The sequence below is a fragment of the Diplotaxodon limnothrissa genome, linkage group LG15 (genome assembly GCF_057381915.1).
Source record: "Diplotaxodon limnothrissa isolate DT_005_m linkage group LG15, D_limnothrissa_male_GT1.1, whole genome shotgun sequence".
In the NCBI taxonomy this organism is placed as follows: domain Eukaryota; kingdom Metazoa; phylum Chordata; class Actinopteri; order Cichliformes; family Cichlidae; genus Diplotaxodon; species Diplotaxodon limnothrissa.
The window spans coordinates 34632176-34691124 of record NC_140610.1 but is presented as its reverse complement, the minus strand read 5'-3'; the positions used below and the strand labels follow the sequence as shown (position 1 = coordinate 34691124).

The 58949-nt window shown below is 40.3% G+C and overlaps 1 protein-coding gene across 1 annotated transcript; it reads left to right on the top strand.

The window, feature by feature from the left end:
* Positions 1 to 19836: 19836 nt before the first annotated feature.
* Positions 19837 to 34795, top strand: stxbp6l (syntaxin binding protein 6 (amisyn), like). The gene is made up of 6 exons (XM_085373142.1): positions 19837 to 19990; positions 25260 to 25390; positions 25485 to 25803; positions 25905 to 26003; positions 34466 to 34623; positions 34772 to 34795. The coding sequence occupies exons 1-6, from the start codon at positions 19837 to 19839 to the stop codon at positions 34793 to 34795; spliced, it is 885 nt and encodes a 294-aa protein (XP_085229268.1).
* Positions 34796 to 58949: the final 24154 nt, after the last annotated feature.

The following is a 58949-nucleotide window of genomic DNA, read 5'->3' as shown; positions in this document are numbered from 1 at the left end:
AAACACTGCTCCGAAGCATGGTTCAAAACACCTGGGTCGCATGACCACAACTAAACAAGGTTTTGGTGCACTTCACCCCAATTTCAACCGGTGCCAAACCTGCTCCTTCTAGGCATTACAAAGCACCAGGATTCCAATGTTTCAAGAATCTGAGTCATTTGTAATTACTTCAATTAAACACTGGAATCTATAGTGTAATCAATCCAATATTATATAGATATATACATAATATGTAAAGACCTCTTTTGAATGATTACTAGCATCAAGACAGAGACTGGGGGCTTCTAGCACAAAGCTGACACTAACACCTGGAAAGCTTCAAAATCAACCAAAGACGTCCAAAGTTTGAAGGCTTTGAGGAAAAAACGAGACAGACTGAGCTCCAGACAGCTGGAAACCTCTGTGGTTATTCCAGTAAACACAGTGGTCTTTTCTAAGAATGATTTACTTTGTAAATTAAGTTGCTGAAAGCAATATGACTATTAACAGAGGAAAAATTTTGCTGAAGTACACCGATCACTATAGTCACAGGCTGCCACCCATCTTTAACGGTCCCAATATTTTTCTGGCCTCCAAAATATGTGTTGATCATAATTATTAACAGTCTGGTATGATGAGTAGCTTTGTTTGGAATTGTGCAGAGCTCGTCTGTGCCAGTGTAGTGTACTGGTGTAGTGAAGGTTGGCCAGCAGATGTCATCATGGAGACGGGTTTCAGATTGTTTCAAAGCCTCAATACAACTCTGGCACAAATGCTTTGAGTGTTTCAGTGTTTCACAAAGTCTCACTTTGCCCATCTATAGGTTTGATTTACCCCATTATAACTGCCCTAACACACAACAAACACAGGGGATATAACTACTGGCTGATCAGTCCAGGACGTAAGCACATAAGGTAATAACAAATACTAACAAATTATGTAACACCAAACAAAACAAAATAACTGTTAATTTAATAACCTCTTCAAATCAATAATACTGAACAACAATGCCTAGTGTGAGTCTATATATTAGTAAAAACTAAAACCTGTTTGTAGATTCTGTGTTACCCAGAGAATAGCTTTGTGCGCCAATTCAATTTTAAACAATTTTCTTAAAGGCCACTTTACCTAACTCAAAGCATTCAATGGAGATGTGCCATGTACATTAGCTGAACTGTAAAGACACAAGCATGCAGAGAATCTGACACTAACACCTCACACTAAATTTGCTAATGTACTATGCATACATTAGAATTCAGAGAAAAGTTTAACCTGCCAGTTAAATGTTTTAACTTGTTTTCACTGATCCCTTGTAATATGTGTTTGCACTTTTGTTTTTTAGTTGAAACCCATTATATGTGATGTCCTATATATGCATCGGTGTAGAGAATTTGGGGGCCAACAAAAATTAGGAGACAGCTAACAACAACAACAAGAAAACAGTTTCAACCAAGAGAGGTCTAGGTTCTGCACAGTAAGGATAAATTATATATCCTTTCTGTGTGTAGAACAGTTCTGAATTTGAGAATAGGTTGTTGTTTGTTTGTTTTTGCATTTTTAGCTTGTACCTTAAAAAGTCCAGTCAGCTTGTCAATTGTTTTGAATACCAAAACCTACAAAAAGTACCCTTGGATTCAAATGTACTATTATTTTAAATGTTTATAAAAATATAGTGATGTTTTCATCCTCAGTTTAATATTGAATAAAATCAGATCTAATATCAAATATGTTGGACATGAAATATTATGTTTTCTAAAAATTGTTAGGAAAAGGCCCTAAATGTCTGATGATGTGGGGTGGCCAAATACTCTGCATTGCTGTAAAAGGTAGCATAGCAAGGATACATGGTAAATGAAGACGGTTTTCATGAATGATGCATGATGATACATACTGTATGACTTAAAATCATCAGAGTGTGACCCCATAAACGACTTCCCTAAACCTGCTGGTTTGGAAGTCCAGCAGTTCATCTAAACAAAAGGAACTTAGAGTAAAACAGATATACGTGTGTTTGCTATACCATATATCAGTAAGAGCAGATATAACCTCTCTCCTGACCTTAAGTTGTGTGTGCATGCCAGAGTGCTCTGGGAGGCACACAGAGTCTCCACAGACTACTAAGGATCAACCCTCTACCAACATGACATTGATTATGCAACTCTAAGCATGTATGAGTAAATATTTCTAAGCATAAAAAACAATCCACTATATAAACCTGACACCCTGGAAGCAAAATGAAAACACTAACAATATTGAGAATTAAAAGGTTTCCATATCACATTGAGAAACAGAATATGTCTTTTGGACCCATCAACGATGCTGTTTACATTTTGTACAGTGACAATTTTTTCAGTCTTTTTTTTTCTTTTTTTTAATAAATGTAGTTATGTCAAATGTTACTTTGCAACTGATGAAATGAGAAGTCTAGCTAACACCATGTTTCTGTCTAGCTACCCCCTTCTGCCTACATTGTACAGTTCCTTCATGACTGATGTGGCTCTTATTAGATTCTTGTTGTTTTTTTTTCCATTTTATGATTAAAAAACCAGGAACATACACTTCTTTCTCTGGTCTTCATTTTACATTGTGAAAGATTTAATTTGTATATGCAGAACACACTTCTGATTTAGCACATACTATTATGGGTGTAATAAAAGATAAGGGAGAATTTTTAAATAAAAATTATATTACTCTGCTTGAAATGTTTAACCCCGTTCAAACCATTTTTGGACAGAAACAACAACAACAAAAACAACTTTAGTTATTACTAATCTATGTTATATGTCCAACACAATATGTCTCGCTCACCATGTCGAAAACGTTTTACACATATAGCAGCAAAGATGAACAGGCACATGGCTAAAAAAATGAGCAGGACACAGAAAGGAATTGGTAGGAATACTAGAGCGAAACACTAGCTAGTGCTGTCAACCCAGGTACAGCAAGGCCTATGACTCAATGCCCCGCATGTAGATCCTGGAATGCCTCAAACTATACAAGGTCAACAGGACCTTTAGATCCTTCATCGGGAACTCAATGGGGATGTGGTGAACAACACTAGAGTCCAACTTCAAGAAAATAGCGCAAGTCACCATTAGGGATGAGTATCGAACACCGGTTCTTGTTGAGAACCGGTTCCCACTGTTTCAATTCCTTGGAATTGTTTGCCATTTTTGCAAACGATTCCCTTATCGATTCCAGTCGCTCCGAATGACGTCACCACGTTGCGGAGCATCAATTACCTGGCAAGAAACATGGCGGCTCAAACGCTCAAAAGTTTGGTTATACTTTACGAGAACAGATGACAACAGGGCAACTTGCAATACTTGAAAAGTAGACATTTCACTTAAGGGAGGAAACACTACGAATATGCAAAAGCATTTGCTCACAAAACATGCGATAACCTTAAATGAATGTCGTGTTTTTAATTCCGCTCCGGACTCGTGAATCTCAACCCAGCAGCAGTGGTAACGTTTGCACGTCCTCTCCCGTTAATGCGGCAGGTAAATAATCAACTAACAGTGCATATTATGTTCGCGCGATCTGCCTTATTACAAAACCTGCCATTACTGTGCATTTAGGTGACCATGATGAGAGACACAGACAGAGTCTGGCTCAGATGCTGGCATTTCTCACTGCAGTCAGAATCATATGTTGCATGAATGTTTTGGAGATGTTCACACAGGTGGTTGCTGTTGCCATTCCTGGTTAAAAATCTTGAAGTTGAGGATCACTGTGAAGAAATTCCAGGGATGGCTCTGGACAAACTGCACTGCAGAGAACTCCCTGAACCCTGTTGTAAATATTATTATCTTCTCAATTGTGGATGCTCCCTCTAGAATAAGACCAGAGAAATCATAACAGGCAAACATTAATTTTGAACATGCACTCTACAACGTTTCCTACTGAATCAATCAGATAAAAATTGAAGGTGAATACTGGAGGTGATCTCTTAAAAATGCCACCACCTGGTTTTCTGCTGTTCACCTGTTGTTCTCTGTACTGGAAAATTTTAAAAGGAGCTGTTTGTAGAAGATGTCTGGTTTCACCTTTGTAGTGTAGGCCTGTGACAAAGTAGGGGGTGGAACACAACTGGATAATATTGGATTTTTGTGGGAAAAATATCCATCCATCCATTCTTAAAGCAGAGAAGCATATGAATAAATAGATATTGGAACAGGTCATGCCATTCAAGTGATTGCTGTGACCTGGGACCTGGAAGATGTTCCTAACCATTATGTGCTTGTCGCCAACCTTTCTAACAGGACTAAGGCAACCTGCAATCACCAGGTAGTCTTGTAGTTCAGAAATTTGATTTTGGATGTCCTCAGTGGTCTGAGGATGAACAATCGGAAGAAAAAATAATGTTTCAGATTCCAAATGCACTGCAACAGATTCTCTTTTTAAAAACACATTACATGTTTTGGGTCCAGTTTTCTGGGCATGCAACTTGGGGACAGCACACACAAAAAAACAACAAACACAGAAACCTAGGTGTGTGCAATAACATTAGGAGAATCATTTAAAGTAATATAATGTACTGAAAAAAACAACAACTATGTTTGATGCTTTATCATCTATTAAATATTAGATACTCTAAGGCTACTGTTGTATTGTGATTGTTATTTTCCATTTTTTAATTTAGACTTAAAAAATGCCCATGGATTTCATCATTTCGATCTTTGGCTGCACGTCTCCATATTAATTACATCTTCAGTTTTTGGTAAAGCATTACTTGGACCCTTTGTTAAACATTCAAACAGACTGGTGGATAAGGTCCTCCACTGCGAGGAAGGTCCTCTTAAACAGCTATCAAAACTGACAACACAATGATATTGACAACAACAGAATATGTACAGAATTTGCCTATACTGTAGATTTCATTTCTGGATTGAACTTACCTGTGAAATCAATGGCCAAATTCTTCTTTTCTTCTGTCCCCTCAAAGCTCAATGATTACTCCAGAGATTGTATAAGCAGCACCTAAGTCCACTACCGGCATCATTATCGAATTTAACTTGGATGCGGTTTTTGGGATTGTAGGATGTGAGAAGCCTGTAAAAGCATCATCCAATATAGTCGAGTAACTGATGTTCAAAAGGTATGTGCTATTCATACCAGTTCTTGAAGCTATTCCAGAAATTAAGTCCTTTGCTAATACTGTATGTCTACACCTTTGTGTAATGGGGAAGGCTTTAGGACCCAGGGGACCCAATGGAGGGTATAAAAGAGGAAGTAGCAGCTGGTGCTCTTCATTTCCACTGATGAGCGGCTGTGAACAATGGTTGTGTGAGTAGGTGAAGAGCCTGAGAAGTTTTAATTGTCTGCTACACAAACAGTTGTTTTAAACCTCTACAGCAGAGGTTCAAGTAGTGATTTTAGAAGATAAGCCAAGATAAGCCAGGTGTGCAGCAAACACAGTTGTCTGCGGGAGGGCAGGCTGCACATGTGAATTTGTCACTGTTTTTTCCTCCTTCTCTTTTTCGTTGTGTTTCTCTCCCAAGTTGGTTTTAGAGTAGGGTCACCTTTTAAAACTGTTTGTTTTGATGCCGGGTTTGTTTTTATTTCTACTGGGCTGGTGCAATATTAGTCTGGCAATGTGCAATCCCTGAGCTGGGCTCTTACCTTAGGGGAAGTAGATCTTTTAGAGGTGCTCCATGTGGATTTGCAGTGAATAAGTTTTATTAAGAGTGATTTTAGTGCCACCGATTATTGCCTGAACTAAAACACTTAGTGCATGCGATAAGTGTTCTGTTGGGCTCGTATTTATTTGGGGTGGATTTGTTTCTTTTAAAGCAACGAGCATCTGGGACCACCGGGGTAGAGCAAGCCCTCAGGTGATAGTTGCATTGCTGGCAGGTTGCACCAATAAGACTATCTTGTGGTTGTTAGTGACCTTTTCCATTTTGATGTTTTAGGCCTTTTGCATGCCCTTTGTGTTATTTTAAAATAAATTTTAACATATCTGACTGATATTGACCCTCTTGTCCCGTTTATTCTGGGCTCGTTCCTGTAAGAGCTTTGGGCCTGAAAGTTTGCACAAGTAGTATAGAGGCCCTTAGTGGTTACTCGGTGGCGTTTACTCGCTACATTTGTCTGTTGTTTGTCTTTAAAAACGTGTACATACAGTGGGGCAAAAAAGTATTTAGTCAGCCACCGATTGTGCAAGTTCCCCCACTTAAAATGATGACAGAGGTCAGTAATTTGCACCAGAGGTACACTTCAACTGTGAGAGACAGAATGTGAAAAAAAAATCCATGAATCCACATGGTAGGATTTGTAAAGAATTTATTCGTAAATCAGGGTGGAAAATAAGTATTTGGTCAATAACAAAAATACAACTCAATACTTTGTAACATAACCTTTGTTGGCAATAACAGAGGTCAAACGTTTACTATAGGTCTTTACCAGGTTTGCACACACAGTAGCTGGTATTTTGGCCCATTCCTCCATGCAGATCTTCTCGAGAGCAGTGATGTTTTGGGGCTGTCGCCGAGCAACACGGACTTTCAACTCCCGCCACAGATTTTCTATGGGGTTGAGGTCTGGAGACTGGCTAGGCCACTCCAGGACTTTCAAATGCTTCTTACGGAGCCACTCCTTTGTTGCCCGGGCGGTGTGTTTTGGATCCTTGTCATGTTGGAAGACCCAGCCTCGTTTCATCTTCAAAGTTCTCACTGATGGAAGGAGGTTTTGGCTCAAAATCTCACGATACATGGCCCCATTCATTCTGTCCTTAACACGGATCAGTCGTCCTGTCCCCTTGGCAGAAAAACAGCCTCATAGCATGATGTTTCCACCCCCATGCTTCACAGTAGGTATGGTGTTCTTGGGATGCAACTCAGTATTCTTCTTCCTCCAAACACGACGAGTTGAGTTTATACCAAAAAGTTCTACTTTGGTTTCATCTGACCACATGACATTCTCCCAATCCTCTGCTGTAGCATCCATGTGCTCTCTGGCAAACTTCAGACGGGGCTGGACATGCACTGGCTTCAGCAGCGGAACACGTCTGGCACTGCGGGATTTGATTCCCTGCCGTTGTAGTGTGTTACTGATGGTGACCTTTGTTACTTTGGTCCCAGCTCTCTGCAGGTCATTCACCAGGTCCCCCCGTGTGGTTCTGGGATCTTTGCTCACCGTTCTCATGATCATTTTGACCCCACGGGATGAGATCTTGCGTGGAGCCCCAGATCGAGGGAGATTATCAGTAGTCTTGTATGTCTTCCATTTTCTGATGATTGCTCCCACAGTTGATTTTTTCACACCAAGCTGCTTGCCTATTGTAGATTCACTCTTCCCAGTCTGGTGCAGGTCTACAATACTTTTCCTGGTGTCCTTCGAAAGCTCTTTGGTCTTGGCCATGGCGGAGTTTGGAGTCTGACTGTTTGAGGCTGTGGACAGGTGTCTTTTATACAGATGATGAGTTCAAACAGGTGCCATTCATACAGGTAACGAGTGGGGGACAGAAAAGCTTCTTACAGAGGATGTTACAGGTCTGTGAGAGCCAGAGATTTTCCTTGTTCGAGGTGACCAAATACTTATTTTCCACCCTGATTTATGAATAAATTCTTTACAAATCCTACCATGTGAATTCATGGATTTTTTTTTTCACATTCTGTCTCTCACAGTTGAAGTGTACCTCTGGTGCAAATTACTGACCTCTGTCATCATTTTAAGTGGGGGAACTTGCACAATCGGTGGCTGACTAAATACTTTTTTGCCCCACTGTATGTATTAAAATTATACAATAGAAGCTGTTGTGGAGGTATGTAATAACGACAGGAGAGGTCTCTGTGTCTCACTCCAACTTTATTAACTGATTCTCAGAACTTCACATATATTGAGCGCCAAAATCTCCACCCCAACACTTCCGTTCAACTTGGGTGTGAGTGGAGCCACCTGGTGGTCCGCCACACTGTTAACATTTTTTCCATTGTCTTGATGTTGTTACGAAATATATATTCTTAGTGCTTATTTTCTGATTATATTGTTTTATGTATTTTAATAATAAAGGCCTTTATAAACCAAGGCCAGATATGACAAAGAACTAGGTCAGAGGGTGACAGGGCGCCTAGCAACAGAGGCTTTAGTAAGGGGAAGTTAAAAAGAGAGGCATGCAGAGGCATATTAATAAAATACAGGAAACCAGACAGAAAGTGGAACTAAGTAACACACACACACATTAGTCAGACCAGAAGGAGTTGTTTTGATCGAAACTGTGTGTCTGTGTGTGACGTATAGCAGAACTATATACATGTATTGTAGCTTGCCATGCTTTTAGAACTGTGGGTGCTCGTGTCTGCAGTTCTCAGTTTCCAGAAATGTACAATAAAGATCATTTTTTGAACTTGGCCACTCTGAGTCAGAAGTCTTTCTCTGTCGCCAAAAGAATTCAAAAGAACCGAATTTAATAATGTAGACTGTATGATTCTTAGTCTGATCTTGAGACCACTGTCATGTAACAAAAAATGGGTTTTCTGGAGACTAAGTAAGTAGTAACATATGATTGAAGACATATTTTGTCAATAACATCTGAGCGGGTAAAGGTTCTTAACATTCTGCCTTCTGTGTTAAAAATGATCAGAGTTCTAAAACAGAGCTTATCCCTATTTGGTAGTCTGTATGGCAAATATTAAAAAAGCATAGAAGATAGTGCTCGTGTGATTGGGTGAATGTGGCATGTTGTATATAGCACTTTGAGTACTCCAGGAGAGGAAAAAAGCGCTATATAAGAATCAGTCCATTGGGGTACCTGGGTGGTCAATTCAGTGTTTTATGTCTATGGTTTTTGAGTCTTGCTTATTCATTACAGTTTTCGCTGTTTGACTTGTTCCTAATTTAGTTAACTGTGTTTCCAGTCTAGGTTGTTTGGTGTTTGGTCTTGTTCATGCCTGGTCTCATCTCTGTGTCGTGTTTGTCTTGGTCTTGCCTCTGTGTCGTCCCCTCTGTTCCCCTCCTCATGTCTCTGTGTGTTGCTCTCTCGCCTTCTCTCGTCCCTCTGTTTATGTTGTCAGGCTGTCCTAGTTTTCTTATCTAGTCTTTAGGATTCCCTTGTCTTGCCTCCCTGCTGTGTTGTGACGCACATATAGTCTTGTCTCTATGTTTATTCCCTTGTTTCCCAGTTGTATCTCTGTCGCTCTTGCTGTTGCCTGTTGGCATGTTCACTTCCTATTTTACTATATGGTCTCCTGTTACTGTTTTGCTTTTCCCCCTGCCTCATATGTTTGATTAGTTCAGAATCAGAATCAGAATCAGAATACTTTATTGATCCCTGGGGGAAATTATTTTTTGTTACAGTGCTCCATTTTAAACCAACATTAAGACAAGACAGACAATACGCTAACTAAGAATAGTACAATATATACATATATATACATACATACATACATAAGTCACTTATAAATAAATATTTGGAAAAGAAACATGTGTAGTTGTAGCAGCAAACAGTGTGTTAAGTGGATGCGTTGTACAGGGAGATGGCCACAGGCAGGAAAGACTTCCTGTGTCGTTCAGTGGTGCTTTTCGGTAATCTCAGTCTCTCACTGAACGAGCTCCTGTGACTGACCAACATGTCATGGAGTGGGTGGGAGGTGTTATCCAACATTGTCTTTATCTTGGACAGCATCCGCCTCTCCGACACCACCTTGAGGGAGTCCAGCTCCATCCCCACAACATTGCTGGCCTTACGGATCAGTTTATTAAGTCTGTTGGCATCTGCGACCCTCAGCCTGCTCCCCCAGCATGCGACAGCATAGAGGATCGCACTGGCCACAACAGACTCATAGAAAATCCTCAGCATTTTCTGGCAGATGTTGAAGGACCTCAGTCGCCTCAAAAAATAGAGACGACTCTGGCCCTTCCTGTAAAGTGCTGTGGTGTTTTTAGCCCAGTCCAGTTTATTGTCAATGTGTACTCCAAGGTATTTATAGTCCTCCACAATGTCAACACTGACCCCCTGGATTGAAACAGGGGTCAAGTGTTTCCTGGTCTTCCTGAAGTCCACGATCAGTTCCTTGGTCTTTGCCACGTTGAGCTGCAGATGATTCTGCTCACACCACGTGACAAAGGAGTCGACCACAGCCCGGTACTCTGTCTCATCATCCCTGCTGATGCATCCAACCACCGCAGAGTCATCAGAAAACTTCTGAAGATGGCAGGTCTCTGTGCAGTGGCTGAAGTCTGTGGTGTAGAGGGTGAAGAGGAAGGGGGAGAGGACAGTCCCCTGTGGTGCCCCTGTGTTGCTAATCACCTTGTCAGACACACACTGTGGGAGACGTACATATTGTGGTCTTCCTGTCAGGTAATCAACAATCCAGGACACCAGAGAAGCATCCACCTGCATCGCTGCTAACTTATCACCCAGGAGGGTCGGCCTGATGGTGTTGAAAGCACTGGAAAAGTCAAAAAACATGACCCTCACAGTGCTCGCCGGCTGTTGCCAGCTATTTTCCCCAGGTGTTTCCTCTTTGTCCTGTTCCCCTCTTGTATTTAGTGTGTGTCACCCTCTGTTCAGCGTCACATTCTCCCTCATTAACTGTCTGTTCTGCCTGTGCTTTAGTTTCTAGTTTCTCCCAGTTTAGTTTCTGTATTTATTCATGCAGCAATAAAGCTGGTTTTGAGTTACGTTCTGTCTTTGAGTCTGCATTTTGGTCCTCCAATCCTGCCTGCCCACCTGTGCACACAGAAATCCATGACAGAGGCAGCCATCTTACAACTTTCTCTACATAGTACTTATGGTCATGAAATTGACCTTTTGGCCCATTGTTACCCAATAGCGCCAGTTTCCATCATTATGCAAATGTACTGTTCATAAGGTCGGGAGAACCTGCAGTCAGTCTCTTGGATGGGTGACGAAACTTTTGTAGCACAGCATACGTGACTACCTTTTTCTCTTAATGATTAATATTTACTGTAAAAATAGAAGTCTTCTAGCATCTAGAAATCTGTATGTTTTTCATAGCTTCTAACAAGCCTTTTACAGTTTACCTTAACAGTTACTTGAAGTCTAAGTCTTCAGCCTAAAAAAAAACAACTTAAAATGCTTTAAAAAACAGTTTGATCTGATTTTATTTTTTGTTCTAGTAAATTTCCAAATCTCACACCCCACCTGCTCGTGCATGTTTTGTGCATGTGCACATCCATGACCCTCTGTACCAGACACTTTTGCTAGTTCATGAGAGACAAGTGTCACTGACAACAGGAGGTAAGGGGGGGGATACCATTTTGCCAACATCAGGCTTTGCCTTTTGTTCTAATGGCTGAAAGCTTATTTTTTTCTGCAACTGTTTGTGTCTTTGTTTTAGAACTGAAAAGCCATAGGAACTGCTTCAACCCCCAGTCTCCCAGGAAGCCTTAAAAATCTCTCTGTATTATCTATGTTTTGGTGAACTTGTCCTTAAACCACAGTAATTCTGCAAATGAAAGACAATAAACCAAATATATTAACTACTTTGTTTAAACAAATTAACAAACAGGCCCCCACAACCTAAAACACAATTACACCAATTTAAATCAGTTGTGCAGTTTTTAAAGTTATATTGACAAAAAGTGAATAAACTACTGATCAAGACTGCATCATGACATTTAAATACACCTCTTAATGGAGGTGTTTGACTGTTAATATAAAATTCACACAAAGGCTACTACAAGTCTATTTAATTAAGCAAGTTTTCATCGTTCTCTCTCCCTTGTGTCTTTTGTTATAACAGCTAAACGGCATTGCACCAACACATGGCTGTGTGTTTTTATTTCTTCTAAGGACTGAAAGCTATTATACCTACAACTGTTTCTTTGTTTTAGGGCTGAAAAGCCAAAGGATATGGGGCATTTGTTAGTGCTAGACCTCCATCACCCCCAGTCTCTCAGGAAGCTAAAATATTCTCTCTGTATTATCTGTGTTTCGGTGCCCCGGGGTGAGTGTGTAATGGACCGTGGTGAAGGACTTCTGTTTCAAAGCTCTGGTCATCAGGGGTCTTACAGCCATTGTTGTTGTTTTGTTTTTTTTGTTTTTTTTTTTTTACAGCAGTGAGATAAAGAATGAGATTTCCCCCCCCTTGTTCTGTGAATCAACCTGTCATAGCAAGCCATCCTTCTGTTAACTACAAGTCACAGCCCTATATAAATTGGTGTGTGGAGACTTTCACCAATGGCCCAGAGGAGCTACAGCATCAGTGTCTCGCAAGACATTTCTTTTTAATATAGATCACACAAATGGTAAGAAACACAATGACTAGGCTCTATATAAATGTATGACTGCATGCTTTATTCATAATGACTTTCTTTAAAAAAAAAAAAAAGGTTGTTTTGTTCTTTTTTTTTTTTTTTTTTTTTTTTTTTTTCTTAAAAAACCAAAAACAAAGTAGGACAACAAAAGTCTCATTTTGGGGGTTGCCCTGAGAACAAATATGGTGTGTGTGTGTGTGTGTCAAATGGTTAGTGTTTTAACATATTTTGTCATCTACAGGTTTTTTCCTTGTATTCACACCCAGCGTGGTGTTGGGGCTGATGGGGCTGTATACCAGAGATGAAAATCCACATCAGAGACTACCTAACAATGGACACATCTGTTTGACCTTTCTGGACAGTTTATTAAATATTTGGTATGGCAAACTGATGGTCAGAAAAAAAGCTGAAACAGATGAGACACACACACACACACACACACACACACACACACACACACACACACACACACACACACGTATGTATATATATATCCTCTACCAGAGGCCGGGGAGCTTGAGGGTCCTGCGTAGTATCTTAGCTGTTCCTAGGACTGCGCTCTTCTGGACAGAGATCTCCGATGTTGTTCCCAGGAGCTACTGGAGCCACTTGCCTAGCTTGGGAGTTAATGCGAGTGGCTCCAGCAGATCCCGGGAATAACATCGGAGATCTCTGTCCAGAAGAGCGCAGTCCTGGGAACAGCTAAGATACTGCGCAGGACCCTCAAGCTCCCAGGCCTCTGGTAGAGGACCCGAGCTTGAAGGATAAACCGCTGGCAGGGGCGTGCTGTGTGTGTGTGTGTGTGTGTGTGTGTGTGTGTGTGTGTGTGTGAGAGAGAAACATGAAATAAAGGTGAAAGGTTGAATTGTGGGAGGCGTATGATGCATGTTTGAATGCCACAGGCCTACCCCTTTTCTGAACCGTGTTCTGCCCCAACAGTCATAATAGCTAATAAATTACAACTGACTGAGGACAGCTAGACCAACAGCAATCTGTACTTGAAAACTTAAAAGAGATTGGCAGTGCTTTTGCAACAGTTAATCTACTTATAAACTAGGGAGGGGGAACGCCATCAGAAGCGGTTGGGTTTTTAATGTCAGACATTAATTTATGGAATGGCCACTCCCACTAAATTATTCGAGCACAGTGATGGTTCGGGTTGTCTGTAAATAACAATAATAACATTCCAGCTGAACAGCAGGTGACCAACAACGGTAGGATTTCGAGGCACCGGCCTCTGACTAACGTGCTATACAGTAACTGTTGGCCTCCTGCCAGGCCACCTCCCGGGTCACGCCTCCTCAGTCGCCTGCCTATTGCGTGGCCTCCAGATCTGTTCTGCTGCTGGGCATGCAGCTGGTACCAGAACTGCTTTGTCACCTCCGCTAGCCCCACTGCTGAACTCCTGAACTACTCTCTGTTTGGCGATTGGACTCCACCTAAAACGTCTGATGGATTCAGTGATCCAAGCAGAAAACAGGTTATCACAAAAAAAAAAAAACAAAAAAAAAAAAAATCCCAAGAAAGACTTCAGTCCAAAATGCTGCAGTGAAAGTAGTGACAGGGACTAGAAAGACCATATTTCTGCTATGCTGGCTTCTGTTTATTGGGTCCATGTTAAAAGACTAGAAAAGACTGAATACATTACAGCTATAATGTTGACACCATTTAGTAAGCCCTTTTAAACTCAGTTGTTGCTGTACTGATTTAGAAAATGTTTGCATTGTTATATATCACATCATTTCCAGTGGTAGGAGATGGTGTAAAATTGCACTCTAAAGATATTTGAAGGCATCCTGAATAACTCTGCTCAGCCACTTTAAAACAACAACAGTAACATCAGTACTCCTCTCTCTGTTGGGAAAAAATAAAATAAAATTCACAGAATAAATTCAGAGATATAGAAAATCATTCGCACCCACAACCATCAGGCTTTAATAGATGAGCTATGTCAGACATATGAATTTCCCTATGGGATTAGGTCATTTCAATTTAAGCTTATTTAAATTTTCTTATTTATTTTTTTTAAATTGGTTTTAACTTCATTATTTTTTTGGCATATTGTATTCTTGTTTTTAAAATAATTTTATAGTTACATAGCATTATTTAAGCTATTCATTGTATGTTAATTGTTATGTATAGAAAAGTTCAGAAAACTTTGGGGTTGTAGTGGCTTTTGTCTCATGTGTTCATGGAGTGATGCAGTGTCACATCATATAGATATATATATAGTTATTAAAATTAAATAATTTCACTATATTCTAATTGGCTGATAAAGATTTGCACATGTGTAATAATGAAGACTTCCACGGAAAGCTCAGTTTTTGAGACAGCAACTGTCTGTTCTCTGGCTCATACCATGTGCCTGTCAGCCTTTTGAAATGGGATGGACTATGGTTGCTGTGTGCCTTCACAGCAAGGCACGCCACTTAGTGTGCCTGGGTATAAATTCAGGACTGAAGCCTTGGAAGTATTTGATCAATTTAACCACGTACTAACTGAACATCTGTACTAACACAAGAGTCTCACTGGAGTAGAAACAAAGACCAGTCCAGGATTTGGAAACAGAAGAAAACAAGAACGGGTAGGATAACATTTAGACTTAAGTTTGGTAAATGAGTGAAAAACGTAGAGTAAGGAATCAAAATGTCAAAACACAATTAGCCATGTTTGACTTAACTGTTTCATGCAATTTTGGGTTGGTTGTCTTATAAAGATGTAATTTATTTGAAGTGTAGCTGCACAGCAGCTGAAAACAATAACATTGTTTATAACTATGGCAATGAAAGTCTTTGTTTGGTAAATGCATGGTGGTACTCTACTGAAGACAAAGATCTGAATACTTTGTCATTTCACTGTTGTTCATTGTGTTTAATTGTCACCCCCCCCCCCCCCCCCAAAAAAAAAAAAACAAAACACAAAAAAACAAAAACAAAAACAGAAAACATCCCGTCAAACATGAAGCATTAGAATAAAATAGGATTCGGGTGGGGGGCAAACCTGCATGCCAAATTAAAGAATGAATGCTAGATTGAAAGCACCTTTGTTGGAAAAAGTATAGAAAACAGTGCTTGTGCGAATGGTTGAATGACACATGTTATATAAAGAGCTTTGAGTGGGTGCTATATAAGGACCATTCCATTTATCATTAAAATGAGCATTTATAAACCCAGGTCACGCTCACCTTGTAAATATAGGTCAGTGATAACAACAATATTATAATATTGTTGATAATATGCAGCTGTTGAATTGGCTCACCAGAGAAAATCTTTGTTTCAGAAATTGTTTCCCAAAACATGTACATTTTGGATGATAAGAAAAACTGCCAATGTCCAGTGATTCACACATAGATTACTGAGTGATGAACAATAATGTAAAACAATCCTGTGAGGGATGAGTCCCTCAGGGACTCTGTAATGCTCAAAAACAAGATGGGTACAAAGAAGGAAAGAAACAGGGCCATGATTAATTTCACAATCACTGAGTCATTTTCATAATTTCCAAACTTGATATATATATAAGTTGTTGCTATCTTATGGAAATACAAATAATAGCAAAATGCTTTCTCAAATGTGGCAGAGCAACTAAAGGTGTCTCAAAGATAGAAACACCTGTAACTGTAGTGTCTGATGTTGTCTGCTATTAGTGAAGATTGACAGAAAAAAATATTTTAAAAAAGCAGAAATGTTTTAAACTGTTTGGAGTTAACTGATTCACATTTAACTAAATAATGAAGGGCAGCCTTCTAAATTTTTAAAGAATATATAAAGTTGTATTAGTAAAAGCAAACATATTGTTGTTTTGAGACAAAATGGACGCAGGCCTGACCTGGTTTAAGTCTGTGATCCTTGTGATCTATGATGATCCAGCCCATCATGCAAGTGGATTCCAATCTGAACCTGACTTGGTGTCATTTTGCTATTTGGATAGAATAACCGAGAATCATTTATCGCTGATTTTCAGTAAAAATTATAGAGGTTCTGAACCTGAAGAGCTGGAATGTGATTTTTAGTCTTGAGTGCCATAAATGATAAGTAAGACTAGAAAATTGCTTAACAAATGCAAATACATTACACTAGATTTTAAGACACTGCATTTAGTTCTGTTTTCACTCAGTATTAATCATATTCACAAAATATATTTATATTCACATAATCTCTAAGATGCCACTTGTAACTGAGATTTTTCTATCAGTGTGACCGATTATGACACGACAAATGGTTTTGGCCTTTTTGTAATAAATAAGAATTGGGTTTTTATTAGGTTTTTTTTTATTTTACTTTTTTCATCCTGTTCTGTCGGGCAGCTTTTGCAGTCAGAATTATGATCTGAACACACTGTCATGCCAAACACATTTTGCTTTTCCAAGATCAGCTCTATAAATTCTCTATAGGTTCCTCTTATTCGTGTTATTTCATTTATTACATTATACGTGGTATACAGTAAGACAGTGTCTAGGGCAGGACAGGCAGGTGAAGAAAAAACGATAGAGCACAAATAGAAATGCACAGAAACATGCATGTATCACCAACTGCTGCACCTGTAAGAAAAAACAAACATGCAACAAACATACAAAAATCACCTGGAACACAAAAATTCAAAAATGCATGTAAATCAACAATGTTTTTGTGGGATGCATGTGTGTGTGCATGTGTGTACCATGTTTACATACGTTTGTGATGAAAGAAAATTGGCATGCCACTATACTTGTGGGGACCAACAGTTACTTATGGGGACAAAATGCTTGTCCCCGCGAGTTTGAAGACATTCCTGAGGCTCTTTTAGGTTTTAGTATCAGGGTTACAATTAGGTAATGGTTAGGTTTAGGCTAAGGGTTAAGATTAGGAATTCATTTTTAATGGTTAGGGTGAGCAGCTAGGGAAAGCATTATGTCAATTAGATATCCTCAATAAAATGGTAAATGGACTGATTCTTATATAGTGCTTCTCTACTCTCCTGGTGTACTCAAAGTGCTCTATGCAACATGTCACATTCACACAAGCACTTTTCTTCTAAGTCTTTAGTGCTTCCTAACAAACATTCATACGAGCAACTTGGGGTTAGTATGTTGCCCAAGGATACTGGGCATGCAGACTCGAGGAGCCAATGATCCACTAACCTTCCAGTCAGTAGGTGACCTGCTCTACCTCCTGAGCTACAGCAACCCCCAATAAGATGAGGGGGTCATTTCAGTAGGCCGCTGAACTAGCACATCTGGATATAAAAAAAACCCCAAACCCCTGCCCCATATAGACTTTGTGTGGTCTCAAACCACCTAAAGCTAAGGAAAATACCAGTAAAAAACACTTTGATTATAGCATTTTACAAAAAAAGAAAGATATAACTATTTCAACTGCAGGCCCCTATTCCAAGCAGCAGGTTTAGATAAGGACTATTGGTTTTTTAACCTTGAACTGAGGAAAACTGGATTTTTCTGTCCTAGAAAGAGAGTTAACTTAACCCTCTCGAGGCAGGCGTTGCCGATTTGCAACAGTTAAAAACTAACAACCTGATTACCCCACATACATATTTTATGAGTTTTTTTTCACTCAGAAGTACCACTGCAGGACTTGGTTGTGCATTAGCAAACAAAAAGTTTCATTTGAGCCTGAGAGGGTTAAACAGTCACTGGGGTAACAGACTGTCTGAGCTTAACATAGTCCGCCTATTCTATTTGTGGATGTATCCCAAAAACATTATTTTCCAAAGAAAAGCTCTCTGAACCTTACTTACACATTAAGTTGTGTTTTACATGGCTGACCAATGACGAAAAATGAGATTGAAATAAGTTTTGAGACTTTTAAAATGAAGAAACTGTATTTTAAAGTGATTTATTAAATATAGGCTATACACAGTCAGGTTGTGACCCGAATACATTTCATGTCGAAATGTGTTCACAGATTGATATTCTGTCATTAAACCATGTCAAGCAACATTATGAAAGGTGCAGTGAAAATTACAGTGTGAATCTTTGCCCTGTCCTCAGGCAGGCACATGCTAGGCTCCATTCTGGAAACCATGTCTATGCTGGAGACCACTTGTATAGCATGTCAGGTTCCAGCTGAATAATGAGATATAAAAGAAACAAATGTAAATCAATGTATGACAGCAGACATTAAATATTACATATTTTGTATCAAACTTTTATTCTGCCTATAATGATGACAAAGTGACCCTAGCAAATTAAATAACTCCCCCTTCTGTTTTTTTTTTTATTTTTATTTAAATATCATGGTGAGGACTGACTCAGGTTTACATTCCGTGGTCCACTGGATAGAGGCTCTTTAATTACCTGCTGCTATGGTGAATCCTGGTATTGGAGGTCCTTTGAGAGTGGCTTTGTTGATCTTCAACCAGGCACACGCAATCCTGAATCTCTATATAAAAGCACTAATCTCTGATCCTATGAGTATTACCCAGTAAGCAAACAAATGGAGCAGGGAAGGAGACTCACCCTGACTGCTACTCAGTTCCTCTGGATGTCGATCTTCCTCCCTCTGAAAGCATGCTTGCCAGGGTGGCCCTCTGGTCAAGGTTTCACCTCAGTCAGATCCATTATCAGCAGCAATCTATTAAATCTGTGAACTTGGTGACTAAATCTAATTAACCTAAACTGATTTAATTCTGATCCTTGAGGACAAAGAGATTGGAGCGAATGGGCACGCCTTTGCAACAACGCACCTATCTCTGTGGGAATATACAGGAAAGGAGTCCAGTTCTTGGAAGTTGTAATCCATTAGGAAACGATGGAAATCTAAATCCTCCTGAACTTATAATCCAACACAGAAAAAATGCGAAGAGAAAAAGTCAAAATTACAATTAGACCCAATTAGTGGGTCCACATTGTTTGAGCAGTGGTTGCTCATCTGGCATATCTGTGGACTCTCAGAGCCAAATCTTCAGATGATGCCTTCTGGCCATCACAAGAACTAGTGTTAGTTTTTATATGTGTTCTCCCCTTCGCTCTCCTCCCTCTTTTTCTCTCTGGACATCTAATCATCTGTGTTAAAATCTAGTCACCACATGTCCAGCCAGACCCTATTTATAGAACCTATTTGTGTGACCTTAATTTAACATGATTTAAAATGTAGTTTAAAGATTCTTTTCCATGTTTTACTTTAATATGATTTATTATTAAATCCATCACTCTGTTTTTCAATTACAATATACTAAATGTAATTTCTCTTATTCAGCCATACATGTTAAAGTCAGACATTCAGTGAATATTTGCACTAAAGGCCTGAGGCAAAGTCTAGGCTGTGTGCTAAGTTTGCATTTCCTGTTGGTACAAACAGTCCCAGCACAGAGGCACACACACATCAAATCACAGTTAAAGGCCAGGAGGTCAGAACTCAAGTATTAGAAAGATTTCATTATTCAAATTGCATTTCTCATTAATCATATTAATCAGACTTATACTTTAATTATATTTCATTAAGAATTAAAGATGATTTATTATTAGCAAAAACACATATACATAAACTCCGCTCTGTATGACTTCAAACATAAAAGGCTGGATGTTAAGTCCGTTTGCCCTCTCTCAGATGTAATGATAGGATGGTAATTATTCCTAACCAGGGATAACAACAACAGTCATGTATATAATTTATTTGTGTAGGTTTCTGGACAACAATGAACATTCAGTCTGCCATTAACAAAGAGATCTTCATCCCTCGTGATGAGCGGATGCTGGTGGCGGTGGAGGTGAGGAGGAGGAAAAAAAAGAGGATGGCTTTCCTGCCTACTGGACCTAAGGGGGATTATGCCACATTCATCTGTATATCAGGTAAAAGTCTATATTAGGCACTCTATGTTTCTGATTAAAAAAAATAAAACTGTAGGTTGAAGTTCTAGTGAGGCCATTGGAGTCATAAAAAAAATCAGACAGGGCACATTCATATTTTTGTGACTCAAATCTGAGAAATTATCATCTCAAAATATTGGTTTTTGTTGTTGTTGTTGTTTTTGTTTAAAACCTCATTAATATCAGAGAATATGTCATACAACTTTAATACTGTGAGATCTCAATCATGATCTTATTCCATAGTTTTTGGAGACAGGGAAAAATAAAATTTCTTTTTAGGAAAAAAATGAAACATAAATAATTTTTGATATATGTGAATTAAAACAGGTATTAATGTATATTAAGAAAAGACCAACACTGCTCATCACTTTTGCAAGCTTGTTTTTTTATATATGTTAATGGAAATAGCAGAGACTAACGCATAGTCTCTGCATGCGTTAGGATCTTATATAAACAAAGTCATGTGTGTGATATGTACCTGCACGTAGTATTTGTCAACGCTGGCTGTGTGGCAGGTAAAGGCTGGACCCAAATGCAGGACTTAAACATAAGGGGTAAACTAAGGAAGGCAGCTTTTATTGCTATAGTAAAATCAAACACTACAAACAAGAAAACAGAACCTGAACTAGGAGTAGCGCGAAAACCACAGTGACACAAACAGCAACGAGGGATGACAACAGGCAGGGGAATACGGAGTATTAAATACATGGAGGATAATGAGGGAAGGGGAAGCACAGCTGGAACTAATCAGACTAACAGGACAGGGAAATAAAGCTGAACATAATGCACTATCAAAATAAAATAGCACACTATCAAAAATAAAACAGGAAGCATGCGACACACTCTATCATGGTACTGGGTCTGTGACAATTAACCTCTGTGTATTTAGTCCTCAGTTTTCCTCTGCCTGTTGAGAATGAGTGAGTGCATGTGTGAGTGAGTGAGTGTGTCTGTCTGTTTCACAAAATATCTTTGAAAATGAGGCTGGTAAGCCACGATAACATCCCCCAGGAGCCAAAGACAGAACGAGATGGATCCGGGAGAACCACAGCCCCAAAGAGTACTGAAGACCTGAGGCCACACATTTCGCCGATATCTGCGTGCCCATCCAGCAGGAGAAGGAGTGAGGCCCTAGATGGGGCACAAACGACCAAGGGGGGAGAGTCCCATGGGCATTGGACAGCCAACCCCAGTAGAGACCAACCACCCTGGTGTGAACCAAGATCAGGGTCACTGGGCTGACCCAAGAAACACCCGCTACTTGGAAGATCTTCTTCCTGTGGCCTCTGAGAGTGGACTCATCTCTGTGCTTGTCCTGCTAGACCTCAGTGCAGCGTTCAATACTGTCGACTATAATATTCTATTAGAACAATTAGAGCATGCTGTAGGTATTACAGGTACTGCACTACAGTGGTTTGTATCATATCTAGCTAATAGACTCCAATTTGTTCATGTAAATGGAATCTTCACACACTAAGGTCAATTATGGTGTTCTACAGGGTTCAGTGCTAGGACCAATTCTGTTTACATTATAGATGCTTCCCTTAGGCAATGTCATCAGAAGGCATAGCATATATTTTCACTGCTATGCAGATGACACCCAACTTTATCTATCCATGAAACCAGATAACACACACCAATTAGTTAAACTGCACTAATGTCTTAAAGACATAAAGACCTGAATGGCCTCTAATTTTCTGCTTCTAAATTCAGATAAAAGTTGGAGTTATTATCAGGATTTCCTAAAAAAAACAACAACCACACACTGAAAAGCCTTCAGTTAATCCAAAATGCTGCAGCAACCATAATGACAGGGACTAGAAACAGAGAGCATATTTCTCCAATATTGGCTTCTGTACTGTTCTCTCTATGTGTTGAACTCTCTGAATGTGAGCATAGATAAACAGCCAGCAAAACTCCTTTTCAAGAGCCATGAAGACAAGCATACTTGCTCCTTTAATGACATCATGAACTGGAGTGATGAAAAACACATACAAAACACAAAAACACAAAGGACTGTCATATAATCAGCATGTAAGTATAGTTAGGCACTAACATAGGAGACTACAAAATAAGTATCCTGTAGATATACAGTCTGACATTAATACAATGAAAAATGAGCAGGTAGTTGGTAAGTGTACGCTTTTATCATTAGCTCAGAGGCTACGACCTATAACTACTGCACTTCAAAGAAGGTACAAAACAATGTCACAAAACACCCTATTACTAATTACCTAATATACAAAGAACTGCAAGAACTTAGAACCATTGCTTTCTGAAGGACTCCTCTGAAGGATTGTTTTGGATTCAACACAAATGATTACAAAGGGATAGCCATTCCCACTGTTCTCTGCACTTCCTGTTTCCTGTCTATAGACATGTCAAAATAAAAGCTTCCCTGTCTATCCAGGTGTCAAAATAAAGGCTTCACAATTTTCTGATGTATAATAATCAAAATACAATATTCATGGCTACTTATTTGTCCCATTAGCAGATTATCATATTCAAGACAGTATAGAATCCCTTTATTGGCACCCTGTTAAATCTAGGTTTGAATTCAAATTCCTACTCAGGCCCCATCTTATCTTAATGACCTTATAGTACCATATCACCCCATTAGAGCTCCTTGGTCTCAGACTGCAGGCTTACTTGTTGTTTCAAAGTAGAATGGGAGGCATAGCCTTCAGTTTTCAGGCCCCACTTCTATGGAATGAGCTTCCAGGTTGAATTCAGGAGACAGACACTATTTCTACTTTTAAGATGAGGCTTCAAACTTTCCTTTTTGCTAAAGCATATAGTTAGGGCTGGATCAGGTGACCCTTATGGAGCCCCGCAACGGACATGGGAGAAAAAAAAATTAAGACAGACTTTTGCGAGATCTCGCAAAACAAACTCGGGATCTCACAAAAGTTTTGTGAAAAAGTTTTGTGAGATCTCGCAAAAGTTTTAGCCGCATTCTTCGGAGACCGCCAGCTCGAAGCCGACCGGGAGGTCAAGGCACGATGTGCTGGGAGAGTGGTGTTCCTCCCGCCTGTACTAGGTCTCGACCTCCCGTTAGCTTCGAGATGGTGGGTGTCAGATCTCCGAAAATGTCGGAGCACTTTTGCAAATATGTGATGTCTTGTAAACCGAGCAGATATTTGACGTTTACACAACTACATTCGCGCCTCAAAATATCTTAAAAGTTTATTTTGTGACCCAGAAAGAGTAATATTACAACTAAGTAGCTGCCGCCATTGTTGGAATTCAACTTTAGTGAAATATCGCAAAAGTTTTGCGAGATCCCGAGTTTGTTTTGCGAGATCTCCCATGTCCCTTGCAGGGCTCCGTAGACCCTGAATCCCCCCCTTAGGTGTAGGCTGCTGGGGGATTCCCATTATGGAATCTCCCAGCAGATTCCATATTTCTTCTTCAGTCACCTTTCTCACTCACTATGTATTAATAGACCTCTCTGCACTGAATCATACTTGTTATTAACCTCTGTCTCTCTTCCACAGCATGTCTTTTATCCTGTCTTCCTTCTCTCACCTCAACCGGTCGCTGCAGATGGCCACCCCTCCCTGAGCCTGGTTCTGCTGGAGGTTTCTTCCTGTTAAAAGGAAGTTTTTCCTTCCCACTGTTGCCAAAGTGCTTGCTCATAGGGGGTCATATGATTGTTGGGTTTTTCCTCTGTATGTATTATTGTAGGGTCTTTACTTACAATATAATGCTCCTTGAGGTGACTTGTTGTGATTTGGAGCTGTATAGATAAAACTGAATTGAACATGAAGCCACACACTCTGGAACGAACAACCATCCCAGCAGGGTGCAGTGAACCCCTCCCATCATGACCATGACCATGTCCATTCACACACACACACACACACACACACACACACACACACACACACACACACACACACACCCCGCTGGAACACGACACCAATAACTACACGACAAAACAAGACAAGATAGAGCTCTTTGTCTTTGTGGCTCGCGAGGGAAGTCAGCCCAGGCCTTCATCTTTCCTTAGCCAACTTCAACTTATTCCTTCGCTACAGCCCTTTTTATTGTCAGCAAGCAATCATTCATGAATATGCAATTACAAATACACGTGACATTCTTAAACAGGCATATCTGAACAACATTCTGTGTGTGTGGGTGTGTGTAGGTGCATGTGTGTGTTCTTCCAGCCATACTATACATAGACATATGACCTTACAATGAACTTAAACTGTGTGTATGAGGTATGCAGAAAAACAGAAGCAAGTGTCTTGCTAAACTATAAAAACAGGAACTTGCAATATGTCATATCTCAAATGCACATTTAAAGGTGGGAAGTCTTGCACCTCAAGAAACAGAACAGTCTGGTTTCAAAAGCTATAATGGAATTATAACGTCGAGGCTGCTTCTTCTCATCTCATGGTACACAAATGCACACAGAATCTTATCAGACCTAATAAGGATATGATTCTTATCAGCATACAAATGATTATGTATTTCTAAGCATAAATGACAATATAAGAAATATCAATTCCAACACTTGCTCTTGCTAGAAAGTCTGCAAAAGACATTGAAGGAGAACTTACGTTGACATTGACAGTGGTCAACTATTTTTCAACAAACACAACACCACCAGCCAGACATTATGCTGTACCAAAAAGCATTCTTGAAAGGTGCAGTGACTCAAACTACTTTAACATTTTATGAAGGTGACATTGATTTGAACAAATCAAAAAAACTAACAAACTAACTAAAAAGGTGAAACAGTAAATGAGTGTTAAGTGATTTTTGAGGCCTATGACCTCCAGGAGCATAAATGGAAGATGCATTGCTGGGTTTGCTTCTATTCATTTGTTGTTCATTACTGAAACTGAACACTTGCAAATAATCTGCTGGTGATGATGCACTTATAAATTCAGATAAAACTGAAGTTATTGTACTCAGTCCTCAGTCAAATATTCAAAATATGATATCTAGCCAGATGCTTGGATGGCATTACCTTGGCCTCCAGTAACACTGTGCACAAGCTCTTTTTGCAAATTGCAAAGCTTCTAATGAATGTATTATTTTTGTAGTCTTCAAGGGCAGGGAATTTCTTACCATCTAAATGAAAAGAAATCTACTCTAAATGTTCAGTTCTTTGGTTATCAAGTATCTTTTTTATGTTAAAAAATTTAGTTTAAAATGATCAGAACAAAATCTCTGGTGTTAGTAAAATTATTATTACAAGCTTTAAATTCTGATATTGTGGTTTGCATTTATTTCCTAGTCACCAACACCAGACCTCCTCAGCTTCTCATCACCAAGGTGAAGCGGTTTGGAGGCTCCTCCTCCTTCATCAGGAGGTCCCAGTGGACAGTTGAACAACTCAAACAGGTCAACGGGATTAACCCCAACAAGGTCAGCAGCAGTACCTGTTGTATCCTTACATTACATTTCATATGCATTCAGTTGTTTGCCAGCTTTGTTTGTTTTCCTGTGTCCTCCTCTTCAGGACAGCCCAGAGTTTGATTTGGTTTTTGACAATGCTGTGGACCAGTGGGTGGCTAGCTCCTCAGCAGACAAGTGTATTTTTGTCCAGATCCTGTACCACGCCTGTCAAACCCACTGGGAGGGGAAAGCAGGTGGTCTGGGAAAGTCAAGGAAGTTGGGAAAGGCAAGCCAGCAGGGACGAGTTGATAAATGTGATCAAGAACTGGCAGGAGCTGGTCACCCAGATACCTATGAATCCAAAAACCTACAGGCACGACGGAAGAGCTTTGTTCTTCCCAAACACACAGAATTCATTAACTGCCAGTCCAAACTAACACAAGGTAGTGTCTCATGGTTACTGAGGTTATGATGAAAGTTATTTCTTAACAGATTTTTTGTTAAAATTTTGTTTTGTTGTAATGTGTTATGTTTGTTCAATTAGATGCCTGCACCATGAATCTGGTCATCTATCGCTGCAAAGCCTTCTTGAATCGTGTAAAAAACTTGATGGTTTCAAACCAAAGTCCCTCACCAGGTCAAGGTAAGATAGTGACTAAAGGAACATATAGAGGTTTAATGTTTTAACGGGTTTAATGAAAAGAGGGTTTTGTCTGTATTATGGGAAACATGACATCCAAAGATTTCTTAATCTATACTGGTCTTCCCTTAGTACCCAGACTGAAGGTAGTTATATATCAAATTACAGTTAATCTTTAAATCTGTCAATACTGCTAACCTGTAATACTTACAGCATGCTCTAATCTCTGTAATAAAATACTATAGTCAACAGTATCAAATGTTGCAGTGAGGTCTAGCAGAAAAAGTACAGAGATGAGTCCTGTCATAAGAAGTTTATGTGTTCACTAAAGCTGTTTCTGTTCTGCGATGAGCTCTGAAACTTGACTGAAACAGACTCAAATAAACCACTGCCCACACTGCAGATGATCAGTAAGCTGTTTTACAACTAGTCTTTTAAGAAAACCTTAACCCTTTGAGATAAAAGGAAGGTTGGAGATTAGCCTATAATTTTGCTAAAAAGTAACATTTTGCTCTTCTAAATTAATGAGACGCCATTTCATCCCCAGCTTATGAGTTATCTGCTTTAAGGTACATGTTTGAGAGTTATACCAGGGAGTCAAGTACCTCTGATTTGATACTTTCTTTTTTTAGAGCAACCGCAGTATCCAGAGTTGTACTCAGCCAAGATGTAAAATTATTAACAAGATAATCGAGCTCTGGGTAGCTGCTCTGCACTGTGTTGGCACAGTTGTCAAATTTTATTAGACTTTCAAATGAATTAAAACTTGGTCTGGCTGTTTCACTATAAACTGGCCTTGACCACGTGCTCGCCCCAAGATTTCAGATAGAGGAGTGAAAAAAATTATCAGAAGAGTTGTCCAAGAGCCATAGACCACTTACAGAGCACTACAGAAAGAACAGGAACAGGCAGGTACAATTCCCGTTGCCTGTGTGCATGGTCACCAAGCAAGGTATCATTGCGGAAGCATGTTGAAGTGGGTTTAAAGTTTGATAAATAACATTTAGACAAGCCTGTGAATTACTGACAGAATGTAGTCTAGTCAGATGAGACTAAAACTGAAGTCTTTGGATGCCATAATACACACCATGTTTAACGGTCAAAAGGCACTGCATATCTACCCAAAAAACACAACCTTTTGCAGCAATATACATCAACACCTTCATATAATTGAAGGAAGGATGAATGAAAAAATGTACTGAGACATTCTTGATAAAATCTGATGCCATCTACCCAGATGATGAAGATGAAATGAGGGTGGACACTTCAGCAAGACAGTGATCCCAAACACACAGCCATGGATACTCTCAACTGGATTCAGAGAAAGGAAATAAAGCTGTGAGTGGCCCAGCCAATCACCTGACTTAAATCCAAGTGAAAATCTATGGAAAGAACTAAAGCTCAGAGTTCATTAAAGAGCCCACTGAACCTTCCAGATTTGAAGACTGTGTGGAAGAATGGGCCAAAATCACACCTGAGCAATGCATGTGACTAGTTACTCCACACGGGAGGCATCTTGAAGCTATCATCATCAACAAAGGATCTTGTACAAAGGATTAAATAAATTTCAGTAAGGGTGTTCAATAATTTTTCCCTGTGTCATTTCTCATTATTAGACATAATTTATGGACATCTATAGTTTGATTTCTTCGCATGTGTGGATTAGATGAGTTGTTACTGGCATCTGGTGGGAATTTCATGCCAACAGTACCTTAGACCCTAAAATAATACATGCAAGCTGCAGGTGTTAAATACATGTTTTACCCGCTATAAATTTAACACTTCATAAAAGTGTTAACAATATCAATATCCTGTGAGAAGCAGCTCTGTAATTATGATGAAGGAACTATCCTCCCATCCCATTGTTCCTTCAGTGGTGCTAGTTTCAGTCATTAAACAAATGTACTGTTTATAAGATTGGGGAAACCTGCAGTCAGCTGAGACTGAAGAAGTCACTTGGATGAGTGACAAAACGTTTCTCCCACTGAAAACACTATGTTCAAATGAACAGAATCAACTTTTGGAGAGCTCTGTAATAAGTAATGTGTTCCATATCCTTTTTTATTTAACACAATTTCTTCTCGCTTTGACAAGGCTGCTGCCATTTTGAAGCGTCAATGAGACCACTCAAATGCTGTGTAAATGCTAATCCATTTTTTGCTGATAGTGAAAAAATGAAACTCAAATTGGAGGCATTAAATGGATAGTAAATGATAGCTCAAGTTAGGTAAATTAAATGTGAATCTAACACTAGTGGTATTCTAACTGAAGTGGTATGGTGGTGGAATAGGTTATAGGGTATTTTGGCTTCCTCCCACAGTCCAAAGACATGCTTGTTAACTGATTCTAAATTGCCTGTGACATAGATAAGGTGTATGAAATAAAACACTGTATGAATGTACGGTTAAATGTGCCTTGTATACTGAAGTCTTGTGAATGGTCAGTAACTAGAAAAACACTTGTATCCTATTGTACACCCCCAGCATGCACTAAACAAATCATGAGTTTGTCTGATGCTGATATAAGATCTTTTTTACATTTTATTCACAGGAACTCCTAATATTTCAATCCACGAAATTCCTCCAAATGATTCTAATAGATCTAATGAAATGGCGATCCTTTTCTGAAATTGGTACTAGGTCTATTGTACAGCTCAAAAAACACCCTTTGATTCATAGATTTCTTCCTGTCTTAATGTTATGGCACTGGGACTCCTCAGCTCATTGTATCCCCAGCATGTCTCATAGTCATTTTCCCTTCTGTCTTTTTGTCTATTGTTCTTGCTGAGCTCCACCTTTCTGTTGCCAGAGAAAGGCCTCTTTGTAATGAGATCCTGACATGAAAGGAGACTTTGTTTGTTTCAGGGAGGTTCATACAATAGCTGGCATTAGTTCTGTGACTAAGAGTGAGCACAGCATTCCACTGAAACCAGTAATAGGGCCAGTGTAATGGATGGGACACATGCCAAGCTGCACCACAATTAAAAGTAAACAGTTCCACAGCAATGGCTTAACAATGTGTTGCTATTGATAATGCTAGCAGAGGATGATGGTAATAGTATGAATTTGTTTGTATCAGTAGACTTGCATTTCAAAATGTTATCAGCATATTGGTGTATAAATTGAAGTTAGCTTGGAAAGAAAAAAAGCGTCTGGACTTCTTTAAGTTGCTTGAAGATGTTTCACCTCTCATCCAAGAAGCTTCTTCAGTTCTAAGGTCAAACGGTGAAGAGTCCCATATTTAATCCCTGTTTGAGTGTCCCGGGGAGGGGGGGGGGGACGACGACAATGAACCCCCTAAGGATCCTCTACCTAATCACATGAGCCAAGGTGTGAAAAGGGGTGTGGGTCACAATCAGCGAAGGTTTCGGGTGAGCTCATGGTGAAATCTACCCCCACCCTATCATGTGATTTCCCAGAATGTGAGTGGGCGTTAAGGCGTCTGTTAAGAGATCTCAAAGCTGGATTATAGATGGCAGACAGTTGGTGTCGTAAACCACTGCCTCTGATCAAAGATGGCCGTTCACAGTGGACCTAGATAGCTTCTTTCACTCCTATTTCAAACCATCTTCTCTGTCCAAAATGTGAACATTGGCATCCTCGAAAGAGTGACCTTTATCCTTTAGATGCAGATGGATAGCCGAGTATTGTCCCATGGAGGTGGCTCTTCTATGTTGTGCAATGTGTTTATGAAGTGGCTGTTTGGTCTCTCCAATGTAGAGGTCTGTGCATTCCTTGCTACACTACAGAATACACTACATTGTTCGATTTGTGTGTTTTGTCTTTGGGATGAACCAGTTTCTGTCTGAAGTAAACTGGGATGTCGTGCCTGGAGAAGACTCTCCTGAGTTTTTCGGATACACCAGCTACATAGTGTCAGGGTTCCTGGGTCATTGACCCAGCAACTTCAGTTTGTTCATGTTCAGTTTATTTTCTACATGCTCGTGTTTCACTGTGCCAACTTTCTGTCTCTGTGTATTATGTTCTAGTTCCACTATATGTGTTATTAGCCACATTATGTTCAGCTGTGTACTCACTGGTCTCTCATTATCATCCTCATCAGTCTGTGTATTTAAGTCATCGGTTTCCACCAGTTCATTGTCTAGTCATTAACGTTGTCTACCTCGCATGTTCCAGTTCGGTTCAGTTCAGTCAGTCTTTCAGTCAGTCAATCAGCCAGTCATCCGTCTCATGTTCTGTTCATCCATTCTGTATAATAAACACCATCTTCATTCCACACTAGCCCGTGAGTCCTGCATTTGGGTCCGCTCTTCCTCACCTCCACACAGCGAAGCCCTGACACATAGGGGATGACAATGTTGTTGCGTTTGTCTTTCTTATCCTCCCCAGCTGGTGTCTGATCTTCTTTTCTGTGCATCTTTGCTGACTTGATGAAAGCCCAATTAGGATAACCACATGTTTTTGAGACCTTCCTTTACATGTGTGTGTTCCCTCTATTTCCCTCCAGGCTTAGAGGGAACATTTTCTCCCCAGTGTTGTAAGGTCCTGATTACTCCAAGTTTGTGTTCCAGAGGGTGGTGGGAGTCAAAGAGGAGGTACTGGTCTGTGTGTGTGGGCTTCCAGTAAACTTCAGTGTTGATGTTCCCAGTCTCTTCAATGCGCACGGTGCAGTCCAGGAAGACAGACAATTATCGTTTGTTTCTTCCGTGGTGAACTAACCACAGAGTTAATGTGGGGATAAAGTATCTCCTTGGCAAATCCTGCACTTGATGGTGACATATGAAATTGGTTTGAACTTGGCCTCTTTTGTTATTCATCACATTCCTCAGCAAATTTCAGATAAACGCTCTTAGGGTCTATGTGTGAGGCATTGAGTCATAGAGGCTTTCTTTTATTCAGTCCAGGCAATACACAGGTTGGTCAGTCTGGTCTTACTGGTGTTTCTATATATTTTTCCTGGGCCCTGCTGGTGTATTGAGCTATGTGCCAGTTCATCATGGCCACTATGATGCCTGACAAGACATTCCATGTTGTGCTGAGGGAGGTTATTGGCTGGTATTTGGATAAGACTGGTCCTTAGCGGAGATCCTTGAGGATAAGGGCTGTTCTTTCTTTGGTTAGCCATTCTGGGTGCATCTTATCCAGTAGGCATGAATTATGCTAGGGCCTGATGTTGTCCACTGAGCACTGGAACCCATTCTCATACCTTTCTACAGCTAGGATAGTTAACTAGTTTCTGTTCGTGCTGCCTTGATCTTGGTCTCTAGTCTCCTTCTTCTTGTGGCTGTTTAACTTGTAGCCAAGCATCTCAAGGATCACTGTTGCTGTGGTGTACATCAGCTGCTTGTTCTTACTGATGGTCCCAGTTGGTTGATTCTCCATACTATCTTCTAGTAGACCTTTAGAGGGTACTTCACATAGTCTTGGTAATCAGCCTTGGATGGTCCAGTTCCCAGTTTAGCTATGACCCTCTCTTTCAGGTTAGCTGCTTTCAGTTTCAATACCTTCAAGTGTAAAGTTTGGTGAAGGGTGGTTTATGGTGTGAGGTTTTTTTTTTTTTGGGAGTTGGACTCAAGCCTTCACAGAGGCGTTGAAGCTGTTATAGCTACAAATTTGGGCAAGCATAATATTATACATCTTTTCACCTTCGTATGTTACCATATCCCCTTTCTTTTTAAGAATGCTTATTAATGGTCATTATTTGACTTTGGTGTTGCTGTGTACTGTGCGTACAGTGATGTCAAAAAGTGTATTTTACATTGTGATAGAGTTGAGACTGCAGAAACCAATACATCCAAAAATATGGCGTTATTATTTCAATTTGCAAGTGCGAATGTTGCATGTTGAGGAGAAAATTATTATGAGGTAACAAAAGTTTAATTTGAGCGAACAAAATTCATTGCTGCTTGCAAGAAATGTATTTCAGTTTTTGCTATTATCTATATACACACACAATAACAGCCCCTCTCGCTTAGTTGTTGGCATTTGCTCTTGCTCAGATCTCTGCTCTGTGTGCTGACAGACATCTGCTGACCTGCTCTCAGTCTGTCGTTTGCACTCACAACATCTCTGCTCAGTGCACGTACAGCTCTCTGTACACCATTATAAGTGTGCCACAAAACCATCCAATCAAAGAATTGGATGCAAAAATTCTGATTGACTGTTATGGTCTCCAATCAGCTTGCTAGATAGTGCATTCTGGAGACATGGTCCAGAATGTAGCTAAACCCGTTTTCGCTGAGCATGTTTAATTATTTTATTTTAATATATATATATTTTAAGAGCATTGTTGGTTTTAATCTAGTTTAAACCAAACCACCCCACTGGCTGGCCATATCGGATGTTACAGGGGATATTTTTGCAAGTGCTAAATGAAACCATGAAAGATCAGCTCATCTTTCACGATTAGCCTGCCTCTTTCGCAGTTAGTTTCCCTTTCCCTATGGATTGACAACCGCCTGAAAGAAAAAGAAGCTGAGAAGAACTACAGACCCCACAGGCATTTGGCTCACGCACTTCCAGTTCCTGTCACTCCTGCTCCCCTTCCAGTACTGTAACTTGCCTCCATCGCGGTTCTGTCACTTAACCTGTCTCACCTCCGTGTGCCCACCCGAATATGCAGAACCTCATTCCCATAACAACACCACTCCAGATCTCTCTACCATCTCATCTGAGTAGCATGACATATAGGAGGTTTTCAGTAAACAAAATGCCATCTCACTTCCACCTCACAGACCAAATGATTGCGCGATTGAACTCCTCCCTGGATCTCTCTTCCCACTAGCTGTCTTTACATCTTGTCCTGGCCTGAACGAGCAGCCATGGAAAATATTTTCAGGAATCTCTCGCAGCAGGCATAATCTCCCCGTCCTTGAAGAACCATTCATCTGTGCATAGATTATAGGGGTCTGAATGACATTACAGTCAAAAACAAATACCCACTGCCTTTAATGAACTCTGCTTTCAAACATCTTCATGGTGCCACGATATTTACCAAAATCAACCTCTGCAACACATATAATTTGATTCGCATAAGACAGAGAGATGATGGAAGACTGCATTCAATACACCACTTGGACATTTCAGATATTTGGTAATGCTTTTGGGCTAACCAATGCCCCAAGTCTTCCAAGCTGTTGTGAATGATATTCTTAGAGACTTTTTGAACAGATTCATTTTTGTATATCTGGATGATGTTCTGATCTACTGAAAACTCGAGGAACACCAAGCTCATGTCCATGCACCTCCTTGAAAGCGAATCCTATGTCAAAGCTTGAAATTGTGAATTTCACTTACCGTCTGTGTCTTTTCTGGGCTACATCCTGGTAGGAGGGCAGGTGAAGGCAGGTCCGGCCAAAGCCCAAGCGGTCAAGGAATGGCCAACTCCCACATCACGGAAACATATTCAACGGTTCTTGGGGTTTGCCAATTTCTACAGATGGTTTATACGCAACTACAGCCCGGTAGCCTCACCCTTAACATGCCTCACGTCCACCAATGTTCCATTGTGCCTTTTTTTCTCGTCGCCTCACCCCTGTACAGAGAAATTATGATGTGGGCGACTATTAGCAGTTAAACCTCCCTGGAGGAGTGGCGAAACCTGCTGGAGACAATGGAGCAACCATTCACCATATGGGCTGCTCACAAGAACTTAACTCACCTTAGAATACCTAAGAGACTAAAGGCACACCAGGCACATTTTTTCCCATTTCTTTCTGCCCAGGTTATCGTAATGACAAACAGGACACACTTTCTCACCAGTTCGTCTCCGAACTGATCATTCGTATCTCCCAACCATCCTCCCCTCTACATGCAAGATTGGGTACATAGCCGGACATTGCTGGAGACTGAAACTGACCTGGGAACTGGTCCAGTGAATCAACGCTTTGTGCCAGCAGCATCCCGTCCTGGACTGGGTTCATACTGGCCAAATACTGGCCATTCAAGGAACAGTCAGACCATTTCTTTATTCATGAGGTATTTCTGGTGGGATACTCTGGATAAAGATGTCAGGGAGTATGTGAGGGCCTGCACTCCCTGCGCCTGGAACAATACCCACACCCAACGTCCCGTGGGTTTGCTACAGCCTTTAGTTACGCCATACCGACCTGGGTCACATACAGCATTGGACTAGCTGTTATACAGTTAGGTTATGGTTACAGTAATTATTTGGGCAGTGATTCTTTCTTTTGTCATTTTGCCTCTGTCCACTTCTGTTCATTACATTTTAAACAAACAAACAACCAAAAAACAAATCAAGAAAAGAAAGAAAAAAATCCAAATCAGATTAAGTGCAGTTTTGAAAAAGTATGGCTTCTAGTTTTTAGAAATTACAACAATTTTTAAAAATAGTCTCTGATTTTCAGAAGCTCAAGAAATATGGACCTAAGTTTAAGATACTTGACATATTGTAAAGGTATTTGGTCCACTATTTTCTTACTAAACGGACAAGTATAAAATTCTCTCAATATCCTTTTGTGTGTGTATGTGTGTGTATATAAACAGGTCAAATGCGGAACCGTGCCAAAGGCAGAAGTGTAGGTAATTTAGTCCAGAGGGTGAATGTTACTCTGGGCGAGCGTGGAGACAGACTAACTCGTGCTGAGGACAAAACTGTGGAACTGACACACAAAGTCCAGCAGTTTGCAGACACTGCTCATAAGGTAACATATGCAGCCTTCTCTGCTAGATTAATCATTCAAAATTGTATATAGTATAGATAGTAGAATAGATAACCCATATTTGCACAATCGTTTGTCAAAATTTAACTGCCATACATTTTTTATTTCTGTTGTTCTATTTCCTATACAGCTAGCCCTGAAGTATTCAAAGTAGAGTGTACTGGAGAGAGAATACCGCTAACTCTGGAAGATGCTAATAAGAAGAATATAAGAAGATTTACTCTTGGGCTCCAGGATGTTACTAATTTGTTTCTATTATAACTACATGTATCAAAGACAACTAAATAATATGTCCCTGTGTTCTGGGGCGCCTCTGCCCATAGGTAAATATCCCATGAACTGTGTTTTGTCTGTTGTCAGATACTTTTATGAAAAGGAAAAAGTGGATTTATTTAACATTTGTGTTGTTCTAAAATAGCTTTTGTATTTTAGCTTTTGTACAATAGCCTTGAAATTTATTTGAAAGCCACTCCAGAGAAAAATTAGTACTGCTCTCAGTGAATGGCATTAATTACTCCATTTGATTTAGTTTGATTTTATGTTGATTTAATGTGCTTTAATTTGTATATTTCATAGTCTTCTTCAGTCTGGCATTATCAGTTGTTGTCTTTTTGTGCGTGTGTATGTACACTCACTGTCCAGTGTCTTATGTGTTGTCTACTATGTTCACATTATGTTTCCTGAACATCAAAGTGTCACGCTGTATTTACGCTGCTGTGCTGTGTATGTCATTTAGTCCATGTTAGTATTGTCTTAGAAAGTGGAGTAAAGGTACGATGGTTTAGTTTAAGTGGTTAGGGTACAGGGTACCTTAAGGATGTTTAAATGCTGCCTTTAGAAGACTCACAGCAGTGAATAGAGGATTACTTAAATCAGACTGACTCATTCTAACCCAACTTCTATTAAATGTTTTCTTTATTGCTTCTAGTGGCATTTTATATATGTGGTATGTCTGAAATTTTTCTTCAAACCTATCAACTCTTCTCTGTGATCTAATTAAATAAAAACATGTTGAGCTTATACAGGGTATCAGCTGTTCCTCTAATAGTAAAAAAAATAAAAAATAGTCCACATATTAGTCTCACAGTACAAAAGATGTGAAGGAGACACTATTTTTTTAAAGGTAAACAAAGAACCTCCTGATTTTCATTGGCTGTCTTTTTTTCTTCTTAGGAGTCAGAGGTAGGTCATGACCTATTCATGATCTACAGATAACCTATAGGTCATGATTAGGTGAATGAGGTCCTCTGTGTAGGTTCTTAGTCATCCAAGTCTCATAATCTTAGGTGAGGTGAATGACGTTTGTAGTAAAAAACACTTTGAGTGTTCAGTTAGAGTAAAAGAGCTCTGTAAGTGTCTGTCCATTAAAATTTGTCCAGTGTAATGGACATCAGCCCTATAAGCTAAAAAGGAAGCATAAAAATAAATAAACAAACAAACACCCACACCAGGACAGAGAGAAAAAAAGGCACCCCCATTCCCGTTACGGCCACCCAAATCACAAAGGTCCAAACACCAGCTCTTATGGTGGTGAAAGAAGGCAACACGAATCCAGAAATGTCACGCAGAGTAAAGATAAGGACCGATTCACAATGCACACCAGTGCATAGAGCCAGAAAACGTGAAAAAAGGCTTTCACCACAGCCCAAAAGCCTCCACCAACATCTGAAAGAGGCCAGAAAGCTCATGCCAGACCCACCCTAGTAGCACAAACAGCCAGGATGAGAAGCTTAAAGCACCAGAGGAACCTACGAACAGCTAACAGACCCAGAGCCCAGGAAGGACACCAGCTGGCACAACCCCAGCAGCACAGTTACCTCACCTTTTAAACAGCTTGGACCTTAGAGAGGTCCAGCAACTTACAATATATAGTATACACTATAATATAACAGAGTGGTTTTATTTTCACTGACCAAATAACCACATTTGCTCAGGGCCTTCTTGATATGACGCTTTTCTGCTTCCCTGGACACTCTATCTGTGGGGATGGTGTTGGTCACAGTGGAACACCACCAAGTCGTTGGTTCAGGTATGTGGATGGCATCTGGGTGAAGATTAAGTCTCATGATGTACCCCAATTTACTGATCACACATAATGACGGATCCTGATGGATCAGCAAGAGTCTCCATTCTTTTTCTGAGAAAACAATTTTTTTTTGTTTACGGTGACAACTCCCCCCTCCCTCCCCACAATCCTTCCACTGGGTTTGTAAACTGCCTTTGGGATGTGACAAGCACTGGACCCATCACTGGCTGCAGCTTCATGTGCATGGAATGATGTAAATGATGACAAATTTCTTCTTCCCTCATCATGCATGTGACGCTAATCGGTGTAACACATAGTGATGGGCATGTCTTAGCACTTGGCTGAGGGGCTGAGCTGCCCCACCGAATCAGTCAGTAGAATCATACTGCTGTCAGGCCACACAGCACTCTCCTCTAGCTTACAGGCCTCTGTTTACCTTCATTGAGCTACAGTGCTTACCTCTCCCTGTTGCAGTTTGTGAGATACTTGAAGGACATAATTTCCATTTGGCATATGATGTGCTTGTCAATGCCATTAAGCTCTTACACATATCAATGTCAAGCAGATGACTGTGCAGTTATTTCTCAAAGTCTTAAAGTCTGATGAAGCATCTGAGTTTAATGCCCTTAACCCAACTTTTATTTATTCAGTTTAACTAAAAGCACATGTGTGCGGTTCCAGTGAGGAAATGCTAAAGTGCCATACTCATATTGTTCCGATATTGAACAGATTTAACTGACATTTGAGCTACAAATATGTGTATCTGTTGTATTTTTTTAAACTAATATTGTAGTTACCTTACAACAATGTAATCATTATCATATTCTGATCATTATCAGAATCATTATAATAATCATAATAATTTGTCACAGTCACAGTCAGTTATACATGCAGGGTATATATGTCCAGGATGAACTTTCACTCAGTTTACCTTGTACTTTTATCAGTATCAGAATCAATATGGCTTATGGACACAAATATGCTTAAATACCTTCAAAATGACTAAAAGCCCCAACTTACAACTCATACATAACTCTCCAAAGAACAAAGATGTTCCCATTCAGATATGTTCAGATATGTTCCAAGATGTGCCTTGCAGATTCAAACATATGCACCCACTGCAGAGGCAATTCAGTTCTGTAGTGGGAATATCAATTGTATGTGTGTGTGTGTGTGTGTGTATTCACATATTTTAATCCAAAAATTTGTATAATCATTTATCCTGGTTCTTGTGTAAAAACAAATTACATAATTTATGCAGATTTGACAAGAAGATGTTTCCAGGGTAGCGGGCACAGCTGTGACCCACATCTTCATGGTTCACTGTTTGACCAGCCTGATTCACCCGAGAGCTATTGTGGACACAGATCAGCAGGGGGCATGGTATGATGGGAAAACATATTATAATATTTCCTAGATCTGAGAAACCCACAGAGAGGTTATACAAATGAAAGAGCAGAAACTCCTCAAATACAGGGCTCTGGTTAAGCTTGTTCCATTAAGGTTATGCAGCAAACAGCAAGATGTTGAAGTAATTCATGTTTCTAACAAAATATGTCAAATAAAACAGTGACACTGACAAGTAAAACTAAATTGAATTTACCTGAACTGAAATTGAGTAATCTTCTACTCTGATGAGTAAAGGGAATACCATTAGGACACAGTGATGATCTTGTGCTTGGTTTCATACTTTTATCACAAGAGGGCAGTAGTATGTCACTGAAAATTGGCCTCAACTGGGTTCACACAGAATAACTATTTATAAAATTATTATTAAGAGGCTACTTAGAATTTGTCCGAGTTAGTCACAAATAGAATTTTATGAAATATAAAGCTGATTTTCTCCTCAATTTCCAACACTAACCAAATATGACTACAAAAGCCCCCCCCCCACACACACACACACAAAAACAACCAAATAACAAATACCAAAAATAAAACAAAACAAAACTTCATTGCTCTGTAAGTTGGAGACTTACTGAGCCCAGACACTGCTCCACTAAATCAACTCGCTCTTGTCCTTCCAATTAATTCTTATCCATGACCAGTTTCATCTCCTGCGACATGGCAGGAGAGGGCTGGCTGTGATGGATGTGACATTAACGGGAAATGAAACCAGGGAGATGCAATGCCCCTGTCCAGTAGTGGCATTTGTCACTGCCCTGGTCAGGCAGATTGGGCCAGCCTTAACCAATGACTAAGATTAATGATGACGGTGGCCCTGTCTTTGTCTCCATGTGTTGTTTCCTAAAGCACATCACAGTCTCAAAAGTCTGCCTCATATTAACCCCACACACATCACAGACACAGCATCCACTTGTAAATAGGGGACTCATTGCGTTCATTTCTTCCAGTAATTGTGGTGATATGTATGCCTATTTGATTTAAAAATGACAGTTTTGGCTAAAAAATAAACTTAAACCCAGGAAGACAAAAAGAGTGGAAATTATATATTTTTACACTTAAATTTGAGTGTTTTGCAGCTATCTGGACTGGTGCGCAGTGTGGTGGGAATACCAAATCCTTGTTTATAATGAAGTAATAAAATAACCTTAAATGCACAGAAAACGGCCTTCCTCTGACAGATGAACTAGCCAGGCAGACTCAGATGGATGGGGGTTTGGGCCAATGGTATAGGAGTTCAGGGAAGCAGCATATACGCCTGGTCATCCATCATTCGCTGACACATCCAGTTATCTTCACCACATATACATGCAGATGTAATGCTGTGTTTGATCAGTAATCTGGCAATTCCTAGACAACACACATTTAAAGTTATATAACAGCTTGTTTTGATGAAGACTATCTGAATGATCTTGTTGATGATATTCACTAACCACCAATGTGTGCTAAATTCTGAAGGTACCACAGAGAGCATAATCCACTATTAAGGTCAGTCATATTAAGAGTGTAATATGTACCCATATTTAAAAGAGTCTCCATTTTACTCATGCTTGGCCAAGTGCCATCATTACATGTGGCCCAGTAATATCTGTAAAATGTTGCAAACATGCAGTTGATGCACCTGGCATGGTTGTGCATTGGTAGTCTGTAGGTGTAGGCTTTGCACGCCAATATCTTCCTGTAGCTGTATGCTGTTGCCAGGGGGTGTGTCACAAATTGAATATACAGGGAGTGCAGAATTATTAGGCAAATGAGTATTTTGTCCACATCATCCTCTTCATGCATGTTGTCTTACTCCAAGCTGTATAGGCTCGAAAGCCTACTACCAATTAAGCATATTAGGTGATGTGCATCTCTGTAATGAGAAGGGGTGTGGTCTAATGACATCAACACCCTATATCAGGTGTGCATAATTATTAGGCAACGTCCTTTCCTTTGGCAAAATGGGTCAAAAGAAGGACTTGACAGGCTCAGAAAAGTCAAAAATAGTGAGATATCTTGCAGAGGGATGCAGCAGTCTCAAAATTGCAAAGCTTCTGAAGCGTGATCATCGAACAATCAAGCGTTTCATTCAAAATAGTCAACAGGGTCGCAAGAAGCGTGTGGAAAAACCAAGGCGCAAAATAACTGCCCATGAACTGAGAAAAGTCAAGCGTGCAGCTGCCAAGATGCCACTTGCCACCAGTTTGGCCATATTTCAGAGCTGCAACATCACTGGAGTGCCCAAAAGCACAAGGTGTGCAATACTCAGAGACATGGCCAAGGTATGAAAGGCTGAAAGACGACCACCACTGAACAAGACACACAAGCTGAAACGTCAAGACTGGGCCAAGAAATATCTCAAGACTGATTTTTCTAAGGTTTTATGGACTGATGAAATGAGAGTGAGTCTTGGTGGGCCAGATGGATGGGCCCGTGGCTGGATTGGTAAAGGGCAGAGAGCTCCAGTCCGACTCAGACGCCAGCAAGGTGGAGGTGGAGTACTGGTTTGGGCTGGTATCATCAAAGATGAGCTTGTGGGGCCTTTTCTGGTTGAGGATGGAGTCAAGCTCACTCCCAGTCCTACTGCCAGTTTCTGGAAGACACCTTCTTCAAGCAGTGGTACAGGAAGAAGTCTGCATCCTTCAAGAAAAACATGATTTTCATGCAGGACAATGCTCCATCACACGCGTCCAAGTACTCCACAGCGTGGCTGGCAAGAAAGGGTATAAAAGAAGAAAAACTAATGACATGGCCACCTTGTTCACCTGATCTGAACCCCATTGAGAACCTGTGGTCCATCATCAAATGTGAGATTTACAAGGAGGGAAAACAGTACACCTCTCTGAACAGTGTCTGGGAGGCTGTGGTTGCTGCTGCACGCAATGTTGATGGTGAACAGATCAAAACACTGACAGAATCCATGGATGGCAGGCTTTTGAGTGTCCTTGCAAAGAAAGGTGGCTATATTGGTCGCTGATTTGTTTTTGTTTTGTTTTTGAATGTCAGAAATGTATATTTGTGAATGTGGAGATGTTATATTGGTTTCACTGGTAAGAATAAATAATTGAAATGGATATATATTTGTTTTTTGTTAAGTTGCCTAATAATTATGCACAGTAATAGTCACCTGCACACAGATATCCCCCTAAAATAGCTAAAACTAAAAACAAACTAAAAACTACTTCCAAAAACATTCAGCTTTGATATTAATGAGTTTTTTGGGTTCATTGAGAACATGGTTGTTGTTCGATAATAACATTATTCCTCAAAAATACAACTTGCCTAATAATTCTGCACTCCCTGTAGATAATGTGGAATACCGGCTACTTTTGTCCATGTTTGCAATATAGTTAGTCCTTTATATTTGTCTACCGAAAACATTATCTGTACTTCTGATGCTTTTTTATATTACTATTTTATACCTTTTCATCTATTTGGTGAACTGTGGTGTCACATCTTTACCTGTTCAAACCAGTAGCGGCTCATCAATAGAGGGTGCTAAGCTACTGCCCCCATAAAAATACTGCATGGAAAAAAATCCATCACATTTAATTACAAATATATGATATACCATACAAATAAGAACAGTTTGCTCATACAAAATGTGTGGTAGCCTTCATGTTTGTGGCGGAGGTGTGGTCCCGGGCGCGTCTGCAGGAGAGGAGTGGTGCAGTGGGCTCAACGGGGCGGTGCTGGAGATGCCGGTGAGAACAGCTGTCGGTCCCAGCTGATTTCCCTCTTTTTCCGCTCCTCTCCGTCTCACTATAAAAAGGGAAGGAAACCATTATCAGTCCAAATCGCCATCAGCTGTTCTCACCGGCATCTCCAGCACCGCCCTGTTGAGCCCACTGCACCACTCCTCCCCTGCAGACGCGCCCGGGACCACACCTCCGCCACAATGTCCTTGCTAGAATGCATTTAGTGATCAAACTGCATTACATTATGCGTTAGGTTCTTGTGAATAATATAATTATGTTTCGACTTCCTTTTATGGTTGCCAGCTAAATGGGAGTGGGACAGATTAATATACTTTGCTTGTCCTTCCATGATGGCTCCTCCTCTTCCTCCTCTTTCTTGGGTTTCTGCTGCCTGAGGTATTCACTGAGCAGACAGTCGGTTGGGGCCATCTTCCTGATGTATTCGTGGATGTTCGTTGTTTCATCCTGGACTCTGGTACTGACACTCACTAGTCCCCGGCCTCCTTCCTTCCGCTTAGTGTACAGCCTCAGGGTGCTGGACTTGGGGTGAAACCCTCCGTGCATGGTCCGGAGCTTACTTGTCTTGATGTCAGTGGCTTTTATCTCCTCCTTTGTCCATCTTATTATCCCAGCAGGGTATCTGATCACAGGCAGGGCGTAGGTGTGGATAGCCTGGATCATGTTCTTAATGTATACACATCCAGAAATGCATATACTATTATATATTGTACATATATTTATTAGTTTCAGATGTAGCCATTCTTGTATTTTGCTTGTTTACATTATTGTATTTTGCACAACTCTGTTGCTTGTGAAGCTCGCACACAAGAATTTCACTCACATGTGCTGTACCAATGTACCTGCACATGTGATGTGACAATAAAAGTGATTTGATTTGATTTGATTTAATGTTCAGCTGACTCCTCAGGACTTGCCTGACCCTCTGCAGATACTTGGTGGGTGCAGCTTTCCTAGCGGCCTCTTCGTGGTTCCCATTTGCCTGTGGGATCCCCAGGTACTTGTAGCTGTCCTCTATGTCTGCAATGTTGTCTTCTGGTAGTTTGATCCCCTCAGTTCTGACTACCTTCCCTCCCTTTGTTATCATCTGACTACACTTCTCCAGTCTGAATAACATTCCGATGTCATTGCTGTATATCCTGGTAGTGTGGATCAGTGAATCGATGTCTCGTTCACTCTTGGGATACAGCTTGATGTCATCCATGTACAGGAGGTGGCTGACAACTGCTCCATTCCGTAGTCAGTATCTGTAGCCAGTCTTGTCAATGATCTCACTGAGGGGGTTCATGCCATTCAGTGAGATCATTGTGGGGACAGAGCATCTTACTTGATGGTGACTTGTACAATGGGCTTGAAGTTTCCCTCCAGTGTTGTACACCATATCCTCACTGAGTTCCTGATAAAGGCTCTTAGGGTCCTGTTGACCTTGTATAGTTCTAGGCATTCCAGGATCCAGATGTGGGGCGCTGAGTAATAGGCCTTCTTGTAGTCAATCCAGGCAGTGCACAGGTTGGTCAGCCTAGTCTTGCAATCTTGGCTGACTACGCCCTCTGCCAGTAGCTGGTGTTTTGCGCCTCTGGTATTCTAGCCAGACCCCACACACCTGCCCCACCAACCTCCCTGGCACTGACCCTTGAGTTCACCTCACCACCCCTCCCCTGCAACTGAGCCATGGACCACACCCCTGCCACTGAGGGTGCTGGTTCTGTGGAGAATAGCTGGTTTATTCTCCTGCCTTCTATCTCTCTGGTGTACCTCTTCAAGCGGCTGTCCAAGGCTGTGAGTGTTTCCTTGGCAGTTTCCAAGGCCTCAGGTATGGACAGCTTCCTGTATTTCCTAGGCACCTACTTCATCGCACCTTTCTGCAGCTCTAATAGTTGGCTAACCTCCCTTCGTGCTACCTTGCATCCCATGATGCACTTCTTCCTCTTCAGTCACATTTCTCACTCTCTATGTGTTAATAGACCTCTCAGCACTGAATCACACTTGTTATTAATCTCTCTCTCTTCCACAGCATGTCATTTTATCCGATCTTCCTTCTCTCACCCCAATCAGTCATGGCAGATGGCTGTCCCTCCCTGAGTTTTTCCTTCCCACTGTCGCCAAAGCGCTTGTGCATAGGGGGTAATATGATAATTTGCCTTGAGGCAACTGTTGTTGTAATTTGGTGCTATGTAAATAAAACTGATTTGAACAGAATTTAATTGAAACGCTCACCCTTGCCTCACACCTACACAAAACAACTACCTCCAGCCCTCACCCCTCCCGTCTGATCCCCTACCTGCACTAAGGATCTGCAAAGAGGATGTGGCTGCTGAGACAGAAAACCAGGAAGGCTGTTGGTGTGTCCCCTTCGTGCCTGAAAGTTTTTACTGGCCAACTAGCCCGCCATCTTCACCTGGATCTTTAACACATCTCTACAGCTGTGTGAAGTGCCCTCCTGCTTGAAACGCTCGACCACCATTCTGATCCCAACGAAGTCCACCATCACAGGATTAAGTGACTACAGGCCTGTCGCCCTAATGTCTGTAGTCATGAAGTGCTTTGGGACTGCACAACATACTGGATTACCTTGACCAACCTGGGACATACACCAGGATACTGTTTGTGGACTTCAGCTCTGCCTTTAGCACCATAATCCCAGATGTCTTCCACCGAAAGCTAACACTGTCCCCGCCTTCACCTTTTAGTGGATTACCAGCTTCCTGATGGACAGGCAGCAGCAGGTGAGGCTAAGGGGGCATCACATCCCACTACTCAGTTTTGCACTTATCGTTTCCTTAGTTTTTTAAGACTTTATTAAACCGAATGTTTCTATTTTTTTTTCTTGGATGAAAAGAGAAAAGTTGAACCAGAGTTTCTTGCTTGTGTGCACAACTTGTGTGTATAACAAATAAAGATTATTCTGATTTTGATTCCTGGCTGCTCCAGTCAGCACCCTAAATTTACCTTGCTCCTCTTGTGTTCATCGGAACGTGAATGTGTGTGAACATTAGAAAGCACGTGTGAATGGGTGAGTAAGACATGTTGTATAAAGCACTTTAAGTGCTCAAAAGGAGTAGAAAAGTCTATTTATCTCTCTAACCTGCTCTGCCAGTCACTCAATTCCAATCAATTCTCCTTTAATCCCCAACCTCGCACACAACTCCCTATAAGACTTTTCATTTGCCACCTCTGTCTTTGCTGTACACCAAGCCTCCCAGTACACTTGTCTACTTTTCTCTTGGTTTCTAATAGTAATCCTGCAGACTACCTAGCTGCAGATACCATTTTGCAGTCTCCTATCTATTTCAGACTGCACATTCTGCACATTCTATGTGCTCCTTCGTGCACTCTTACACACTGTATGTTTCAGTCTAAAAGGTGCCAGATCAAACTCACCTGCTAACACTGAGAAAAAAGTCAGTTGCTATGGTAGCATCTTGTGCATTATATAAACAAACAGCAGAAGCAGGAACAACCTACATATACACAATAATTTTGGTGTAAAAAGATTTTTGTAAGGATTTTATGTAAGGCTTTGGAAGACTCACTGCTAACACATAGATAAGGACTCATTATCATACTTGTATTTTTGTAAAGCTCTCATGCATGTGCCTGGCACAGCCCAGATGCTGTGGAGTCATCGGTCCTGCATGGCTTCCTACTGTGAGGAAGGCATGCAGGAGTCTTTACTCTTCTCTCTCTGTCTCTGTTTCTCTGTCTCTCTCACGCACACACAATGCTAGTTTGGATGTGGCTCATGCTGGTGTAACTAATGCTTTTGTTCATTGCCCTTTATAATCTTTGTAACAGAATTAATAACCTCAGCAGTCCTTTGTCCTAAATAAGGACTTGGTTACTTAGTACACTTAAGCCCTTTTTGGTAGGTGAATCAATCTTTTGCTCCCTAGCCAACATGGCAAATGGACTGATTCTTATATAGCGCTTTTCTGCCCTCCTGGAGTACTCAAAGCGCTCTATACAGCATGCCACATTCACCCATTCTTCTATGCTTTTAAGTGCTTACTATCTACCATTCACACACATTCATACTCCGATAGATGCATCTTGCCCAAGGATATTTGGCATACAAACTGGGGGAGCCAGGGATCGAACCACCAACCTTCCAATCAGTAGATGACCTGCTCTACCTCCTGAGTTACAGCCACCCCCATGCAGTTTGTTTGGCACCACCATGTGCAAAGCGGGACCTAGAAGGAGGAGGAGGGGATGATACCATCTCCAGCTGAGTCTGGTTGAAGGTAACAGTGATGCCTGCCAACAGAACCCAGGGGACAGGGCTTAATGTGACTGAGGTGGTGGAGCAGAGAAGTCACTGTCCGTCCCTAGGGGATATGAATGTTGATTAAACATGTGCTCAGCCTTGGATATTGAGTAATTGGTTGTGGAGCAAATGTCAAGCATTTGTTAATTTCAGTATTATGTGGGGGTTCATAGTTTGTGATCGGTGAAGGAGGACAGACATGAGACATGTCTGTTTGTTCTCAGTGAGAAAAGGTGCTACTTGTCTTTAGGTGACGAATTCAGTCATATGACTGGAATGTGATATCCAAAAATTACTAAAAAATAAATAGCATTTCTAGCACTGTGAGAGCGAACCAGAAAACCTAGAGAAAACCTATACCGGAGAACAGTTACAATCCTACTGAAAGCCACTCCCTTTTTTACATTAAATTAATTAATTACTGAACGTTTATAACAAGACAAAAATTTTAATTAAATGTCAACATTTTGACCCAAGGAGAACAGGACTTAGTTCCAGGTGAAAGGAACTCTTAATGCTTTAGAATACTAAGAGACACCAGTGCAAAAAGCAAACATAGATGAGCAGGTTTGTAAAGGCAGGAAGGTGAATGCTGTGGCAATATAGTTTAGAGCTGGAAACCATGCTGGGAAGCCTTGCTGGGAATTTGTCTCATATTGGTCAAAAATCATTATTGTCAGTCTGAAAATGTTAGTGCTGATATTAGCATTTTGTCTGAAACAGCAAGGTAGACTTACATTTGTATTCACATATTTCATAAATATACACACTGGATAAGACGTCTTTAAACTTTTCTGTTTGGTAGGAAGGGAGACTTCAGTCAATAAACTTTGACTTCAGTCAAAGTATTGACCGGTATAATGATCTGGCAGGAGAAAGAGGCAACAAACTGAAATGTCATATATTACGCCAGCTAAAGTTTGAGATATGAGTCACTTTTAGTGGTCTGGTACATAATTAACCCATATTTCTGATAGCATTTAAAGTATTCATCTGATTTGGCGACAGTGACATTGTCTGAGTCTTCCTTCAAAATCTTTATAAAATGTAATCTGACACATTCTTTTCACCCAGACAACTCCTGCAACACTCGCAGAAACAGTTTTAGCATTAGTGGCGAATTAGGAGCCCTCACTGTGAATACTGGAAAAAAAAATTCTGCGCCATCATCTGTGCAACCAGAACTGCATACACCTCGTGTTTCTATCACTATTTTGTGTAGGTGCTTTGAGCTCTAAATGCAAAATCTGGATGTGGTTTATTTCTTCCAATCCAATCTAATGAGCATCATCTCTGTCTAGGGATGCAGGCTGTGGTTCTTGAATCTTCTTTGTGTGGCTGGACAGGTGTCTAACTGAATGATGAATGGCCCTGTTTCTCCCCACATAATTGGCTACTCGCTGTTTGGTCTTAGACTGCCTGCATGTCTGCTGGGCAGCTACCTCCATCTGTCAATCAACAACCTGCTGCTGCCTGGCTGGACCTCTGATAGCTATGCTAATGTGCAGTCCTCATGCCCCATTGGCTGAATGTGTGCTGGTCCAAGCTAATCCATTAAAGCGGTGACAGTAATAATCTCTCCCCAAACACAGGGCTCCAAGTGTGCTAAATGTTATTTGACCGTTCCTGTCACATTGGTGCTGCCAAGTGCACCGGTGAGGAGATGGATGAGCCTAGCTCTGGGCACTCATTCATCACCTGCTGACTTGTGTTTTTGTGCTGTATCAATAATTTAAGGGTTTCTGTGATTTTTGATTTGTTTCAATAAAGATTTTTTTTTCTCCGTTTCATTTTGTTTTGGGTAAAATTACTATACATTTGGTGTGTTTATTGTGTAAAATTTAATTTGAAAGTTCATAAATTGTTAGTCACCGTTTTCTTTAATAATGTAAATCGACTTCTTAACCAGCTATGCTTGAAAGAACAGGAACAAAATATATGTAATCAATCCAGCTCTCTTCACAATTACTACTGTTTTCTCACACTGTGTATAAATATGCTTATGTGATGAAATATCACTGACCAGGATTGAATTTTCCGATAAGCAATAATGCTAAGAGTTTATTTTTTACAATAATTGCGCTGCCTTATTGCAGTAAATATAATCAACAATAAAGAGACACGCAAGACCAAATATTTAATCTGTCCAGTGTGACACACCCATTCTTAGATTCACAGGTAGCCATCCCACATGTGTTGGCATCTTTGTAATTTCATTAAACCCAGTGCATATTCGGTGTGTTTATTGTGTAATACTTCATTTAAAAGGTCAGAATTTGTTAGTGTTAGTGTTGTGTGTGTGTGTGTGTGTGTGTGTGTGTGTGTGTGTGTGTGTGTGTGTGTGTGTGTGTGTGTGTGTGTGTGTGTGTGTGTGTGTTTACGTGCAACACTGGGCCTGGAGCCAGCCACACATGTCAACAATCAAACTCACCTGCTGTTGATAATCCTCATCAGGACCTCACTATTTAACAGAGGGGCTTAGGTTCAGTCAGTGGTGGATTGTTGAGTCTCACAGTCAGTAAAATGCTGGTTCATTAAGGTGAACCTGTCATTTTTCAGAGAGAAGCTAACTAATCATTGTGTCTTGTTTTGCCAGGAACCCTGTGAGGAGAGTGTGGAGGGAGCCGAGCACCCTTTGTAAATACTGCATTGAAAATTGTATATCACACCACAGGCCAAGACAAAATTTGTCTTCTGTCAGCCCCACTTGACCCAGCTGACCCACCTGACCTAACCGCTGTACTTGCAGTTTACCACGATTTAGCTAAAGTGTTTAGCAAAGACCTAGCTCTCTCTCCTGCCTCACCGTCCCCACGACTGTGGCATTGATTTGCTTCCCGGGGCCCTCCCTTCCTACTATCCGTCTATACAGTCTCTCTAAAATGGAGGGGAAAGTCATGGAGTATTATATTACCGATTCTTGGGCTGCCGGGAAAATTCTGTCCATGTTCCCACTTGGTGCAGGTTTTTTTTTCTTCGTAGAAAAAAAAAGACAAGTCTCTCTGCCCCTGTACCGATTTTTGTGGTTTGAGCAAAATCATGGGAAAAAGAACAAGTACCCTTGCCCTCTTTTGTCTTCAGCTTTTGAGTTACTGCAAGGAGTTACTATGTTCACCAAGCTTCATTTACGTAATTCTTACCATCCTCTCAGAATCAGAGAGGGAGATGAATGGAATCGAATAGCTGGTTATGCCATTTGGACTCAGTAATGTAAATAGTACAGAGAGTAAAGTACAGATACCTGAAAATTCTACTTAAATACTTTAACAAAGTATTTATACTTTACCACATCTGAAAACCAGATGCGAAATTCATACTATGCATTAATAGCACTGGTATGAGTCATCCACCAAAGCAACATCCATCCTTTAACTATTGAAGCGTAGTTTGTCATTTTGGGTATGAGACATGTAATTTTAATTAATCTTTTAAAATTCACTTTAGTTTGTCTTTGAACTCAAAAGTTCAAAGACAAACTAAAAAATCTAGGTTCTCTTAAAAAGTATATGTACTGTATGTACGGCTGCAAATTTTTGGTTACCAACTTGTAAATCTTGTTCATATCCCAGTCAGCATTCCCAAATGAGAATCTATGAAAGTTCTTGCATGTCCAATGGGGCATTTATAAAGGGACTGCAGAGGCAAAAAAGCCACATTTCAGCCAAAATAAAATTCATGCCAACGTGATCAATGTTAACGAAATGGCTTTGGCCATCATGCTCACTTATGATAATACTGAATTCATTAAAGTGACTGGAAATGCCACAAGAGCAGTGCAAAAAAGTGTGATGTGAAATCAGTCATGAATAAAACATGAAAATAAACTGCACAAATAGCCAATGACTGAGGAAAAACAAATGAAAGTTCCTATCTAGAAAATGTATGCTCATACAAAACTTAGTGGCCTGTGGCAAACTTTGCCAATTATGCTTTAGGAGATTTTCGAAATTAAAGAGAGATCTTTTTATAATTCTTTTAAGTAATAGATATTTATGACTGTCAGTATCATTCAACACAGTCAGATATGCAGCAACTAAGAGTTTAAGTACACACATTTACGTATTTAAGCAGAAACTATTCTCAATTCCAATCAATCAACAGTATGGTTCCACAGGTAACAATGTCAGTCACTGAGGTGTGTAAAACACCAATTTCTTCTTCTTCTTCTTCTTCTTCTTCTTCTTCTTCTTTTTTACTGTTGAGAATCTGATGTAAGTGGTCGTGGTGTACTGTCTCTTTGAAATGGTTCTGTTAGGTGTCATTGCAGGCAAAGGACAGAGGCACTGCCACCCATGAGAACTTCGTATTGAGAGGATTCATTTCATCAAGAAGAGCATTCATTGTGGAGCCAAATTGTTTCCACTGAGTCCACCCTTGACTACTTGGATTGAAGCCCGAGAAACTCTGAGGAAAACTGTCTGTTTCTACACAGTACTATCTCACACAAGCAGCACTGCTCGTTGCTGTAATCTAATTTTTTTTTTAAAAACCCGGAGGATCTGGAAATGCTTCACATCAGATGCTGTCACACCACCCCAGTGCTGCTGTCATCAGCACTGCTGTGTGAGCAACAGCGGTGAGCACTATTGTAATGTAAGGATCGAGAAAAGTGGCTGTGAGTTCAGAAACTTTACAGTCTTGCCCCCTTCCTCATCCCTTGCTGCTTCATGTACACCAAAGCCCTGCACATCTGTCCTTTGTGTGCATCCATCAGCCCAGACACACAGCTTAAAGACAAAATGATGGTTCAATCCCTGGCTATTCCAGTCTGCATGCCAAAGTATCCTTGGGCAAGATATTGGACCACACACTCACAAAAGTGAAATTGAGTGGTTGATACATTCACAAGAGTCTAACATGTAATTTGTAAAATTTGTAAAACAAAATACTTTTATGTTTCTATAGTGAACGTAATTTATTCATGTACAATCTGAATGAAATTCAACAACTTAAAACTAAATTTCTTTTATTTTTTTATTTTTTATTCTTTTTTTAGTGAGAGTGGTTAGAGTCCTGGACTTGTGATATCACAAGATCTTGCGAGATTTAAAATTTTAGGGAAATCGCTCGGTTTATAAGACGCTGAAAAGCATACAGACACCACATGTACGATATTGTGATTTATACGGGAGGATCGGCTGCTTGCGTCGGCGGCTAGGTGGCTGCAGTCCGCGGAGTTGGAGGGTGAGGCATGCATGCTGGCAAAAGTAGCCCTGGAACAGTTTGCAGAGGGCCTGGTTGGGAAGTGGCACACTGTGTCCGCTGCTATAGACCGGCGAGCCTGGAAGTTGGGGTCACTCTTGCCACAGAGAGCAGCTCAGATACCAGGGAACAAGTGCTGGAAGTGTGGGCTGCTGGGACACCTGAGTTGGCACAGGTGTTCTGCATCGCTGGGGCTCTGGCACCAAAAAGGACGTACAGCATTCTGGTAAGGTGTCACCAGGCTTTGGTGGACACGGGCTACATGCAGACTATGATCCTCCAGACTCTGGTTCATCCCAAGGCATTACTGGAGGCAGAGTGGGTGAAGGTTAAATGTGTGTATGGGGACATCCACAAATATTCCACAGTGCTGCTGGTTACTAAATTTAAACTTTTCCACATTTTGTCACGTTACAGCCACAAACATGAATCAATTTTATTAGAATTCCACGTGAAAGACCAACACAAAGTGGTGTACACGTGAGAAGTGGAACGAAAATCCTACATGATTCCAAACATTTTTTACAAATAAATAACTGAAAAGTGGGGTGTGCGTAATTACTCAGCCCCCTTTGGTCTGAGTGCAGTCAGTTGCCCATAGACATTGCCTGATGAGTGCTAATGACTAAATAGAATGCACCTGTGTGTAATCTAATGTCAGTACAAATACAGCTGCTCTGTGACGGCCTCAGAGGTTGTCTAAGAGAATATTGGGAGCAACAACACCATGAAGTCCAAAGAACACACCAGACAGGTCAGGGATAAAGGTTTTGAGAAATTTAAAGCAGCCTTAGGCTACAAAAAGATTTCCCAAGCCTCGAATATCCCACGGAGCACTGTTCAAGCCATCATTCAGAAATGGAAGGAGTATGGCACAACTGTAAACCTACCAAGACAAGGCCGTCCACCTAAACTCACAGGCTGAACAAGGAGAGCGCTGATCAGAAATGCAGCCAAGAGACCCATGGCGACTCTGGACGAGCTGCAGAGATCTACAGCTCAGGTGGGGGAATCTGTCCATAGGACAACTATTAGTTGTGCACTGCACAAAGTTGGCCTTTATGGAAGAGTGGCAAGAAGAAAGCCATTGTTAACAGAACACCATAAGAAGTCCAGTTTGCAGTTTGCTACAAGCCATGTGGGGGACACGGCAAACATGTGGAAGAAGGTGCTCAGGTCAGATGAGACCAAAATGGAACTTTTTTGCCAAAATGCAAAACACTATGTGTGGTGGAAAACTAACACTGCACATCACTCTGAACACACCATCCCCACTGTCAAATATGGTGGTGGCAGCATCATGCTTTGGGGGTGCTTCTCTTCAGCAGGGACAGGGAAGCTGGCCAGAGTTGATGGGAAGATGGATGGAGCCAAATACAGGGCAGTCTTGGAAGAAAACCTCTTGGAGTCTGCAAAGACTTGAGACTGGGGCGGAGGTTCACCTTCCAGCAGGACAACGACCCTAAACATAAAGCCAGGGCAACAATGGAATGGTTTAAAACAAAACATATCCATGTGTTAGAATGGCCCAGTCAAAGTCCAGATCTAAATCCAATCGAGAATCTGTGGCAAGATCTGAAAACTGCTGTTTGCAAACGCTGTCCATCTAGTCTGACTGAGCTGGAGCTGTTTTGTACAGAAGAATGGGCAAGGATTTCAGTCTCTAGATGTTCAAAGCTGGTAGAGACATTCCTTAAAAGACTGGCAGCTGTAATTGCAGTGGAGCGGTTTTACATGACTGACTTTCTGACTTTCTACACTCTTGGAGCACTCGGGGCCCTTTATACAACATGCCTCATTCACCAGTTCATACAAACACTTTTTTCTGTGCTTAAATGCTTTGTATCTATTCTATCTGCCCCTGCCTGAGCCTGGTTCTGCTGGAAGTCTCTTCCTGTGAAAAGGGAGTTTTTCCTTACCATTATCTCCAAAGCGCTTGGTCATAGGGGGTCATATGATTTTGGGGGTTTTCTGTTTTCTTTTTATTATTGTCGGGTCTTTACCTTACACTGTTGTTGTGATATTTCTATATAAATAAAGTTGAATAGAAATTGAATGTATCTCTTGCCACATTCTTACTTTGATGGATGCATCTGAAAGCAATTTGGGGTTAGTATCTTGGATGAAGACTGGAGCAGCCAGGGATCAAACCATGAACCTTCCAATTAGTTGTTCTCATTTTACGCATTCAGGAACATAAAGCTGTACCAAATGTGATATGAGGTTGGCCTTTGTGACAAGTGAGAAATGTTCCACCCTTTAATAGATGTATTTATGGAAATATTCACAAATTATTCACTCACTTCGGTATTCTGAGTCTATATTTTTTGTTAATGAAGGATACATTCCTTAAAAAGCATTTATTTTGGTTATCCTTTGTTTTGGGGAGAACATAACACAGAACTGCAACACTTTCTTTTTTTTTTTTAATCTGTAAAGAAATTTTCTGCTTTATGCCAGCAGCCTAAATGGAGCTTACTTGGATCAATAGATATCAAATAGAGAGTAAATTATCTGAATGGAATTTAATGGACCTCTTGTGTAGGTAAACAATACAGCCAGAAGTAAATTTCTCTGCATGAGGAGTTTGGAGACGGAGGGTTGGTGGTTGGGAGCAGTGGGGTCAGGGGTTGTAGAGATGTGTTAACTATAGTGTGAGGAACTGTCAAACAGACTGGACAACAGTGGCTACAAAAATGTCAGGTGAAAAAACTGGGACGACATGTGTCACTTTAATTCCAGAGCAAAGGCCACTGCTGCAAGTTTAATGTCCAGAGTGCCTGTCCAAATCCTCATCTGTCTCACACTAATCAGTAGGAAAACATTTATATTCAGAGCCTCGTGGACAGAGCTGCAGGGGAAGAAGGGTCTGGCTGACATAAAATACTGATTTCTTTATAAAACTCAGGGAATGTGACACTGATGGTCTGAGTTAGGCAAGAATATCTTTCACTGACAAGACACCGGAGAGTGACACCGGCTGGGATCACGCCCGCCATGATTTCCTCCTCTTCCTGTTATTACTCCTGCCCCATCTTACAATAAGCTATTTATTAAATAATTAAGATTTATACTATTCTTTTTTAAATGTTCATCTATGTCAGTGCATACAATACTACTAAAAATACTACTATAATATTCTATTATGCTATATGCTGGGTACATGTGTGTTTATAGCTGTTGGGAATCATAAAATTAAATGGACTTATATAGCCATTTTCTAGTCTCATTAACCACAATTTAGATAAAGGCTTCTCTCCACACTTTATTTTACTTATTCTACATTTACGCAGCAAGCGTGCTCAACCACTGTCCCATTCAAATATTCATCCACATCAAGAGAAATTTAAGGAGAATCAAAGAGGTAAACCATATGGAAACAGTCACACTACATCCCAGAAGCACACGTAAACTAACACTGTGTTGATGCATGCCCAATCATCCAGGTAAAGAAATCCCAAAAAGTTGATTCTGTTCATCTGGACATAGTGTTTTCAGTGGGAGAAATGTGCAGTGTTAATTAATACTCCACATTTACTTTCATCAGCACATGTATGCTCAAACCAAAATGATTCAGAGAAAGAAAGATTGAGTTGGCGCAAATACCGCATGCATTAAGTAATGGGTGCAGTGCATCAGCAGTATATTATCTAGGACAGTGGCTAGGGCTTGTTGACAGGATGAAGACATGATTGAGAAAATGAGACCTCAAGGAATGACCAAGTCATCAGCACCACCAACTCTTTTCTCAAAACACCTTCTTTCGATGTATTTATGTCTTATCATTTGCCGTGAAACCCACAGTAAACTCACCATGTGGGGGGTTTCAGTTCTCTTTGGACTAATTCTCTTTGCTTTTTTCTTCATTTAATTAAATTATTCATGTCTTTGTATTTATGATAAACTGTTTAGGACAAGCATCTGGATTATTTAAAATAAGGCAGGTGCCATCATTCCACTGGTATGTGGTGGTGGATACAAGGTCCAGTTTTTTGACCATTTCATTCACTCTTTCACTTTTATGTGCACAGGTGCATGTAAATAAATAGAACATCCATCCATACATACATTTTCTTCCACTTATCCAGGTTTGGATGTGGGGCAGCAAGTCTAAGCAGAAAATCCCAGACCTCTTTCACCTTGGTCAACTCCCCAGCTCATGCATAAAGCAAATAATCTATGTATTGCCATTCATGGAATTAATTTTCTTGCACATAATTTTAACAACTTGTGTGCTTATTAGTAGAAACCATGCACACAAAGAAGCCATCATACTGGCAAGAGTGTCAAAGCTTAATTTTGCTTTCTCAAACCAACCTGACTTTTGACCCTTTGGAGGGCAGAGCACAAAGAGAGGAGGGTAATACTGACAATACTGAAAACTTTCACTGGATTATTTTAATGCTCAAAAAATCTTAAAAACCAGAGGATTCTAAGGTGAGTTCTGAGGCCTCGACACTATTGTCCCATTAGTCTCTTATACTGTATCACAATATTGCATACTTCATTATGATTTTAAAATGATTTTTAAAATGATTTTTGCACTTAATGCAAGATATTTTTGCTTGAAATAAGTTTAAAAAATTTTTTGCCAATGGAACAAATGAAAATTCTTCAGATCCAAGATGCACTGTCTAAAAACAAGTTCCCATATCTCACTGAAATGTTACTCTGCAGCTGATTGTGTCTCATTTTAAGTGTGATGAGATATTTTGACTAGAAATTAGACAAATATACTTGATAAGATTTTGAGTTTTGCAGTGCACTGTGTTGGAGACAGACTGATCTTATGATATTCAGCTGGAAGTATACTCATGGTCTCAGCCTTGCTGCCATTTGAGACAAGGTAATTGTTACAGAGCCAATTACCCGAACCCAACTGACTTTCTACAATTTTTCTAATAATTTACTAACAAATGGCAATTTTGAAATAGGCTGATAATTATCAGTTGAGCTGGCATCAAGATTAGTTTTCTTTAGTAGAGGAGTTACCTCAGCATGTTTAAATCACAAGCTTGCCTCCATGAGCTATTAATAATAGACAGCAATGTGGAATCAGTGTTGGCGAGAGTCCCAGATAGGACAGAAGGAGGTAACATGTTCAAAGAGGGTTTCACCTCAGTGCTCTGAGTCGTAATTGATAAACGACTCAGGGCACTGAGGCCCATCTTCATAAAGGGAGGAACTTTTTAGACCTCAAGTCTATAATCTTTACTTACAGTGTGATTAAGAAATATGTTACAGTCTTGATCAGAAACTAATACAGTTGGTCAGTCAATGCTGAACACAACTGGTTCCTTATGCCCTGGTTCCTACCTTGAATATGGATATTTCTCCACAGTGAGTTGAAGACTTTCTTTAGTACACATCTCCAACTTCTCAAAAGTAGGGTTACTAACAAAATCATATAAACTGATCCAAACTAGGCTAATTTAAAAGCAATGTCCAAACTACAGAGTGTGATTAACGGATGGATTCTCCTGCTCAGTACCCTGGCAAAGAGTTTCTCTTAGTGTGACCCATGTAATTAGAGCACACTCTCTGGTCCCGCTTCTTAAAAATAGGAGCCACCATCCCAGCCTGAAAGGCACTGCCCAAAATTTCCACCCAATGCTTCAGATACATGTTAACCAAGACAGGCCAACACAATCAAGATGCTTGAAGTGCTCAAGGCAAATCTTATCCACCTGAGGGGACCTGCTACTAAGGAGCTGTTAAAATGCCTCAGTGACCTCAGTCCTTGTGATGGTCAAGTTGTGCCCTTGTCCACAGACCTTGCTTCCTCAATGTCATAGGAATTGAAGTATTCCTTTGAATGCATAACTACATCCTCAGTCAGCGGCACCCCACCCCCACTATACACAGTGCTACTGGATCACTTATGGTTTGTCAGAATTGCTTCATGGCCAACTGAAAGGCTTAGTCCAAGGCTCCACTTGGCCTGCCCGTACCTATATTTTGCACGGACAAGCTCAGGCTTCTTCTTCATGCGAGAAGTGACATTCCATGTCCCAGGAGCTATTTCCAATGGTAGAAATTGAATTCTAGGGCATCCACATTTGGGTGCTGGCCACATTGCACCCGATCTCTATGACACCTTCTGCAGGTGATGAGCTCACAACAGGATGGGCCAATGTTACTTCTTCTGGCTGCATCTGAGTGGACCCTGTGGCTCAGGCGCAATCCATCGAGCCGCCTCAACATGCCTGAATCCAGGATGTTTCTATATTTTGATGATTGAAATCATCAAAATTCAAATTATTACAGTAATTCCTAAGATGATTCAAAAATGATTTACAGTATTTACAGTACAGAAACGTCCAGCTTTTGAAAATTACATTAATTTGTAAACCCAATACTCAATAACTCTTTATCGTATAAAATGTAGTGTGGTGTGGAGGCATCACATCGTGGCATTGCTGAGGCAATACTGTAGCTCAGGTTACTTTGCTGACTTTTTGTGACTTAGTTGACTTGTAGAAGCTGTAAGCAACTGTCAGCAGCAGTCTTTCAGTGATTCTGGTTGTCTGTCTTGAAATAGACAGGTACGTGCTGTTTATACTTTTTGAATATTAATGTAACAAAACTTGAAATACTGTTACGGAATTTTTTAGCAGTAGGCCAAGTTTATCAGAGTTAAATTAGAAAAATCCTTAATCAAATGAAACATTGTAGCTTCCATGTACTAGAATATTGATTTTTTTTTTATTTATTTTTTTTACTTTCTGAAATAGCCGATGGATGATGGACTGTTTTACAATATTCTGTTTGTTGGTTTTTTGCATGTGACTCTGTCGTGGGCAGTAAATAATTGTGGTATTTCTGTCATAAAATATGTATTATGTCATGAATGACACCGTTTCTTTTAAAAGGGAAATTAAAGGGAAAGAGTGTTTAGCAATCTCCTGCTCACAGTTTGTGCGCTCATGAACTTTCCCGGGAGTTACCGTTTAATGTTCTGCTCAGTCATTTGGTAGAGCACATTTTGAGTCCCTATGTTTTTCTGAAACATGCACTGAAATTAACTTAAGCTGTTTCAGCAATTTCTACCACTTGCTTTTGATCTGTTATTGTCAAAAGATCCACTGGATGTCAATCTGCCTCATCTATTAGCTTCCTTACAGGAAGTTAAACAACAACAAAGGGACGCTAGAAATGTGTGGACTCTGTTTGGACTTTTGTTTTTTTAGAAAGAAATAAAAACTCTCCTGATCATTTATTGGTATTTATATTATACGTTTATTTCTACTACATGAAATTAATACTAGAATGATTTCATAAGTATGCTTAAAAGCATATCTAAAAACATTTTCAACCAAATAATTAAATTGTCATTTAGGTGCACAGGTAGCAATGCTGAGATGATCAACTTATAATGCTGAAGAAATTTGTAAAATCTGAAAATTTACTGTTCATCACATTTAATCCTATTTGATCTAATACTTGAAAAATATATGTTAAATGTCTAGAGAAAAATATGCAGATCTATTTCCATTGTGGGTAATTCTAGTGCCTGGCATATATTGGTGCACTGACATGTTACAAATTTATTAACACTGCATGGCATATCATTTTTGGTTTTTATTTTATCCTAACAAATAGATAGGATAGGATAGGATAAGGCCATGCAGTCTGATGTCTGTGGGATCATGCCTCTTTTGACTGTTAAACTGTAGAGCAAAGAGAAAGATATCCATACACTGCTGATGGC

Excerpts from the sequence above, each read along its gene's own strand:
- stxbp6l (XM_085373142.1), top strand. The coding sequence starts at position 19,837 with ATGAACATTCAGTCTGCCATTAACAAAGAGATCTTCATCCCTCGTGAT. Across the intron at positions 19,991-25,259 it reads CACATTCATCTGTATATCAG|TCACCAACACCAGACCTCCT; the intron begins GTAAAAGTCTAT and ends TTTATTTCCTAG. Across the intron at positions 26,004-34,465 it reads AAGTCCCTCACCAGGTCAAG|GTCAAATGCGGAACCGTGCC; the intron begins GTAAGATAGTGA and ends GTATATAAACAG.